Source organism: Lonchura striata, chromosome 3, assembly GCF_046129695.1.
Source record: "Lonchura striata isolate bLonStr1 chromosome 3, bLonStr1.mat, whole genome shotgun sequence".
Taxonomy (NCBI): domain Eukaryota; kingdom Metazoa; phylum Chordata; class Aves; order Passeriformes; family Estrildidae; genus Lonchura; species Lonchura striata.
This window is the reverse complement of record NC_134605.1, coordinates 59,769,693-59,841,781: the sequence shown is the minus strand read 5'-3', so window position 1 is coordinate 59,841,781 and position 72,089 is coordinate 59,769,693. Positions and strand designations below refer to the sequence as shown.

Genomic DNA, 72,089 nt, shown 5'->3' with positions numbered 1-72,089 from the left:
CCTGCCTTAGGTCAATAATAACCACAGTAATTTTTAATTTTTCAGGATTGCTTCTGCTTTTAAAGCAAACCATACTGTAACAGGGAATTGTGGTGTCACGGGACCATTGGGCTGGAAGGGACCACAGGAGGTCTTTGGCCCATGTTCTCTGAGCAATCTTTACCTGTGCATGACTGTCCTCATGGTGAAAACTGTTTTCAGCATATGCCCATTTTCTCTCAAGCTTTTTAAACCTCATCACTCAGATTGTCTCCAGCTTGAGCAGAAGATCCATGTTCCTGAATGCCTTCAGCATTTCTACCAAATCCAAATCAAGGATGTGGCAGGAATACCTATTGTTATATTTTCTTCTGATATGAACCAAGGTGCAGCATGGCAGTTGGAGGCTGGATCATGCCCAGTTCTTTGTCCAGAACAGGTAAGGAATAAGGTTGATCAGGTTGGGTGCCTCAGTATATGTGCACTCACCCTTTGGACTCTTTGGAGTCCACCAGTGTAGACATAGGTTCTGAAAAGCCAGTCTATGTTGGTGCCTGAGTGGGAGAGATATTTCAGAACAATGCTGCACCCTTATGGAAAACCGGTAGGTCTACTTCTGGAGAGATACCAAGTCCATTCACCAGGCACATATTGTTTCTTTCCTGGGGACTGACAGTAAAATGCTGGTAGACACAAGCCTCATCTATTGTCAACTCGTCCTTGTCAGGTGAGAAAATAAATGAAGTAAACAGAGTAAAATCTGACTTGGCCCAGGCACAGGGGTTAACAGTCTTGGCAAACATACAGCAAGCATTGGTCACATAAAAGGTAGAAGAACTGTAGAACTAAATCACTTCTGAAGTGAGAGACCTAATTCATCAGCAACATGAGCCATAACTTCAGGAGAAGGGAAGAGAACCATCTACTGAAGGGCAAAGGCAGTTACTGCTTTTCTAACTCTTTCATGGGATCACTGGACAGGACCTCTGATACCATTGAGATCAACTATTAACCCAGCACTGCCAAACCCACCGTGCCCCCAAATGCCACATCTATTTTTCTTTCAAATACCACCAGGAATGGTGACTCAACCTTCCTGGGCAGCTTTTCCAATGCCTGACAACCCCTTCCATTAAGACATCTTTCCTTATATCCAATCAAAGCTTCTCCAGGTGCAATTTGACACCATTTCCTCTTGTCCTGTCACTTGTCACCTGGGAGAGAAGACTGACCCCCCTCCACCACATTACACTTTTCTTTCAGGCCATTGTAGAGAATGATAAGGTCTCCTCTGAGCCTCCTTTTCTCCAAGCTAAACAACCCCACTTCCCTCAGCGACTCCTCATCGGACTTGTCCTCCAGACTTTTTACCAACCCTGTTGCCCTTCTCTGGACAGGCTCCAGCACCTGTCTTGTACTGAGGGGCACAAAACTTTCACTAGAGGTTGCTCATTCACTGACAAACCAGCAGGTACTGGAGACTGTATGGGGAAGTTATTTAATCTGTATTAACAATTGGCTGGATTCTATCAGGAAGAAGAAAGAATTACATCCCTCTCGAATCTTTAAGTCATTCCTAGAAATCTGACATTCACAGTAGCCATAATGTCTGAATCCTGTCTTTCCTTTGCTGTCTTTTACTAAAATCACAGAATATTCTGTGTTGGAAGGGACCCAGAGGATTATCCAGTCCAACCCTTAAGTGAATGGCCCATACAGGGATCCAACCTGGTGTTATTAGCACCATGCTCTAACCAACTGAGCTAATCTCTAGCTAAGCTAACTCATTAAACTTTTAAAATATTTTAAAATAAGAAAAGGCCAAAAGGGGATTTAGTTAAAGATTAATCAATAATACTATTAATGTAATGGATTGTGAGTCAGCCAAGAAATCACTCATCTGGGTTGACCTTTCCTACTATTGTAGTAGTGTGCTCTTCCACCTGTCATCGGTCCTTTGCTCTCCACTTAAATATGCTCTTAGAATAAAATAAGCCTCAGATTTATATGTCTAGATTTTTTTGGTCATGAGTTTAAGTTATTTCATAGTTTGGCTTTTTAAAGCACTTGCTAAATTTGCTTGGAATATGAAGCTACACTAATCCACTATCCTCCCACACTGCAGTCTGTTCTAGCCTCCACCACATAAAGATTCCTTTGCTGTCATGGGGTGGGAACTGTGCACTGAAGCACTTAAAATAGATTCAAGAGGAAAAGAAGAGCTACAAAGAAAAATGGGAAGACACTCGGAGTGTTCTGTTCTGTTCACAGCACAAACTGCATGCTCACATCACCATGTCTTTTGAAAAAACTGGCCCTTTTCAAGGAAATTCAAGATAATCTCACCATTTTGATTGAATTTTTGAAAGATATAACCTGATTAAAGATTAACTTCTAAATTCTGGTCAGCTCAACAAGCACGGTATTACCAGCTCTGGAAAATGGAAAAAGGAATAACATGTCTTGAACCAGAGATGCTGCCATTATATTTAAAACATCTGGCCTGTATGTGTTAATTACACAGTGGAAAGTACCAATCTCCACAACACAACCATTGCTAAAGACTGCATAATCACATAAAAAGCCCCATTTGCATGCTTCCTTAGCCTCTGGTACTTCACTAAACATTTTAGCAAAATTATATTGTGACATCTGATTCACTTACACCATGATCCAAATGAAATAAATACATAACACGGTAACATAATTTTTCTTATTTTACTTGGAAGAAATTTTTAAACTACACTAAAGACTTGCCAAAGAGATGGATTTCTTGGATTTGCTTAGATTTTCTTAGATTTCTTGGTTTTCTTAGATAAGACACACCAGGAAAGAACAGTATGATTGTATCAGTGTTCTTCTTTCAGAAATATAATTAATGCAATTTTTTAAGAAGTAGAGAAGCTCTCAGTTTAAGCTTTATAGGCTAATCAGCAACAAAGCCTGATCAGCTGGTCACTTCAATTATGTATTGTTAATTAATTTCCCATTTCAAAAAGATTGCCACAAAATCAGAACACAAGGCTGACCAGAGGTCAAAAGAAACTTCAAACCATCAAATTCTTGAAAAAAATCTTTAATTAAAAAAAAATAAATAAGGCTATCAGTGTTTATATTTTGTACTTTCAAGAAATTATTGACTTCTGACAGAGAAGCAACCTTCTTCAGAGGCATCTGACTGCTATTGCCTCTGATCTCCCTGCTCATGTCCTGCTGGGTAGGATGTGTTTCTCACACACAGTTCTACTGTCAATGCACCGACTGTTGGGGAAAGTCTTTGTGTGGACTCAATGCAGTGATACACAAAATCCTTACCTACAAACTGCTGCCAATGGCTCTGGTGTCACATTTTTCTCTGTATTGGACTGACACAATCTCTGCAGCATGGCACTCTGTCTGCAGGATCTCTGGACACAGCAAACCCCTGCAGCTGTAGGTGCCTTTGGGCACTTGTGCCATCTGCTGTTGCTGGCTCCCAGCTTAGCACATACCATTTTATTTTTGAAAGACTGGACTATCAGGTTAGGCTTCTGAACTCCTTGAAAGGAAATTGAGTGATTCTTATGGACTATGATCTGCAGAAGGCCATGATGCAGATGTAGACAACTCTTCTGACACCTTCTGTAAAACTGATGAACTGCATTTAGAGCAGCAGTTCTCCAGGTATCTAGTGTGGCAATTCAGTGTTTTTCAGTAATAATATGTGGAGGCAGAAGAATGTATAACCTATGCTTTATAACCTGTGATTCTGGAAGAGCATTGCATTTGTCATGTGGTAAAGCCTCCAAGTCACTTTGCATTTAACCATTTCCTTAACCACACTGAACACTTGCTGGTGTTACTGGTGATATTTGTGGCTAGAAATGACACCCAGCTCCCAGTTTGGGGCTTGGCAAGTATCTCAGTTCCACCTCAGAGGAGGTAATGGCCCATGGTCTTGATGGTTTCACTCAGAGGACAGGGACAAACACTTGTGGTATTCTGCTTTTCCCAACATGGGAAAGGAGGGTGATAAAATTTGTCCTGTTGAAGTTGACCTTTCTGTGTAGGTGTCTGACCAATTTTCTTCACTTGTAGGAAGCTAAGCAGACCTCTTCCCAGAAAATTCAGCTGCATCTGTATCTTCCAGGTAGCTACAAAGTGCTCACATGCTCTCCACCCTCACAGGAAACTTGAGATGAGTAGATATTCTGACTCTGTGACTGGATAAAGGTGGCAACCCCAGAACAAGGAAAGCTGAAACACCCTGGTCTACAAAAGGAGAATAGAAAAGAGCTCTACAAATTTAATTTAATTTCTAGAAAAGCAGAGCAAAGTGCATTTTAACAAGTGAAAAATTATACACAAGAAAGCAACTGCCCAAGTACAGAGTAGGGGGGAAATGTTAGCAGGTGCCCTGCAGAAAACAGTTGATCTCAGTTGCCTGAGAGCAAGTTAAAAAATAATCATCATCCTTAGGGGAAAAAAAACAAAAACAAAAACAAAAACAAATCCCCCAAAAAACACCAAAAAACTCATCCCAGAATGCTAAAAAGACAGAAAGGCAGCATCTATTACCTAGAGTAATACATAATTCCTTTGGTTTACTCAGTACTGGTGAGACCTGACTGTAGAACCAATCCCAGTTTTGGTACTTCAGGGAAGCAACTGATCAATGGAAGAAAGTCAGCCAAGGAGCAACAGGAATTACCAACAGTCTATAAAGCACAAGCTATAAAGTTGGAAGCAATGCAAATTGTTTGTCCTAGATAGTAAAAGAAGCAGAAATTATCTGACACAAGTCATGCTAAGAGAAATGCAGTAATTTTCTCACAACATTTACTACAGGGAAGGCAAGTAGCAAACTGTCTCAAGGAGACAAAATATCAGCATCAGAACATCAAAGGAGAATGGTGAAACTCTGAAATTTATATGTTAATATTTCTAACTCATATCTATACTCTGTGCCCTTATTTACAGGCACAGAAGGTCTCTGTTGAAATTTCTTCCACAAGATTACTTCCCATCCATTCCACTGGCAGGTGCACAGAAAGATTGATCATGAAGCTAAAGCAAGTGGTCATCTATTTCTGAGGAGTTATTGCTGCCCTTCATTATATTACAGGATGAAGCTACATCACAGCAAAAAAAAAAAAAAAATCTTAGAGGAAGTTTTTCTTACTGTGCACTGCCAGTGCAGATTTTTTTAAAAGTGCATCCAAAGACCAGGCAGATAGAGACACATGTGGCACATAACTGCTAATGTTACCACTCTTCTTAAAGGTGATTGCCAAAAACAAGTCAGTGAAGTGAATAAATTGGTTACTGTGTAAAGAAAATTAACACCTTTGGAGCCAAAGTCTGGAAAATGAGGGCATGCCTTCACTATGATATCTTTGTGGAAGAGGCAAAAATTAATCTGTGTGGGCAGAAGTGTACACTAAGTGAGAAAAGAAGTAGTAAGAGCAGCTATTACCCTCTATTACCACTAAGAGGATGGGAATTGATAGGTACAATAGATACTTTGCTTTAGCATCCTCCCCTTGTGACATTGTCAGTTTAAAAAAAAGAAAAAGCATATTTAAATATGCATTTCAAAATGAGCTTGTGTACAACTGAAGTTGGCAATTCAGTTACCCAGGAACTTGACATTAATCTGTTTTTTAGTGCAGTATGGAGATCTATTATTGTTCATGAAATACATCATTATTATCTATGCTATTCAGCATAGAATATTTGCTCTAAAGTACTGATTTCTTCTTGTGTTTCATCAAGTGTAAAACACAAGTTGTTCTTTTAGAACAAAAGTCTTAACAAAATTGAAGGATTTGCTTCTTTAAATGTCCATTGACATGAGTGAGTCTTTTGCACCTTCCACAGTATGGCATTCAGCAGATCTTCACTTTCCTTTCTGCCAATCCCTCTAACTAGGGTGTTGAATCCTAAAATATGGATCCAAAAATTCATTGTAGAACAGATTTTGAACAGCAACTGTTTCATACAAACCATTAACAGTCATGGGTGATTGAATAGCAACCTTTACCCAGCAGCAGGAGCATTAAAGCTGCAACAGAACTTGCGACCTTTGAACAAGTCACCCCCAAATGATTAAACAAACATTTCTCCTTTCCTTCTATATCGGGAGCATTACCTCTTGATGGAATAATGATCCTAATTGTGATAACAGCTGTGACAGTTACAGAAAATGGAGGTCACAATGCATAATTGCTAATTCCGCTGCAGTGTCTGTACTCTCAGTTGGAGGTTTCCCTTCATTTCAGAAGCTGAGCATCACCCAATTAATAATTACAGCTTTACTACTATTCCCTACACAGCGAAATGATTTAAAATGAAATCCCTGTGATCATTGTTTCATTTCAGGCTTTTGAACAAATGCCATCTGAAAGGGCTAGGCAAAAATCCTGGTTACCAAAGGCAACATTTGAATGAAGCAAAATGTCATTGTATATACAGAGGAGTTCATTCAGATGTCATTGTCAGCTAACTATGTTTTAAATAATGTCCTCAGAGCACTTAGAGTGAAGCTGCTTTTTGAAAACTTGCTTTGCTATTCTATCAAATGAATTTTACATCTTGGAAATGAGTCAAATTTCTACTTATCTGGAAATATTGTGGCAGAGGTCAACATACTTGAATAAATGTATAAGATTTCCACTTATTGCCTCTGACCTCTGAAGCCTTTTTCAGTTCCTTTTGGTGCACCTGCCCAATCAGATTATTTTCAGTCACTGGGGTTTTGTCCAAGCATCAGCCAGGCTGGATCTGAGCTGTCCCTGCAGGTGTCTCTGTGGGCTTCTGGGAAGGGGCAGGCTACTTGTTTATTTCACAGCTGCACAGACTAGTGCAGAACATGTTCCTTTGGCTCATACAGTCTGTTGTAAGAGATTTTTGACCCCACTCTTCACTTCCAAGATTTCTTCTGAGAAATACATGCTTTCTCTCCATTCTCTGTGAGCATCACTATTTTTGGAAACACAGCTCTGGAGAAGTAGCTCAGATCTCCATGCTGTGTGCTGCAGCAGGGCAATGCAGCCTATATAAAATAGCGTCATGGTTGGCAGAAAGAAATGTCTGCCTCCAGAACACCATTGTGAACTGTCATCTAATTGGATGCATTCTGAGCCAAAGAGCACTGGACCTGAAACTCTGGGAAATCTTGAGGACTGTAGGATAATAAAATTCATTAGACACTTAGACATTAACTAGTACTCCAACTAAATCCCTCTGGTCTTGACTCCTCTCTCTCTTATCACTACACTTGATTGGTTGTCCATCAATACATAAGATCTGATGATGGGATCATTGTTCACACAACCAGCAATGCAGAATTACTTGTGTCACATCTGGAGACTTTTCTCTTGAACAGGACAAGAAATACCCCAATGAACCCCCAATAGATTGGAGATCAAAAGTCCACCTCATGCTGGACTCCACACATCCCTTTCCTTTCCTGTAAGATCTTGCCACACTGAGAGTAGCCCAAAATCCTAGCTGTACTTGAAGCAGGTGATGCCAGGAAATTTTTTGTACCTAGAAAATTACAATCCAAAAGTCAGAAAAGGTTCTGTAGAAGGTGAGAAGGCTCATGGTGGCTGCAGTCAGAAGCAGGGATATGAGATACTTCAGCTGATGCCAAGGGATGAAAACATGGTTTGTTTGGGTAGGGAAAATAGGCTGCAGAGTGGGGAGACAGGCACCCTTGCTTGAAGATCACCACAGTTTTGTGCCACATAGATAGATATATCTGCTGCTGTTCTTGGATCTACCTTTAAGTTTTGGCCTTCTGGCAAGATGGATCCCATTGGGAAAAGAAAGTAACCAACAGCTGAGGAGAAGGAAAATGGATGGGAATAAGGAGTATCTTTTTCACCATTTCTCCACTGCTGGTTTTAAGCTGTGCAAATGACTTTATCATTAAGCTAGTGGTCCCCCACAGAAGTCCCTGGCCTTATCTACAGCAGAAATGTCCTTGTTGCAGATTTCAGAGGAAAAACTGTTTCACAGACATAAAGAGAACAGGCTGAAATACTTGAAGCTAATTGCACTGACATTTCTGTGAAGTGTGGTCTTGGAGCTTATTGACCAATCAACATAAAAAGGCTTAAAAATGTCACTAAATCTATACAGAAAAGCAGAACAGGATGTTTGTTGGACATTTGCATTGCATAGAAGAAGCCTGGTTCTGGATACAAGACTGACTTGTATCTCTAATTCAAATCAGAAAAACACTGAATCATAAAATAACTTAATTTGGAAGTAATTTGTTCCAAATTTCCTCTCAGAGAAAGTCTATCTTTAAAGCTAGAGCAGATATCTCAGGGTTGCATCCATCCGAGTTTCAGTACTTTTGAGGATGCACAGCCTCATTGGCATCTGTCCCAGGGCCTGACCAAACTTCCTGTGAAACTTCCTTCTCCCTATGTTGAATCATAATTTTTCTTGTTGCAGCTTGTGTTGTTTGTCTCCTGTCCTTTCAGTGTGCACCTCTAAGAGGAGAATGGCTGTGATGTTCCTAACCCCACCTGTAAGGTGGTTTGTTGAAGGACACAGCTCCCTCCAAAGGCATCTCTTCTCCCAGCTGAACAAGCCCATCTCTCTCAGCCTCTCCTCCTATGTCACATGCTCCTGTATCCCTGACCCAAACCAAAAACATATATTCCTGTTCCAAACCAAGAACCTGCATCAAGCTCATGTGTGAGAGCATCTCTCTGTTGTGTGAGCACAAAGGCAATATCAGGGAGGTACTAAATATGTGAACAAAGGCAGAACAGAAAGAGAAGAATGGCTTCAGTGTATTCATCCTTGTTAAGGACCCTTATTGCTGCCACAGGCATACCCGAAATTAGGAACAAATACCTTCAGTAGAGTCAAACCTGCTTTTTAAATAGCCACTCACACTATTTTGTACTATATGTTGGCAATTCATATGTGAACTTATATTTTTCCTCCACATTTTGGTTAAGTAAATGATAAGTTTAATTCTAATTTAATTCTGAAATACCTTTAGAAGCTTTATCAAGAGTAACACTCCATATACCATATATCAAACACAACCATCTAAAAATAGTCCTTATTAAATTTACAGGTACTTCAAGCAGGACCTCAGTCTCTAGGAGGGTTTTGTCTCTGTGCAAAAAGGAAACTAATGAATTTATTTCACATCAATACCTTACTAATGGCCATATCCACAGTCTGCTGAAACCAAAAGCCTGAGGGCTGTTGGGTGTGGTGGTCTCTGTGGTGGATTGGGCCTCCAGCTACTGAAGTCTGAGTAATCTGTTGGAAAAGAGAACATCTGAGCCCTCTGAAAGCTGCTTTAATCATGTTTTTTAATAATCAAACCATCAATACCACCACTTTCTACTTTCTCCTTGACATATGCACTTCTCATCACCATGACAACATAGCAATGTGACCTATCGTAGACCCTTCTAAAAATTTAGAACAAAGTATTTTACCAGTTTACTAATGCTGATCTAAACCTTTCTAAACAAAGGGAACATCAAGGCTTCTCTTTGCTAAACTAAAGTGCAAATACACAGGGTTTCCAGGGTTCCTGGTAACCAAAAGTCTGCAACACTTTCAGAAAAAAATGTTAATCAATATGAACTACTCTCCTCTTCAGTGTAGAACATCAGAGAAGTGATGGTGTTTCTTTTTCTTTCACTGTCTAAAATAATTTCTTTCAGTATTTGAGATTGAGGTGTTTGGTATAAAAAATACTAAGAAACTGCTACATTTTGGAAAACATCCATCAGTTTAAAAGACAAGCTTGCAGTGAAATGATTAATGGATTTTAAATATGATTTATCTAAAATTATGCAAAATTTAAAGACTGTGAAATAGATTCTTTTCTTCCCTGAAGCCCTATGTGCTATGTAGTATAATTTAAGAAAAATATTCTGTTTATTTATCAATTGATTTATATAATAAACAGAATCAATTCCAAACAAGGAATTGTTGGATGGATTAACTGCCTGCTAAAATGTATATGATCTTCAAAACCTTGATCACTGCAACCTTCCAAGTGTCAGTCATTCTGGGTTTTGACATCCCCTCTAAAAGTCTCCTTGAATTCCTGCCTGGGGAATCAAAGCCCCACAAATCCCCCTTCTTAGGCAGATCCCTTCCCTCCTTGCTCCTGCTGTGGTACCTGCTGGGGTTTGTATAATCACTCTGTCACATCTGGTGAGCAAGAGCAATTGCACAGCTGGGATCCTGCCCTATTTTCTGCCTTAATCACTTATTAGAATTCTCATCTGAGACAGGAAGAACAAGATTTTTCTCTTTGTTGTTTGCACCATGTTAGACCCACATCTCCTATGTAGTTGTGGATAACAGTTGTGAGATACTCTGCAGTTTAGCAGAGTGCTCCACAAGCCTTCTGGTTTGAACTGCACCATTTTGCATGGAGAGAGGAATTGCAAACATCTCTCATTAGCTATTTTACATCTTCCTTGCTGTACTGTCTTGGACTAGGTCTTAGGTATTCAATCAGCCCAGTGAATTCAATCAGGACTTCAATGGCCTAGAGAGAAACATGACTTAAAATTAGATATTGCAATGTCCTGTTGTCCAGGAATACTATAGGTACCAACTTCCACCTGGGTTCTTACACAGAGCTGTTCTTAAAAGCATGATATTGCTGCTTCCCAAAAGGCCCCATGAGGGCCAAGTGAACCTGAATGTTGGATCAGACATGAAAGCCTCAAGAACTTCAGGGAAGGTTAGACCTAAAACTTTCCTTCAACAGCCTTGAATCATCAGCCTTTGCAATACCAAGTTATGGAAAACCTCAGAGAGAAGGGAAAAGTCTTAACATTTAACCTGGCACTTCACAGAATCACAGTAAAATTTAGGGTGGAGGTCACCTAGTCCAATCTCCTACTTTAAGTTTAGCTAGTTGTCATGTAGCTGCAACACTTGCACTGAGAATAAGATCCTAAGGCAAACTTATCCTCTGCAGTGAAGCCTGAAGGTTTCTCAGTGGCTTCCATACTCACACGGACCAGACATCCAGTTCAGCTGTGGGAGCCCAGAGCTGAAGCATTGAACAGATGCTTGGGTGGTCTGCCATTCTAGCATCAGCAATGCTGCTCAAGGGCCCCATCTGGGGGGTCTGAATGAATCCTATTTGCCATCTTACTCTACTGCCTTTGAAAACCAAGACTACACAGGCCCTAAAAAAACCTCTTCCCAGACTCACCTGCAAATGTCCTTGCAATCGGTATTAAAGTATTAAACTTAGGTCAAAGGTTGGACTTGATGATCTTGTAGGTCTTTTCCAACCTTAGATTCTATGGTTCTATAATAGCAAGTTAAAAAAATGTATTTCTATTGAGGATAAATGGGGAAATAGTTGGGCTATCCAACCTTTTATTTTCAGCTGCTGCTTAGTAAAGAAACATAAAATAAAGAATGGATTCTACAGACGCAAGCCTCCATCTACACTATGTTGTTCCCATTTTTATCTCATTTTTATTTTGTATTGTATCCTCAAATAATATTGTAATGTCTCAGTGCTGAGATTTCAACATGTCTGAATTCACATACTATAGTAGTCAATATAGATTTTTGGCTTCTTAAATCTGGACCTAGTGCTGGGCTCAAATCCCATTTCTGTTCAGATGGGCCTTTCTGCAGACATTAACCCTGTGTGCACAGAAGTGTAACACCTTCACACAGGTAGATGCAGCATGAGAGTGGAAGGCACAGCTTTTCTGTGCCTGTCTCAGTGGCTGCCATGCTTTTCTGTGAGTAGAGTGAGGTATGCCAGCAACTACATTAAAAATCATGATAAATAAATAGCATTTTTGAGAGAGATAGGGTACCTGGTACAAACAGAGGAGAAAAGTGGGTAAAAATGAGTAATGTCACAGTCTGGCTACCCACAGCAAGGAACTCTGCCTGATATTAGGAAGCAGTGCAGATCTGTAGGAGTCAAGTGCACTGTACTTCTTTAAGACCCTATGAAGAAGAAAAGGCTCAGGGGAGGTGTTCTGGCTGTCTTCCACTGCCTGATCTGAGAAGACAGAAGACATGAGGAATTCCTACTAGATATCAGTAAAACATTTTTTTGGCATGAAGGTGGTCCAATACTAGAACAGGGCCCAGGGACATTAGAGAACCCCCATCCTTGGATGACCTGACTGGACACAACCCTCGGAAAAGGTAATCTGACTAGATCCCAAGCAGAAGGTCAGAGAAGACACCTTAGGAGATGCCTTTACACCTAAATTATTCTGTGATTTTTCTGAGTCTGTGTTTCAAGACACACAGATCCTGTCAGCAATAAATCTTCATTCTTCGGTCATGAATTGTTTTGATGCCTGAGTTACCTGGTCTAGTTGGTGTCCCTGCCCATGGCAGGGGAGTTGAAACTAGGTGATCTTCAGGGTCCTGTCCAACCCAAGCCATTCCATGATTCTATGATTCCTTGATGTGTTGAACACACGTCACTTTTGGTGTCCACACATACAAGTGGACAATCTAGACAAGGTCATGCTTTATTTTCTTTGAATGTGTTCAGTGGAATCAATCAGAAAAAAAATAATTTCTGAACTTCTGTGCAGTACTCCTGCAGATAATAGTGGAATGTTGATCCAGACTTTTTGAAGGTTAAAAAAATTAAATTAGATTCCAAGTCTGGATTTCCAAGATGAGACTTGGAGCCTGACAGAGACCTCAATAATTCCAAAACATGAGTTTATCATAGTTTTCAATGGCTTTTTGACTGAAGAAATTGTGGAGGTAATTTCCACACAGATGTGCTAAATTTGTTGTTGGAACATTAGTACATTATGGATGAACTCCTGATTATACTCCAATGCCCATTGCCATTTACATGCAGAGGTGTAGGATTTTGCCTCTTTTGCATGTTACTTGTAGGTTCTTATTGGAGGCCTAGAGAAAATAAATTATACTGAACATGACTAAATAGTCACCCTTTTGAGTCTGTCCATTGTTCATACAGGTGTGCTGCAAAAATCTGATACAGAAGCAGACATCAGTTCAGAGGAGGCTGATACTCATTTCTCCCACAGCTGCAGCATGAAGGAGCCTTTGCCCCTGAAAGCTTGTGGTTCCTGGTGGTCTCTCTTTAGGCTTATGAGCCGTGCCTGAGCTGATGCAGACACACAAAGCTTCATGTTCTCATCTGTTCCCATTCTAAATTAATAAAACCTTAATTATACCAGCAGAGGAACAGAAACTATTTTTGAACAAATTAAAATACTCCATCATGTGCTTTGTGCTTTTTTTCTAAGCAACTGGATTTTTTTTCCCTCCTCATTAATGCTTTTCACTGACGATGCTAATGACTCACTCAACAACAATGTCCCTGCTTTTAGTTAATCAGTGAGTTAGCAGCCACTTCGGTGTCAAAAGGAAACCAACCTTCCTGTCTCCCATTGAGTACAATTCACACTGTGAATGTTAAGCAGTGGAAACATCCACAACAAAAGGTGTGTCATAAGGTGGCTTTTACCAGATGCTTTTCTGCTGCAACCATCAAGCCAAACTAATCTCGAACTATTAATATTTGTTCCCAGTAAGAATAAATTCCTCTGTATTTTCCTCTCATCTGTAGAGGGAAACATTTACACAAACAGAAAGGAGTCAATCCCTGTATAAAATGGAAATTAAAAATTTTCAGTTGAGTAGTTTATCTAAAGATGACTTGATGCATACAAGGAAACAGGCAACAGTAGAAACTTTTGAAGAATTGTGCATTTACATATTGGTATTATCAAACTTTGACAGCTGGAACTAGGGATAGAGAACTTCACAGAATCACAGAATCACTGGGTTGGAAGAGATTTTTAAGATCATCAAGTCCAACTCATGCCCTAACAGCTCAACTAACAATGGCACCAAGTGCCACATCCAATCTTTTTTTAAACACATCCAGGGATGATGACTCCACTACCTCCCCGGGCAGACTATTTCAGTACTTTATCACTCTTTCCATAAAAAACTTTTTCCTGATAACCAACCTATATTTCCCTTGGCGCAGCTCAAGACTGCCCTGTCATTTTTGTCAGCTGCTGCCTGGAGAAAGAGACGAAACCCCACCTGACTATAACCTCCCTTCAGGGAGTTGTAGAGAGTGATAAGGTCATCCTGAGTCTCCTTTTCTCCAGGCTAAACACCCCCAGCTCCCTCAGCCGTTCCTCACAGGGTTTGTGTTCCAAGCCCCTCACCAGCCTCGTTGCCTCCTCTGGATGCTCTCAAGCATCTCAAGGTCCTTCCCAAACTGAGGGGCCAGAGCTGGACACAGCACTCAAGGTGTGCCCTCACCAGTGCTGAGTACAGGGGGAGAATGACCTCCCTGCTCCTGCTGGCCACACCATCCCTGATACAGGATGCCATTGGCCTTCTTTGCTGCCAGGGCACACTGCTGGCTCATGTTCAGCCAGCTGTCACCAGCACCCCCAGGTCCCTTTCTGCCTGGGCACTGTCCAGCCACACCATCCCCAGCCTATAACACTGCAGGGGTTATTGTTATAGGGCCAAAATGCAGGACTCAGCACTTGGATTATTAAACTTCATCCTATTGGATACTGTCCATCCATGCAACCCTTCCAAGTCTCTCTGTAGAGCCCTCCTACCTTCCAACAGATCAATACATGCTCCCAGCTTAGTGTCATCTGCAAATTTTGCTAATGACAGGCTCAGTCCCCTCATCCAAGCAATAAAAACATTGAACAGAACAGGAACCAGCACAAACCCTGAGGGACACCACTGGTGACTGTCCCCAGCTGGATGCAGCACCGCTCACCAGCACTCCCTGGGCCTGGCTGTCCAGCCAGTTCCTAACCCAGTGAAGAGTGCTCCTGTCCCAGCCATGGGCTGTCAGCTTTTCCAGGAATAGAAAAGATGTTCCAGGAATGTGCTATGGGAGACAGTGTCAAAGGCCGTGCTGAAGTCCAAACAGACAACATCCACAGCCTTTCCTGCATCCACCAGATGGTCACCTGGTCATAAAAGGAGGCCAGGTTGGTCAAACATGACCTACCCTTCCTAAACCCATGGTGGCTGGGTCTGGTACCCTGGCCATCCTGTAAGCTCTGTGTAATTCAGTATAAACCGCTCCAAAACCTTACTGGGTACTGAAGTCCGGCTAACTGGCCCATAATTATCAGGATCCTCTTTCCTGCCCTTTTTGTGAATAGGCGTAACATTGGACAGCTTCCAGTCATCTGGAACCTCACCAGTGAGCCAGGACTGCTGGCAAATGATGGAGAGTGGCTTTGCAAGCTCATCTGCCAGCTCCCTCACTACCCTGTGATGGATCCCATCTGGGCCCATCAATTTATGAACATCCAAATGGCTCAGCAGTCCTCTGACTGCCTCCTCCTGGATAACAGGGAAACCATTCTGCTCCCTGAGACCATCTACTTGGTACTCTGTTTTTTATTATGGTTTAGGTACCCATTTTTACAATAATTTATCTTTAATAAAGATGAGAAGAATACTGATTTCAGATTACAAAAGGCTTGGGTGACACTGGCAGAATATGGTGAGGACAATTAGCAATATTGACCCCTTGCCTCACTATCAAGGCACACGGAGAATACGAAAATAACATGAATCATTGAGGCGTGGACTGAATTTTACCATTTGGTTCTCTTGTTATTACTTCTATAGGTAGATAGGCAAGAAATCATTGATAGCAGGACTCTCATTCAGTGCTGAAAGTACGGAGACACCCTGCATCAGGGAGAAAATGAAATTAGCCACTGTTCTTGTGTTCCCCAAGTTATGTGCTGTGTCCTTCAAGGGAAAGGATTAGATGGAGGGGAAGGAAGAGGGATGTTTGGGAGGTACAGGGCAGGAATAATGGTCTTTGCAACCCCAGACCTCAGAGGTGCCTCAGAGGAAGGACTCCAAGTTGCTGTTCCTCTGGAAGGAGGGCATAAACACAGCCTGAGAAACAGCCACACATAGTTACACTCACAGCACGCAAGAAAGAGCTTTTGCTTTTGTAAGAAAGACATGCACAAGAATTTCAGACAAGTGTGTTTTCAGTGTGGTCACAAAGCACACCAGGTATAAATGCTGACTGGTGATGTTCTCCTTTTCTTGTGTTTTCTAAGCCATTTAAAACTGAACCCTAAAATTAGGAAAGTATTTATAGCTTGAAAAGTCAACCTTGCATCTTATACCAGGCTGGATTAATTTCAGTCTCTTCTACTTTGCTCTCATGAATTTTCCATTCTGAGTACTGAGTACTGCGCATTAGTGGTTGCTTATTTCAGATTTTATTTTAGATTTTACCCTATATTGCTGTAATTTGACACTTTGTGCTGGACTTCTCACACATGTCTTCTTCCATTAAAATCCCCTTCTCTGACCCCAGGCTGAGGCAGCCAGACAGATTGCCCATGAGTAAGGACTAGACTGGAGGATACAGAAACTTTTGAGGATGTTTTTAATTCCATTCATTATGTCCTACCAGAGCCAGTGGAAAGACTCCCATGAACCAGGGGTAACAGACAACTAAAGTTCAGCAGTAAAGAAGGCAATTTACTACTGATCTCAAGGGTACTGAATAAACAAATATATTTGTAGTTATTATTTGTAAGACAACCCTATTTATTACTCAGTTCTGTCTGAACTTCCACAGGAAATATTTTTGTGCAATTAGCCTTTGTTCTTATTGAAACTTGCAAAACAAACAAAAAAAAAATAGAGCAACTAAGGGGATTGTTGACAGAGCATTCACTTGAACAAGCAGAGCCTTTTGAACAGTTTTTAAAAATATATATATATGCCCCTTGGAACAAAGCAAGTCTAATACATTATTTGGTACCTTTAGAATAGTTGAAAGTATCTGTTTAGAAAGAGGAACTATTATGAAGATTGTGGGGGACACATTTGTCATCAATTCCTTTTTCTTTATTCAGATGCAGTATCTATGGGAGCATTTGGACCACCAAAACTTTATCTCTGTAACATGTATCATGTTTCCACACTCACACTTTGAAAGCCACCTGCCTTTGCTGGACTTTATAAACAAATAGGTGAAATTCTGCCCCTCTGTAGCTTTGAATGAAATGATTGCATGTCCCAGCTCAAACAGGAATTACACCATCAGAGCATTTGTTCTCATCTCCCGAGCAGCCATAAAAGCCTCATAGCTTTCCTCCACCATCAGACTGTGGTGCAGTTGGCCAGGCAACCTTTTCTCTCTTTCTTTCTCTCACTTAAGGCACAAGCTGTGAGTATTAGAACCATAACATAAAAGGTTTCTCCCTGATTTTGGCTTCTGGTGATATGACTGTTGATGAATACAAACTAGAAAATTCACTGCCAATTAACTCACTAGGTAGCTGCTTGTTACATAATTTGCTCTATTTGTGATCAAAATTATTTAAAAGTAAGGCTATTGTTTTTTATATTTTTTTTAAAGCTGGATTGGCAGCAGTGCTGCTGTTGTTCTTCTTCTTCATATAACGACCAAACAAAGACCCTACTGAAAAAATGTTTCATCCTAGAGGATGTTTTTTAGTAAAATTATCTTGCCAGGCAGGTTTAGGAGGGGCTGGTCCTGATAAGGGAAATGCATAGAAACCACTGTTAAATAATGAGTTTTGTGCAAACAAACATGCTCAAATAAACTCTTCTGTGTACTCTCAAGCTGCATAGGTAGTGAAGCATGGCAGAGTCAAAGCCAGGGACGAGCCACAAGGAGATATTGAGGGCCAGGCAACCCAAACCGGGCTTTTTTGGAATTTTTCAGAAAGCACAGAGAGTGAAGGTGGGTCAGGTGTATAAATGCAAGGGTTTAGGTCCCATGTGAACTGCAGAGACTCTGCAAAGAGTGTCCCCACTCTTTGTAACAAACATCTTTAAATACACTTTGGTGTATTTCCCTCTCAGATGAAAACACATTAAAGAAGTTGATGATTCATTCAAATAAAACAAAATATATTGTGCACAATTAAACTCCTTGCAATTTTGTTTCTAATTTTGCTTCCTTTCTATATCAAAAACTGTTGCTTTGAATGAAACATCAAACCATTGTAGTCCAACAGCATTAACATTAAATACTTTGACATTTTCATACCAATATTTTGTTTCCATGTCCCCCTTTTTTATGTTGAGGGATTTTACAGGTCTGTGTTGCAAGTAGAGAAAGTACAAGCAGAACTGACATATATATATATATATATATATATATATATACACATACATGAGTTTTCTGAGATATTGGTATGCTATAGCACTGAGGGCCATATAAAATTGTATATGTGTGATGTGCAAATAGATTTAGAGGAATTACACAAAAATTCATTAATCATTTCTGTACAGGACCCTATAAACACCACTTTCAGCAGCAAATTCTTAAATGCAGATTATGTTTTTATAGATTTATTTAATTATTACATGCATTAAGGTATTATATAGTGCATATTAGACATGCAATTATTGAATTATTTAAATACAAATATAAAATATTTTAACAGGGTTTCAGTTGTACTAAGATCTTGATTTTTTCCCCAGTCTGATATAAGCCTACGTTAAAAACTCTGACTTTGGCCCATCTGTTGGTAGAGAAAAAAAAATCCTTCCAGAAATGACTTTTGCAATTCTGGCATTGACCTGCTATATTACCACATGGTACAGAAATTTCTCTTGCCCTCCAATAGCTTTTCTGTAATCTGTAATCTGTAATCTACAGCTTTTCTATTGACAAGGGGAGTGAAGTGTTTACAGAAATGGGAAATGTGCAGTGGCAGTGTAGCAGAAAAGGCTCCTGGTAAAGCCACATTGCATTTGCCAGAGCAAAAGGCGAATGTTCCTTGTTTGTCTGAGGAAGAGGCAAGGTGTGCTGGTTAATCTTCCTTTCTGTTTTCTTTTAAACCACACTGACAAAGAACAACCTTCTGCTTTCCTTTTCATTTCCTTGCAATTCTAAGTCCTAATCAAAGCACTCATGAATCCCCCACTGTGCTATCACAGTGTTTATGAGTTGGAAAAATTGTAATAGTCTTTCCCTAGCTGAGAAAAAATGAAGGAACATCTCTGATCTTTATTGCTAAAATAAACCCAAGAAAAGAAACTGATTAGTATAAAATCTTTCATGTCATATACTTCCTTACCTTAATGTGGGATTTGCATTCGTGTCACAATTTGACTGCTGTTCAACACATGTGTCTGACTTTCCTCCTTTCTGGAGGAAAACTGTGAGAACTGTGCTGTTTGAATAAACTCCAGGTTTTAATTTGCAACTTTTGTGAGTTTTTAAAAAAATTTATTGTAATGCACAAATTTATGATTCTGCATGTTACTGAATACTTGCAACATTTTTGCTTTGCTAAAACAAATTCCACATGGTTTTGAAGCAGTATGACATCAAGATTTTTTATATCCACAGCACTACTTGATATAAGGGCCAACACCCAAAACTGGATGTATGATCTTTGGAATGTATAAAATGAAAACATGACTAAACTAACATGTATAATTTGCTGGGAGTTTATATGACAAGGATATTACAACACCTTAAGAGAGCATGATTTCTGAAATGGAGCATAATACCCAGTTTCATTTGTCAAAAATGTTCTTAGCGAGGCAAAATCTAATTCTCCTGGAAATCAGGAATTTTTATTGAAGTGGTAGCATTATCATTCTGATGAATGTTGCTATGCCAGCATAAATACCTGGATTTAGTTCCCACTCTTCAGAAAGCTATAAAAGATCCTTCTAAATTACAATTTGTTTACTTGGTTTCAAGGTTCTTAGTCAAAAGTGTGAACAGCAGAGGACTATTTCATAGCATTCTCAGTAAGACAAGCAAAGCTTTTGAGAAGCACTGTGAAGACATCTCAAGGAAAGGGAAATGTCAGAATCTGCATATTTCTACATCTTTGAAGGTCTCGGGTTTTCAAGCACTTAATGCTACAGCATAGCTGTGCCTAAAAGCCCTGCTGAGGGGAATTAAAGCTCTGCTTTACAAGTTACTGAGAACAGATGCAACAAGAAAGAGAATTTCTGTCCCAGGGAACTTTAGACCTCGTATGTGATGAGACACAAGGGACAAACACATTAAATATCTAGGTAATTTGGCCAATGTAAAATGATCATTTAGTATGAGCATCATTTTCAGTTGAAAGATAGTTTAATATCTCACTTGTAAACTGAGGGGAATACTAAAGCTGAGCATAATATTTCCATGTGACTACTGGGCCTCCTAAAGCATCAATATGTTATCTGTCTTCCCTCACACACTCCTGAACCTCCACACAGTATTTGTGTGACACCACTCAAAACTTTTTCCCTTCCACTACCTGCTGATACGAGCAGCTGCTGTTTTGGAAGATGGAACTTTGGCAAGGCTCTACAGTACTCTGCAAACGAGCTCTTCTTTTAATGTTCAGAAAAGTAATGGAAATGTCTTTGTTATGAAAGGGAGAGGAGGAAAGGGGGAGGAGTAGAGCTGGTAGATTAGAAAATTTCTCTGCACCGGGGTTTCTGACAACAAATTCCCACTGATACCTGTTTATAAACAGATGGTAACAGTGAGATGACAGAGTCTGGGGAAATCAAGACTCAGCTCTTCATGTGATCAGAAGTGATGCTTTTCAAGTCACTGTAGTCTTGCATATTTGCATGTAGGAAAACATGAGCTCTACCTCTGTAAGGGGTAAGAGGAAGAAAAAGGAGAAAAAGAAGGGAAAAGGGGAAGATAAGTGTCTTAATCCCACCTTTCACTTGAAAGGGTAATTAAGTGTTAGACTTGGCATTTTTTCTTTTTTTTTTTTTCAGGGCTCAGCTAGGAAATACTTGCCCAGAAAAAATGCTGGTTTGAGAAACAGGGACAGTTCAACCTAAAGCATGATTCCTGCTACCTCTTAGGTTCAGGTGGAGAAATCCTCCCCTGAATTGCTTCTTCACCATGAGAAAACAAGCACTATTATTATCCATGAGAAAAAAATCCATATTATTGTGTTGAAAGTATAGCAGATATCCATGTTGTCCAGTCATGACTCACTTGGCAGCAGCCAGAGCCATCACACTGTCCCCAGCCTGACACCAGGAAGGGACTACAGAGTGATGTTAGTCACAGTCTGCTCATGCTCCCATGTCAAATCTGCCTGCTTCTTCATCCTGTTCACTGGACTCCTAGTAGTAACACAGAAGTGCTGTTCACAGGAAAAGCAGCTCAATACAGAGCTGAGAAAATTATGAGTGTCAAATTTTTCCTCATTTGTAGCTGTGGTGCTGCTTTACCACTTTGCAAACAAGGAGGTTAAAGAAGCTTAAAAGTACCTTGGCACAGCACATGGAAGGATAAGGACAGTGGAAGGACAAGGACAGCAACCTCTCTGCAAGGTAGAAGAGCTTAACAAGGGGTATCATATATTATCCACTACATGAGCTATGGAGTTGCACCACTCTAACACACCAGCCTGGCTGAGCAGCACAATTTCTGCTATAAACAAGCTCTTAGCTCTGTTCTGGACAAATTCTTTCTGACAGTTTCAAATGGAGGGGCTTGACTAAATTAATTCAGGAATAAATTTAATTGTTTGGTTGTAGACAGGTTGTCAACAGTCTTCCCATTACATACTGTCATTAATTTTTGTTGTCTTCTCTTTGTCACCTGGCTTCAGGATGAAAAGTGCAAGAGTGAGGGAGCCATCATGCATCTCCTCTGGCTAAGTGGGGTTCCTTGTCATGGTCTGAGGCTGGGACATGTCCTGGGGGTCATAAATAGGTTTGTGGGCAGGGATTTCAGTCGAAAATGTCACTCACTTGGATGTCTGAAAAATACATAGAAGAAATATGATCCTGTCCTTTGAATGCTTATGTCCCCATCTGAAACTTCTTTTTCTACCCTCCTTCCTCAGAGATAAAAAAACCCCACTTCAATCTTGATGGTCATTTTAGATTTTGACCTTGCCTGAATTGTGGTAGATTTGGTGTGGGGCACTTAAGGATGATTTCAGATACTACAGACAACAGAAAATTTTCTCTAACAGGCAGAAGCAGGATAGCAGCTGACAGTGGCAGAGGTGACAGCAAGGTGACAGCAAGGTGACAGAGGTGACAGGAGCACAAGTTTGAGAACCTATGCAGAAGTCAAAGAGGACAGTACCAGGCTCAAGGGGAAGGATGCATTTAGTGGTTCATGATTTTCCCTGCTATTTCCCTACAGCCATTACATGGCCCAAATTACTGTTGTGTTCATGAATACTTTACAGCCTCCATGGCCCAACCAGGAGGTAGGGAAGCATTGTTTGCCAAGTTTTAATGTGAGTTCCGAAGATTTGTCTAAGATCATTTGGGAAGGCTGTGTCAGAGAAGGAAAACAAACCTGCAGCTCCTTCCCATACCTTAGCCATGAGCCTTGGTTGTCAGCATTTTATACTTTAATTTCTAACATACTTCCACTCTGTAGTGTTTCATCCTAATGCTTTTTTAATGCTGTCCTACTTTTCTGTCTTTTACTTTGTCTAATTTCAGGGAAAAATATAAACAACTGATGCCAAGGAAACCTATATATACACTATAAACATTTTATATAATTTGTAACACTACTGAAAAATCTGTTTGAGATTTATGTCACTGCGAATGAAATGTACCATTTGTAAGCTGCCTTTTATAATTTATTAAACAAGCTGAAATGTTTGCTAAAACAAGTTTTGTTAGCCTGTCATCTACTGGAGTAGAAGAAATATTTTGCTGACAGATCATAGAAATTGGATTTTTATTGTCCCCCACTGACTTCAAAGGGTTTTATTTTTCTCTGACAGGGTTGACACAGGATGCTACTTCAGAAGCATCGCATATGCTCTAGGGGACCATCTCTGTTTTTAATTCATACAACAACCCATCCTGCATTTTCTTTGAGTTAGCTGAATTCTGTATGTTCCAACACCTTAATTTGGAAAAAACCAGCTATATAGAAATACAGGTTAAATGTTTAAGGCTGATGCAATGCACACTTGGAAAGCTTTAAATCAATCATTTATGCCACATAACCTACTTTGGGCCCTCATTGAATTGCAGGTTGCTGCTGAGCAGCCCCAGCAGGCAAACCTGGCAACTGAGCTGTGTGTGCCAGTCTGAGAAGGGCAAATCCCAGATCCAGATCCCAGTGAAGTGAAGTGATGACAGGATTTCCCTGGGCTTCACTAAAGCTTGACAGAGGACCCAAAGGAACAGACATCTGATCAGTCTCTTCACTTCAAGACTTTCTTTCATGAGTACTGGGGAGGTACCAAAAACAAGGACTATCCGAGGGCCTGTGCTGGAATTTTGGGATAAAACATTTGAAAAGCCTCCTGTGCAGGACAACTTGAACACCCTGCATACAGTTTCCAGGGTAAGGCCCAGACCTGGAAAGTTCATAAATAAATGTGTTTCACAGCTTGCAGTGCTGCAGTTTCTGATTGCACACTGGCTGGAAATGTGCTCAAGCCAACATCTTCTCCAGTGTTAATTCCACACACTGAGAGAAAAAGAGAGTATAATTATAGCACTCTGTTATTTTCATTTTGCTGAAGAGTGCTCATTTTGAAGAAAAGAAAGAGGTGACCCAAACTGCCTCTAAGAGAGGTGAGAGCACCATCAATGTACTCAATAAAACTCTTTACGGGGTGGAGGTTGGACCGCTGCCACAGTTCATGTGATGGCACATCTCTCAGAAAGTTATGGAAAATAAGATTAAATAGTGACATTCCTTTCCAGGTGGCAAATATCCTGATCCTACTCACATGTAATGGTGACTGAGAGAGGAAAAAAACCAAAGAAATAAATAATTCCTATTAAAGTTCCATGGAAAATATGGGCCACTGCATTTTTCCAGAATTCTCAAGGTATTTTTGTACTTTATCTGAAAATAGTAATGATAAATTATAATTAATGCATCTATTATTTTCTTGATTGTTATAATTCTCTTGTCCTCTTATAAAGACAGAAAGTCCCAAGTCTTCACCAAAGGATTAGTACTATTTGCAATATATATACCCAGCTCCTGGCTGATTCCCATGCTCACAGGGGTGAGCAGCTCAGAACTGGGGGAGGTTGAATACAGTGGCAGTTGTGGTTGCTGGCCACTGAGGTTCTGCAGAGGAAAGCTGTGATGACAGCAGGGAGAGTGGGAGCATGGAAAAGTGAAAGAAATGGGATAATGCCAGCATGGAGGCTGCGGAGAAGCAAGAGACTGCATTGCAGTGGCTCAGGCGTGACAGGGCCACCCTTCATGGGCTGGTCTGGAATCTCTCCAGTTGCTCACTGAGTGAGAGGAGAAAGCTCAGGGGGGCAGGATCCAAATGCAGGGGAGCCTGGGAAGGCGGGCATGGAAAGATGTCCCTGCTCTGCAGAGCCCTCCCCAAGTGTGCTTGCCCAGTTGTGCCCCACATCTGGGGCACAGCTTCTTGCAAACACTGAAGCACAGGAAATTTTCTCTGACATGTAGCAATGCTGTGGGGAATCATGGAAGCCCTCTGGCCTTGATTTTGTGGATAGTTTCCTACATAGTTTGAGTGAAAAAAAAAGATAGGAAAATCCCCAAGGAAATCTCAAAGAGAATCTGAAAGAGTTGCTAGAGTGCAGAGGTGACAGACTTGTTATCTGTCAAGTGTTATCCATCTTATAAAAGCAAACGCCTAAATCTACTGTAAAATGGAGCTGTTGAGGGGGAAGAAGAATAAAGGAAATGAGAGGAAAAAAAAACCACCTTGACCTAAATTATAAATAGCAACATGAATCACAACCTGTGAATGCATTTTTCTTTGAAAGATACTCAAGAGGCACTGCCCAGCATTGTATGTCATGGAAACACATATTTCTTAAAATCTGCTAAAGTGGCATTTCAGTCATATGACAGATTGCAAAAAGAGAATCTAAGAAAACAGTAGAAAAATTGCTGCCCTGCATAAAAGCTTAAGGACAAGAAAGCAGTAACCACTGCTGCTGGGTTTGTGCTTTTGTTTTTCCTGTGGATAGAAAAACCCCACATTCCTTCTTAGAGTAACTTCACCTCTGTTGCAGGTGTCATAACGAGTGTCAAGTTGAAGCGGTGAGCTGGAGTAATTGGAGCTCCTCTTTCCAAGGGACAGGCAAACAGCATCTCCAGCTTTTGCTCAGTGTGTGAGGCTGCAAATGTTTGAGTTGCCACTGGCTGTGACCTTTCTTCAAGGCTGTTCATTCCTTTTGTACAAAAACCCCCCAGAGCTTAATGGAAAATACAGAAAACTCCCAGCCACATATTTTATAGTGGAGGAGAAGGAGTTTTTGTAAATATTTCTTTCAGGATTGACATTTTTTTGAACTTTCACAATTGTCTTTGCTTTGACAGGGTTTGACTGGGGAAATGGGGACAGGGGAGAATGAGGAAAATGAGAATAATTTTGGCAAGTTTTGCCCAGTGTTCAAGACAACTGGGCTCCTCTGCAGTATCTCATCTCACTCCTCTCTTTTGGCTTGTTTCTCCAAACCTCAAACTGGTGAAAAGCAGCTATTAAAATATGTAAAACTGTCTCTAAATATTAGAGAATTCATTTTTATTAAGAAAAAAGGGGAAGTGAAAATGAAGTTACTATGGTGGCTGTTCTCTCCCATCTGTAGTGTGGGAGTTTTACTTATCCTAGTGAATAAAGAGAAAGAGAGTTTAACATTCTCCACTTGAAGAATGGAGATAGACAGCTGTGAACCATAGCATAATAAAATAATCTGATTTGAGGCTGCTTCTTCAGCACATACAGTGCTTCTGACATATAAAATTTGAGCCCACAGGACTCCAGACAACATCTAGATGCTCTTCAGGCTTCTCTCCATTGCTCCTTTAATTCTAGAGATGAAAGGCTCAGAAAAGCTTTGCAGTGCACTGCCAAAATTCAGCTTGACCTTCAACATGTGAGCCCTCAGTACCCTCTTCCTTGCACCCAGTCAGGCTCCTCTGAGGGACAAGCAGGGCATGGGTCAACAGCCAGGAGATAGCAGGAGAGGTGAAATCCATCCTGTCCTGTACTTTGGAAGGCCATTATACATCACAAGTTTCAATTTGAGATCACAGGTATGAAAGGGACAATAAAGACTCTGTTTTCTGCTTCTCCTAGAATTTCTCTGGAAATATCTGATTCACCAGGCAAGCTCTCATAAGGAAAACAGGCACAAAGCCATCAAAGAAGAGGAGGTGACATGGCTGATGTGTGACCTGCACTTCCAAAGCGTGGGCACATGCAGGCTGAGGGACCCATTACCAGTGTGGGCTTGGTCTGTCGCTGTTGAGGCAGAATGGGAATGAGAAGACTTTGACTTAGAAGGCTGTGAGAGTAAAACTCTGATTTATTCAAAATACACCGCTCTTTTATACAGAGCTTTGCAAGGATCAAATTTATTGGTTCTGAAATGAAATCAACTCACACCATTGGTGCAGAGTGCTTGATGCACAGTGATAGAACTTAACTATAAATTATGTGAAAAACAAGACAGATAAAGAATTATTTACATTCTTTCCCAGCACGTTCCCAGGCTTTTGCCTGGCTAGAAACTCTCAGTTTCTTTCTTTGACTGAATCTGAGATCCACATTGGTCCCCTGCAATTCCACCAGCACCAGCCTGTGCTGTGGCTTAGATCAGCAATGCACCCACACTTCCTTTCCAACCTCGCAGGGCTTCCCCTGACCCTTCTAAGGCTACTAAGTAGTGCAAACATTGCCAGTCTACACTCAGGATGTAGTCCTCCAGCAGCACCTTCATCACATGCTGCACTCTGGCAGCGGGGAGGCTGGGAGAAGCTCATGGTGCTGCTCTTCCTCCAGGCCCTGCTGCTCATCCAGCCTCTCCCACGGGATTCACTCCCAAAAGAGAAAAGCCATTTCAATTTTCACAGGATAGTTCTGCAATTAGGGACGAGTCACTTGGGGCACAAATAGAATAGGTGGGAAGGGAGAAGCAGAAGATAGTGCTGCTGCTGAACTCTTTATAATGTAGTTTAACATGGTTTCACCTACAGAACGATGCTAGTTCTGCAGTGCTAGAGAGGATACATTCTCTGACTTTCCTTGTTCTCTCTGTAGTCAGAGCACTGCTGCTGCACAAGGAACTCAGTGCCTGATGAAGGCAGATGACAATCTGCTCTGCTATCATGCATAGAGTCAATCTACACTCTTCTAATCATTTATCTAATATTTTAAAGACAGACAGAAAAAAAAAAAAAAAAAAAAAAAGGGGAATTTCCCCTGTAAGGACCCTTAAAGGCTGGTTCAGCTGGAGCTTGGTAGTATGAACACAGACCAGAAAAGATACTGATGTGATAAGCTACAGCCAGGATTACTCTCTTCTAAATTACATCTTAGCAGAAACAGAATCAAGGAAGGAAAGAACCTATGAGGATTTTTCTTAGAGAATTTAACTGCACAACCCTTCAGAGGACATTAACAGTTTTCCATTCCTATGTTCATCTCATCCTCACCTCTTAAGGCCTTTCATCATTTGCCAAACACCTCCATAAATTAATTCAAAAGTATCACACATAGATACTGCTTTTGCAGCACTCACAGGAAAATTGACATTCTAATAGGAAAACCTAACAAATTTTTTGTTCCTCAAGTATATGATTTTTCTCTTTCTGCACACTGTCATTTATAGGTTGAAAGTACCCCAGGGCAGGGACTGGCTCATTCAGGACTTTATTTTGTGCTCTTGACTTTGACCTATTTACTAAATAATTGTGTGCCTTGGTTTATAGCTGCAGTGGGAATTGCCACTGAATTTCTCAATTCCTCTCAAATAATACAGATAATGCTACCTGTTCTGTGTTATTTCACACAGAACATACAAATTTTATTTTATACAACTTTCAGTGGAACTTTACTAAGTTTAAATATATCTGCTGTTGATGTCATGAGAGATATAGTCTTCAAATCAGCATGGAAGAGGCCACCTCAGCACAAATGTTACGCAGGACTGTCAGACTGCTTTCTGTCTACTCATTTTTCACTGTTTGTAGCCACCTGTCATCTGTTTATAATGATGTGAGACATAACTCACAGACACTTGCATGTCCCCTCCTTGCTTGTTTTGAAGTATTTAACATGCCCCAGAACTCACTAGTTATTATGTCCCATCAACAGGACCATAAAAATATGAAGCATATGAAAGTTGTTTTGTACATGTGAGGAAGGAATTGCACCTGAGAGACACTAACTGTGACAATGGCTCTTCTGGATGTGCAGGCTGATTTCACTGTAGGATGAGCTGAGCTAAATCAATAATGGAATCCTACCTCAAATCTGGAACATCAAAGTTTCAATTTCTTTTTAGAACAACAATATGATCAGAGCCTCACACAACATGTAAATTATATACTTAGGAACGATTTAATGATAGTTTAATAATGAGGTTTTTCCTTTGCCTGCACAGCCTCCGTGAGTCTCTCCTCCATCATGCAGCATTTTGAAGCCTTTTGATTCAAAGGTACCTGGCTTGCTTAGGAATTTCCCATGTAGCACTGATGTGGGGGCAATTAGATGCAGGGACTTTTCAGCTTTTTAATTAAAAATTAAACTGTAAAGCAGCCTGGGCCTGCTCAAAGCTGAAGCAGGGCTGGGACAGAACTATGGATCCTCTGCCTTTGATGGCTGACAGGAACCAACTGTACTCCTCTCACCAGGACACAGGATTCCCTCACCATTCAGGAGAAAAATATTAGTAGGTGCCCACTTACCTTTGCAACAACTCACTCCTATTGAATCTGACATCAGATGCACACACCAAGTCATGGAACAGTCACTGTGTAAAACACCAATGAGGTGAAGGACCAGAAGGACCAGACCTGAACAGCAACACAGCTCATGACAGCATATACAGAACAGATATACAGGGGAGGGAGAGGAGGGAAAAAAAAAAGGAAAAAAAAAACCAAAAAACTAAAAAACCCAAGGAAAAAAAAGACCAACACCACCCCGTCTAACAAAGACCTTTATTTTAATTGAAATTATTATAAGGATTATTGCATGATAATAATTATTATATCAATATAAGAAAATCTTCCTTTCAGGAAAGGAAATGAAATCTTGAAATTGGAGGCCAGAGTTGAACAAACACTCCAGAAAGAAGATATGGTCCATCAAATAGTGAATTGCAAAATCCTGAAAATTTGAAATGGGTTGACTACAACCAATTGTACTGAGATGAAATGTGGTGCAGGGAAAAGGACCAAAACTTGCCCAAATTATCCCCTTTGAAATCCCTAAAATCAGGAAAGAAAGGGAAACAAAGGCACAGAAAAGAAACAGAAGAATTGAAATTTCAAAAGGAAAAAAAAACCCAAAACCTGCTAAGAGGTGAAAACAAGAAGAGCCAATGGGATGACCTGAAGTGCGGGAATATGGCCTGAAGCTTGCCCAATTGATCCTCATTAAATAGCAGGATTTCATTCCCTTTCCTGAAAGGAAATTCTTGCTTTGCATTTAAAATTGCAGGTAGCCAGTATGGAAGAGACATAATAGTACCAGACTTCCTCCATCCCATATGACTCTCACAGAGTATTGATTAAGTAGGACTTGAAAGTCTAGCAAAATATGACTGGCTGAGTCAAGAGATTATTAAACAAAAAAACCCAAAACAAAACAAAAAAAAAACTGAATTCCCTTTTTATCCACCAGAGGGAGATTTCTTCAAAAAAATATAATCTGGTCTTCAACTGTTTCTGAGTATAATGGCATATTCTGAACATTCAGATCTTCCTTAGATCTACCAATATTTTTATCTAAGATTTGTCAACATATAGGTGACATTACACTGTTGTCCTTGATGTTTGAAATATGTTTTATTTATCTTCTTCAAAAGCCTGCTGGAAGACCCCAGTGAACTATGGGATTTGCAAAGTCTTCCAAAAAAATACAAAGATTTTTAGTTGTTCAGAATTGTCTCAGATTTTTTTTTTTATAAAAGCCAATAACTTGATTTATGCAACAGCTACCAGCTTTGATGACAGAATTTTGTCTTGATTACAAAAAAAAGCAGTAGATAAGAACCACATATTTGGTTTTTAGCATGAAGACTTTTTAGGAAATAAATGGATACCTACAGCTTGGCAGGCTGTCCCTGAAATCATGCAGCCTTTTCTGAAGGTGAACCAAACAGGGGTAATGTCTCTGCAGCTGTAAAAGATGTTGAATATTTTTGGCCTTCCCTGTGTTTTTGTTCCTTCAGCAAATACAAGCACAGTAGGGATTCTTTTTCTAGTTCAGGACCCAAAAAGCCAACATGGAGAGGTTCCCATCCAACTCCACTATTTATTCACTTGTGCACCTGCTGTTAGCCATAATCAGAGAGTTAAAACTGTGCTTCTCCATCCATTCTTATAATAATTTTAATATTTATCATTATAATCAAAGTATCATTCTTAATCATGATTTCTTTATTGATTATAAGTCAAACCCTGAACCTCAGACTTATATTGCTCCTCACTGTTCTCAACTTCTTTGCGTTCAGCAGACTGACAAATTTTGCCTGATGTATTTTGAATTTTAAAACCCAGCCACATGACAGTCATAATCATTAACAAACATATGTCTGAAACTACACTAGAATTTTGTCTTGCTGTGCTAGCACTTTAGAAATTGGTTAGCTGGACTTTAAAGGGCAAGAAGTTTAACTCAAATAGCCAGCGCATATAAGAATTGATTTTTAGATCAGTACTGCTGCTGAAAATGCAAATGTAGCTTATTGCAGAAGAGATACCTTATTCCAACTAGTGAGGGTTAACACCTTCAGAAACTTGGGGAGTTTTGCAGAGAAAAAGTGTGCATGTTGGGAAGAACAGATGGTCTTCCTTTGCATTTTGCAACATATAGAACATGTAAATCCATAATCCTACTAGGTGAGCAAGGGTCCCAGTTGACAGCACTGTTGGATGCACAGCCTTTAAGCTCTGGGACAAAAGTTAAAATCTAGTCCAGTACTGATGAAACCCAGGTTTTTCATTGATTTGTCAGTGCCAGTCCAGTTGAGGCAAATCCCACCCCCATAGTGCCAGACCAGTATTCCAAAGTCAGCCTAACATAACTGCACATGTAGCAAAGACACAGAATACAATGAGGGAACTTTAAAGAATTCCAACAACTTTCAGAATTTGCTGCTGATAATTACCCAACTTCCTCAGTACACCCTCCGAAATCCCTGTGACTCAAAACAGGTGCTAGTTTAAATATTAAAAGGGATATTCTGGGTGCCACATAAAGCACAAAAACTATTTCAATATGAAATAAGACAATTCAGGAAGATGCTCAGAGGAACAGTTAGAACACAGAATAGCAACAAAACTCATTCTACAGGCTTTTCTATTCATGTGCTGCAAAAAGTGCTGAAGGAAGAGAAGTCTCACTGCCAACAAAAGTCTGCAACACAGAACCAAAATTTTGCTTCTTCAGCCTGCCCAGAAAGTCTTTGGGAAGGCCTGCACAGAACAGTTCAGTGGAGTTTTGGAAACCAACTTTTGACCAATTATTATTTGTTTGTCTTCTTGTCAAAATGGAGCCCAATGGCACTAGAGTGACTTGAACTCTGAAATTAAATACAAGATGTTTAAAAACAAACATAGAATCACAGAATTATTAAGGGCTGAAAAGACCTTTAAGATTACCAACATTTGACCAAGCACCTTTGTGTTCACCACTAAATCACATCCCCAAGTGCCACACATCCAAGAGCTTATTAAAACACTTCCAGAGATGGTGATTCCACTTCAGCAGTGTATTTCAGTGCATGAACAACCCTCCAATGAAATAAATTTTCCTAATATCAAATCTGAAACCTCTCCTGGCACAACTTGAGACCATTTCCTCTTGTCTTGTCACTTGTAACTTGGGAGAAGAGACCAACCCCCACCACACTACAGCCTCCTTTCTGGCAGTTGTAGAGGCATGAGGTCTCCCCTGAGCTTCCTCTTGTCCAAGTTAACAACCCCAGCTCCCTCAGCTGCTCTTTTCAAGGTCCAGACCCTTCCCCAGCTCCACTGCCCTTCTCTGGACATGCTCCAGCACCTCAATGTCTGTCTTGTAGTGAGGGGCCCAGAACCAAACAGGATTTGAGGTGTGGCCTTCCCAGTGCTGAGTACTGCTGACACTGTAGTATCTCCCAGTATCCTGCCGAGTCCTGGGCAGGATACACTATTCCAGAGCCAGGCCATGATGCCATTGACCTCCCTGGCCACCTGGGCACAGCTGGCTCACGTTCAGCTGCTGTCACCAGCACCCCCAGGTCCTCTTCTGCAGAGCAGCTTTCCACTCACTCTGTCCCCAGCCTGTAGCAGCCATTGTTGTGACCCAAGTGCAGGATGTGGCACTTGGCCTTCCTGAACTTCAGATAGTTGGCTTCAAACCATGGATCCAGCCTGCCCAGACCCCCCTGCAGAGCCTTCCAGGTCAACATTCCTCCCTAACTTAGTGTCACCTGTGACCTGACTCAGGATGGCCTTGCTCTCTTTGTCCTGATTACTGATACAGACGCCAAGCAGGACTGGCCTCAACAATGAGTCCTGGGGAAAGCCACCTGTGACCAGCAAGGGCCAGCATAAATGTGGCTTTCTGTCAGACTACAAGTTTATTAAAGAGCACTCACAGTTCTGTTACTCAAATTACACTTGGCAGAATTTAGGATCCAAGTACAAGAACAGCAAAAAAGCAGACCAAAGATCTTCCATCCACCACGTCACCAAATTCTTTCTATAACTGTTAAATTTTTAGAGAGATAGAAAACAAATCAGACCCAAGTTTATTAATCTGGACTCTATTTGTAACATGTTAAAACTGTAATTAAAGCAAAGCTGATAAAGAACTTGGGACATGGAAGTATCCTTGCTATGGTCAGTCCTTATTTTTAAGGTAAAGAGTATGGAAAAGAAATAAATTTACTACTGTGGGGTTTTTTTAATTACAAATTTGCCCAAAAAGATGAATATTTACAAAACATTGACACTTTCAATTCTGTCATCAAAACCTGCTGAGCACAGTACAAATAAAATCTAAAGCAGAATATTATACAAATCCAAAATACAGTAAAATCAGTAAAATTGATGTGATTGATTTAATAAAAACTACACCATTTCCCAAATAGGAAAGATCAAATATGAACCAGCACAGCTTGAAGTGAATAAGCAGACTTCCAACAGATTCATTGGAGACAGCTTCCAGGGTGTAACCCAACAGTCTAGTAACTGACACTACATCAAACCCACAGAGGTGTGTTTAGTGAAATCTGTACACACAAAATTTACAAATTTTTTCAAAGGTTCATTCTTAGTCTTTGGAAAGATGTCATAATTAATTTAATAAAACCGATGCAATGTCAATCTCTGTCTAGGAGTATTCTGTATAAGGGCTGAAACTGTCTGGCCAAAAGACAAAAAGGATTTAAATTCTTCTGTTGGATGAAAAATAGAAATTTTTAATAAGGCAGAACCCAAATTTTAAAAGGCTGTTTTACACACAATGAGAGTCTTTTCATATCACAGGCAGAAGAAAAGGAAAAATCCAGATGACTCAACCCAGGACAGGGAGCAGAATATGGTAAACTCCTCAGAAATCCATGTATTTGTTTGTAGAGGATCTTTACTCAGTGCTTTCAGAGAAAGGCAACATATCCTTTATCTAGTGTCTAGCATAAATAGCTAAGAAAACTGGCATGTACACAGCGAGGCAGCTTCATGATGCAAAAGAAATCAAAGCAGAAGTCTGTGTGTGGTTCTCTATCCTTTTATAAAGCATCCAGAGTTCAGATCAGATGCTTCCTTTGGTCAGTAAGAGGAGGAAGCCCTCAGGCCAAGGTCAGCCCAGCACTTCATTTCACTGGGTTACTGGCAAGGCCACGTTGACGGGCACTTGGCTGGGCTGTTGTGCTGGGGACCCACTGCTGAGAGGCTGCTGTGACACAGCAGCTGGCTCCATTTTGCTGATGTGAGTTATGAAGCGCAGCCGAAGTTTCAAAGCTGGTCGTAGATTACAAATTATCTTCTCAACCTGTTTTAAAAAAAGAAAAAAACACATTCAGTAAAAAACAGGAGTCTTTTTACATGCCACTATTGTACACAAACATCACACTAGCACAACAGAAAATGGGAAACATAGTAAATAGAGGTATTTACATAAAGATTTAATTAAAAATGCTAACTTTTGGACCTCTTCTGATAACCAGTTTTAAAAAACCCTTCCTGTTGTAAGAGTTGTGCACCAAAGCTTTGTAAAACAAGTCACACAACTGGCACTTTTAGAAGTTCATACTGTTATAAACTAGAGATAAAATGGGTGAATGATTTTTCACTGAACATGAATGAAGTCTTCCTTTTGTCACATGCCAAGTTACACTATTGAATCAGAAATTAAGTAAAACGTTAAAGAAATAGATTTAAATGAAGTTATGAAATATCCACTAGCTTTATTTCTAGCAATAGCTTTAGTAATAGTATTTAAAGCATCCTGAAGCTGTATCTTAAATTTCAGACTACATAAATTAATCTTGCAATCTGAGATATCCAGTCTACTCCATCTGAAGCTTTTCCTGCACCAGCTTCTTACTTTGTAAATGGAGACGAACCAACTGTTAAGCAATTTGCTGTATTGCTACCTATGACAAATAGTTCACAAAAATATTAATTATTGTATGGAAGAAAACGAAAGTATCAATGTCTACTGTTTACTTACTTGGTCTTTCACACTGTCACCTGTAAACATATATTTCATATGATATAAGAAATCACAAATGGGATCCATGTAGTTCAGGTGGGAGCTGTACCGATCTGCATTCAGGAGCATTTCATAAAATGCCACTCCAATCTGTTTACGCAGACACAAAGAGCAACCCAAATGAAAACAAGCTTTAAAATGCTTTAGATTAACAATATAATAACTATGTATTGCTTTTTAAGTAGCTGTGATTCCTAACAATTTACTTTCTTACATGGACAAATGAACAGGTTTAAGTCATCCTATTATGCTTCACTAAATAATTCTGAAGTTAAGCTCTTCTTTCTAGCAGGGTCTCTGATATATGACATTTTCCAACTAAGCTGCCTACTGGTGAGCTCCCTCTCTTTTTTTCCTCCCCTAACCTTATCCACACTGACGTGAATGTGAGAAACAGTTCATGTTTCTCCATCCTCACAATTCACCTCTTGGTAACTCCCAGGCAGTAAGTCTAATGTATATTTTGCAAGTAGTTTGAGAGCCAAAGAAAGCATCTACTGCTTGGTATTTCTGGGGGCTTATTTATTTTCCTGCTTAAAAAGAAATGTACTAGGTGTTTTATCCAACATGATTTCAGTTAACAGGGTAAGGTGAATACCAACTCAGGAACTCAGATCCTTGCAATTACTGTTTAATCTGTACAGAATTTAATTCTGAATATTTATTACAGATGTCTATCCCATTCTGATTCATTACTTAATTGCAAAGAGAAAATAATCCATAAAGTATAAAGTAAACCATGAGCCAGACTTTACCTCTATCATGCACCGTGTCCTCTCCTGCTGGAATCGTTGCAGGAAAGGGCCAACGAGGTGGTAAACATAGAGCAACTGGAACTCTGTTTTCACAATGGGTATCAAAGCTTCTGTGAGGAACCTGCAGTAGTCAAGACATTACTACATCAACTGTTTGGTTATTTGGGGTTATTTCTTTCACCTCCACCAAATTCTAGCCAAAACATCAAAGTCTCTCTCACAGATTGAGACCTTTATTTCAGGAAAAAACAATGTGCCTCTGGAAATATGAGCTATTTGAAAATAGGGCAGCTCTAGAATTAAGAATATTTACTGTTACAGTTACAGATGTTTTAGGAACATGTTACAGTCCATGATTTAAGACAAATTTAAATTAATAAAAGCTAATCTAGATTTAAAAAGGCTTATTAAAGGCAGTCATACCACATGACAGCCCTAAAGCCTATAGACAACCAGAGTTATGTCAATGGAAGAGGGAGCTGGAAAAAACCTTGTGATCCATCTGGCAAGTCTTGAAGCTCCCTTGTACTTATTTATTCACTGGTATAAGCGCTATAGGTGGAGTTTTGTTATCTACATTATGTGTGGAATTTAAAAGACAAATTACATTATCAAATATCATTGCACCTACTTAGGAATGAGAGAAAGCTGTCCAATGCTGGAATGATGCCAAACTGCATGTGCCAAAGCCAAAGTGTAGCTACAACTCATCTCGGAGTAAGACTGGTGACATGCTGTGAAGTCAAACAGCTGGAATGGGTAACCAACCCACTCTGTCTCTGACGTCAAGCTGGGACTGTTGATGACATTCACAATGCAATCATGGAGAACAATCCAGTATGGCTCCTGGGGAAAAAAACCAAACCAACAGAACAAACCTAAAAATTCAGAATTGTTTATAAAAATAACATCACCTAAGACAACACTTCCTTAGCTCTTCCTGCTATTACGGCATTTCTAAAAAGCGTATATACACATATACATGTATATATAAAACTGCTATAAATTACATATGGTATACAGGTGGTAGTTCATAACCATGCCTGATGAAGATGAAAATTAAAGATGCATGATACAGAAAGCATCTATGTTAGTGGGTATGATCATAGGGTGTGGCATTATCAAGGCATATCTCGTGAATTAATTATTTAATCACCTGATATAAAGGTCTTGAAAAGAAGCAAAGACAAGGCAAAAAGACTTAGTGAAATAGTCTGAAAATTATATAGTTTTCTGAGTGCAGGCACAAACAGACCAAAAAATCAAGATGGAAATAGGAAATAAAAAAAGGTATAAAAGACAAAGAGTATAGATGAAGATGCTCTTCCTGAAACAGGAAGAGTAAGTAGCATTATAAAAATAATAAGGATTAAAATTATGTTGGCTTCCCTCCAAGAAGAGGAACTCTTTTATTGGGGAAGAGAGGTCATAAGGGAAGGACAGCTGTGACACACACAAGCCAACACATATGGCAAGACCAAAATTACTCTTTGACTTTGGCAGTCTTTGTCAAGTACCAAGAGTCATGATATTCAAAAGATCGAAGTTTCTACTGATACACAAACTGCAGTACTGCAGACATTCCATTTTGCAATCTTAGCCACATCTCATTTACACGGTTTAAGAACCACAGGATGTGAAAGTGCAAGCAATAATCAAAAAATAACTTTGCATGAGAACCTTTATAGATTTTCCTATTACATAGCTCCAGTTCTCAATACTACACATATAGCATTTAACTATATATTTAAACAAGAGTGATTTACTTCTTTTCATCCTAGCATCAAAATGCAATAGAAAAACAAAACACCTGGTCAATTTTTCTATGCTGGAGGAGTAGACTTTTCTCAAACATGCACACACCCTTGTAAATAGCCTGCTGTGGAATCCACAGATGTTGGCTGTAAGTTTTTACAATGTACTCTAGAAAGATGATAAATGTTTCATGGAAGAGTATTTTTTTTTTTTTTTAATACTACATAGTGACTCACTGGTAAGGCTGTGATAATCAGTCCAATTGCATTCATCCAAGCCGTGATGTTCTCTCTTGGCACCAGGGGCTGACTAGAAACAAAGAAAAAGAAAACTAAAGCTCCAAAGTACACAACTGCAATTTATGCTTCTCATGCATCTACAGACCAGATGTACTTACACCAAGAATGTTTGTCAAGTTGAGAGAACTACAAAAACACACACAGGTATTTACTGAGCCAAAAGATGTTATAAATGCTATTGGGATGCTGTGTGCAAAACTTTATGCAGGTGTGTTTTGCATTAGCACCAAGTGTCCTTCAAAGGCTTCAAACTTCTTTCCTTAAGCTTTAGTGCCTAAGGGCTGTTTGTCCCTTTACTGACTCCTTACCTTCATATGCCCTAAACAGAGCTAATAATAATAAGCCAAATGAGGCTATACCCAAGCAATTCCAGTTTGTCACTGCTCAGTGATGTCAACTGAATGGCTACAAGAATACCAGGTCCTGTCTCTCACTGCAGCTTTTTCAGTGATTGCTCAAGAATCAGCTATGGGTCAAATTTAATGCACCGTGACAAAAGGTCAGCCTTGGCACGCCACTCTTTCAAAGTACCTCTGATCTACATCAGCATCAGGAAGGTTCAGTCTTGCCAATGATTCCTGTCCCTTTCCTTGCACTCAAAGATGCTGTGGTATCAACTGTCCTCCTCAGTACAGCTCTAAGAATAACAAATTTTCTCCAGGCTTTCCTGCTGAACCCAATGGAAAAGATCTTGGCCTGTGTGATGTCTTTCTTCTAACTTTTATGGGCATCATGCCATGTCAACTGTTCTTGAAGCACACAATCCACTACACCATAGGAATCTAACACATGATTTTTCTGCTTGATCCCTGTCATCTTGCTTGTCATCCAAAAATACTTTCTATATAAAATGTTACCTTATATACACTTACTTTTTAAATAATTAATTTAGTATCAGAGACTACCATAGCAATCTCTAATTATGCACGATATACTGCAGAAATCCATTTCAGAAAGTCAACATACCTCTTCAGCACAACATTCAGCAGAGCATTGCCCACCTCCTTCCCTGGAACAGCCAGAGCCATGAGCTCAACACAGGTAACGTGCAGAGCATGGGCAGCTGGGTTAGGAAACTCATTGAATCTCCAGTCACAATTTGGAAATGGACCAGGTGATTTGCCTGCCATAGGTGGCAATGGTTAAGGAAAAAAAAAAGCTGCCCCAACACAGATAAGAATAAGTCAGCACGGTGATTAAAAATGGATGCATATACCACACATACTAAACTGAACTGAAAATTATTGAAAACAAGTAAAACAATCACATTTCATTAAAAAGGACGACATACAGAAGTTTGAATATAAGATGCTGATAATCATTGAAGGACTGCATGAATACATAGCTATAAATATATTATACTCACAAAGCCATGCAAAGGATAAACTTCCCTGATTAAGAGGTGGAAAAAACACCAACCATCTCATTCACTTTCTGCTTCCAAGAGGAGAAAATATAAATAATAGGAATTTTCTATGCTCATATTCAGAAACCATTAATTTGCCTCTCTGTAAGATGTCCTAGCAGACTTCTAGGGTGACAGTTTATGCAAAAGGAGAATCTGCTTAGTCTCTGAAAATATTCCACTTTCCCAAACAAGACTTATTTGAAATACATACAGAAAAGTTCTCCAGAGTTAACATTTGCATAAAAGCAGGAATTTGTATTATTTTAGCTTTCTTTGGAGACACTGAATAGACTTTCAAGTTACACACTTAAGAAAGGGAAGTTTAGGAGAAGGAATAAAAGAATTTGTAAAACCCTGAAGATTGGTCAACTCTTCTAAAGCTGCTCCAGAAAGAAGCCAAAGTTCCAGAAGATTCCTATTCTCTAATTTGCCAGCTATTTCCACATCTTAAATATGGCACCACTCTCAATATTTTATTCTCAGTAATACTAATACATGTCATTAGAAAACAGTAATAGTAATCTCATTTATGAAAATTCTTTAAAACTCACACTTTGCACCAAGCTTATTTTTTTTAACAATCAAAATTCAATTCAGAAAGCATGTGCATCAGTAATTGCATCTCTAAGTGATGCTTAAACAGTGAGATATTTATACAGCTGTACTGTACTTCACTTTCATCATATCTTTTAAGATGTCTACTAGGGCACCATATCCCTGGATAGAATACTAAAGAAATGGAACTTCATATTTTGATGAAATGCAGCTGTAAGACATTGTCACAGCTTACTTAAAGCAATCTTTTAGAAGGATATTGTCTACTAGTCTTCCAATGAGCTTGCAATAGTAAGCATCATCAGGAACCCATGGATTCTCTTCTCGGGGATTCATGGCACATTTGAGGTAAGTATCACTCAGACACCAGCCTAGTGGACGATTATCTTTGAGGGAGCCAATTATGGCATGAACAAGTTTTCTCTTGAGGTTTGTGCGCTCTCTCAGATGCCCCTCATAATAGTGAAGAGTGTTGTACAGGTAGGTCACTGGTCGGTCTGTCAAGGAGAAAGAGAAAACAATAAAAGCCAGAAATATCTTCCAGCATCACTATCCGTGGCAAACAAAACTAAAATCAAGAGCTCTGCAAGACTAAGTTGCATTTATTAAAAACCAGCACATATGGAATTGATTCATGTTCTTTATTTCAATATACTCTACAAAACTGATTTTCCGTTGTCTTGTATATACTTCAGTGTTTGTGCAGAACAAAATAAATCGAACAAAAGATCAGTATTACTAACAGTTCACAACTTAATGGTAATATTAATATATTTGTAAGTAAACTGACTAAAAACATCTCTTTATATACAAGGTATTAGGTAAGAAGAATCCAGGTATGAAGTCACAATAAAGAATGAGTACTGTAAATTGTCTGAGCATAACATAGCAATGACACCTATAAAAAATTAATATAAAAGTGCATTTCTAAAAGTATTCAAGTCTCAGGACAAGTTATTTGAATCTTAAGGACAAAGAGAAACTGCTTTTTAATTGTTTCAGTCTTGGTAACAGAAAGCTTGTTAGGACACAGGTCCAAGTATTTACTACTAGAAGGGAATGGAAGGGAAAGGTGTAAAGGAAGTATGAATTAGCAGAGATGCCTGAATAAAAACAAGTTCACTGTTAGTAAGCTGAAATTCACTAAATAGGAAATGTACTTCTCTGTGTAAATGTACACAGGGTTTAGAGAATAGGAAAGGAATAAGGCACTGCTGTGCTAACACACAAAAGAAATGAATGAAAGAGGTGAAGAGGACATAATGATCACAACAGGAATATATCTGACTTTATTCATGGATAACTTACCATGAAATTTGTATAAACCTCCCAGATGATCCAATAAAGTTTCTAGTGATTTGGACACTGGAAGCAATTCCAGAAATCTATGAATTACAATGTCAAACACTGGCAGAAAGCGCAGGCATACATTTCCAAAATAAATTGGCAAGTACTGGGGCTGGATCTGAACTGGGGGATTCACTTGCTCTGCCAAGCCTTCAAAATACAGCTTTTCAGGGTATTTCTGGAAGGAAAGAAACCCCCCAAAATCAAAATCTCTTTCTTCATAAGTAATGGATTAACCATTCATCATTTACATTGCTTTTAAAAGACGCTTCAGAACCTTCTTTATCATATTTGAATTCAGTGAAGCTTACTGTAAGCTTACTGAAGAAAATTGAACTCTGACTTAAATGGATTATTAAAATAGTAGACAAAATCTTCAAACAAAAACCTCAGAACAAAGTGTCACTCAAAATGGGCATAAGAGAACATTAAGAACCCCAAAGCAAAGCTGAAAGCAGTCAGCACTAAAGCATCCTTTGTCAGGTACTTGAAGAGAAAACCTAGGGGTAATCAGCACTACTGGAAGTTTCTGCATCATACGCTAAATTAGAACACTCTGAAATAGCATGAATGAAATAATTCCCTTGGAAAGAACTGCAGCATACTCAAATAACAGATGGGTACTGATGAGGGCTGAACAAATGTTTTACCTATGACAGAACTTTCTATATGCCAGGTTGGGTGTAGTGACTGTGCAGCCATGTCAGAGCACTTCTCAGGCTCATTTGCTTCCCTGCTACACTTAGACTTTTAGTTAGGCAATGTCAAAACATTGTACAGCCAAGTCAGAGGGCTAATATAACCAAACAGCTCCTAGTTCAAAATAGATCACATGTATTGAGCTACATGACGGCTTGTTTGTATCTGTTCCATCTCACTGTTTATTTTTTGACAGAACAGCTCATTGGCACATCCTTTTCTAGCCAGCAGGAACCAGTATGTTTACAGGAGCATTAAAGTCTCTGCAACTCTCTTGCCTAACGTAACAGGCTATCATGTTCTTGTCACACAGTTTTAATAATTAGAAGAAAATGTAAGTTTAACTGTTGGTATAGTATTAAAACACCAGAAAAAATACCTTCTCCCTGATGCACAAAAACTATTTTAAGTGAATTTGAGTATAAACAAGATTTTAAAATTATTTTGTTTACTTGAGCAAGAATGAACATCCATCCAATTCTTAAGCTACTTCCATCTTTTAATATTACTGCATTATCATTTCAAAGTCATTACATACAGTGATTTATTATTTTCATACTAGCCCAAGCAAATTATGGCTTATTAGGAAAGTCCAAAAATTGATAAAGCTTTCCTGTAAGTCATGGCTGATATTAATTCCACAGAAATTATTACAGTAAAAGAATATTATTAGCTATGATACCTTGTGGTAGCTCATATGCTTTGTGTGCCAGTCATTCTGCAGCCAGTGTTCCGGAGAATTCTCCTTCACAAAGTCACTCACTCTGTTTCTGAAATCATTTGGCTTCAGTAAGAGTAACTGGATTATGAAGTAACAAACTTGAGCTTCATTTCCTTCATGACTACGCATAGCCTAAAGTGAAACAGATCACATAACATGAAATTACTGTTCACACTGCTGTCTGCTGTATAGCCCCAAAACATGGCAGCCAAATTTGCTACATCTGCACACAAATTCACCATGAACATATGGTCTTTCAACTCTATTTTTCAAGTGAAACCATAAAAAAGAGGCGGGTTCAATCCCTATCCCATTTCTGTTCTATGAGCAGAAGGGCTTACAAACTCCCCAGTGACAGCACTTTCTGAAGTAATTCTAGCTCACTTTTATCTGTCAGTTGTCTTATTGAAAATAACAAATCAAGTGACAATGAAGTTAAGATGGCTTTTAAGCTCTGGCCACTATGACATGATTTGACTTCAGTCTGAAAACCAAATTAGAATTCAAACAAACAGCTTTACATTAAGATGAGATTTAAAATTAAATATAAAGGACAATTACTTAATGCATATGTAACTCTCTCTAGGTGAATACTGTTTTATTTTATAGGATAACATAAAAAGCAAGAGAATGCTATTTCTGTCTTTCTATGGTGAAAGAGGCTGATTTCTATGGAAAGAAAGCATAGACAAATGGGTACAAGATTTTCCATATGCTTGTGCATGAATGAATAGCATGCCATATCCTATCTACCTTTTAAGGCTGCAGGAATTGCACAACCATAGAATCATTCAGGGTAGGAAAGACCTTTAAGATCATTGAGTCCAACCATTAATTAAGCAGCGCCACAAAATCATATCTTGAAGTGCCACACCTACACATCTTTCAAGTATCTCCAGGGATGGTGACTCAACCACATCCCTGGGCAGCCTGTCCCAACTCTTGACAGCTCTTTCAGTGGAGGTATTTTTCCTAATATCCAATCCAGCACAACTTGATGCTGCTTCTTCTTGTCCTATTGTCTGTCACTTCTCATGGAGAAGAGGCTGACCTCCACCTGGCTACACCCTCCTTTCAGGCAGCTGAAGGGAGCAATAAGGTCTCCCCTGAGCCTCCTTTTCTCCAGGTTAAACATCCCCAGCTCTCTTAGCTGCTCCTCACAGGACTTGTGCTCCAGACCCTTCACCAGCTCTGCTGCCCTTCTCTGGACACGCTCAATGTCTGCCTTGTAGTGAGGAACCCAGAATTGCACAGCCTGTAGCACTGCATGGGGTTGTGGCTCAAGTGCAGGACCTGGCACCCAGCCTTGCTGAACTTCAGATGACTGGACTCAGCCCACTGATCCAGCCTGTCCACATCCCTCTGCAGAGCCTAAATAACTGCACAGCTCTGAGGTCAGAGACTCAAACCACCAATCACAACATTTAATAATGTCAGTTCAATGGCTGCCATTGAATAACTAAGAAATGATTCTCTGAAGACTCAGACAATTTTAAGCGTTGGAATTTTATGTCACTTAAAAAAATAATCTACTATTTTCTTGATTATTAACTTAGCAAACAGTCACTATTTAAGACCAATCTATTTTTAAAAGAATCCCCCTAAAAAACAAGTCATAAAGCAGACTGCATGAACTGTCATCTTCTGAAGTGGTACTTACCAAACAGAGTATCAACCTATCCAGTGTTACAATATTGTATTTCCACACCATGTCATTGAGAATCTCAATACATTTGTTGAGCTGCTGTCCTCCTGCAGATGTAGAGAATTCATACACCAAAAAATCTGCAAATGTCCTGACATGTGCCACCAGTGCTCTGGCTCCAATTCTTTCTAACACTCTAGCAGGAAGAAAAAAAAAAAAAAACAAGAAATTTTTACAGTTCTTAACACATTTCTAACTGGTCTATTTGATAGGAGTAGGCAGTTTTTAACACAAATGTCTTAAACAAAAAGACAAAATTCCCACCGTTTTATTAAATTACTGAAGTAAATGCCAAAGCAAAGCAAAAAACCTCAACTTTAAAGCAAGAGAATTCCTATGTCAAAATACTATTCAGGAGAAATGTTTCAAGTTCACCAATTTCATCTGTAGCATTCTACTCAGAACACATGCTTTACTTTTGTAATTGTAGTTATACACCTCCGAGGACAACCTTCTGCAACTCAACTTTATTTTCCCATGCTATGTACAACCATAGTATTATAAAATATCTCCTCACTGCACACAAGAGTAACACATGCTATCATAAATACTGTTTCAGCAGACCTAGGAAGGACTGAAAAGAAATAAATCTTTTTTTCACAGGTGGAACTGATGCTATTTTTACCAGGAAGAAATTTAAAAAAACCCCAGATTTCTGTAATGAATTTTCATCTTAATCCAACATTTGTTTTTTTAAGAAATATTTGTCCTTTATTCATGTATAAAGGCTAGGTAAATGAATGTTTTTTATTTTGTTTACTCATTCAGATTGCTTGAAACATTGCTGTTACAAGTAAACTGTTTAATTCAAACACCTCACATCCTTGTTTCTCACCAGGAAAAACATGCACTGCAGACCACTGCATGGTGGAACCAATCCTAAACACTGCACAGTTATTATGGCATGCTGGCTACTACCTAGTTCCACTCTCTTTTTCCATGCTATGCATGCTCCAAATTAATTAAAAGAACAAACTGTTAATTATGAATTATGTCCTCAGAGCTGAGAACACTGCTGTAATAACTTTGAAATAGCACTTTTTAAGCTCACCTGTAACCAATTTGATTAATGTGATCAGTGTCTAACAACATCTTCCACAGGAGACAAAGGAAAAGCGGGGATGAACCTTGAGCAGAGAAGTGTGTGATTATTTCATTCTCACTGGTCATCGACTTCCACTTCCGGTATTCTTCTTCCACATTCTTCTTCAGATTAAAACGGCTTTCCTGAGGCACGTTGTTCTGCTTGAAAAATACCTAAAAAAAGAGGCTTTGCTGTGACTGAGAACCTACAGTAAAACATCTGAACAGGAAAATTTTGCCTGATTTAGCACTGTATGGGTTCCTAATTGCTTGTACCATACAGCCTACTAGGGAGGGTTGTTATTTCACTGTGATACCACAGTGACTATTTTATCACTAACGAAGCTACATGACAAACTGCTGTAAGAAATAACAGCTTTTCCAACTTTTTATTTTAGTTTTTAATTTTTAAACCATCTGGTCTACCTTGCACCAGAAGTATCAGTTGACCAAATCTGACCTTAGAATATTCCAGGGGAATGTAGCTAACACATTTCTAAAGAAATAGCAATGTTATAATCATGCTGCATTCTTTAGGGACTTGAGATTAATGCAGTCGAGACAGGGGAAGAGTCTCACCAACCCAAAAAAGGCAAAGGATCTGGTTAAGAGAATAAATGCACTGTATTTCCAATTGTAAAGTCTTCAGGTTTAAACTATTACCTGCAGAGGAGCTGGAAAACAGCTTAGTGTATGTGATGCCCAGTTATGTGGAGTGAAACTCATGATAGTCTGCAGTATGTCCTTGCACCAAGTTCCCTGGATTGAATCAGAGCCTGTGAAAAAGTCTAGAAAATGGATTGATGGTATTAGAATTTTTCCTTTTGTCATCATATGCATCAAGGCTTTTCTAGTCCAACACAGTTTCCTCGTTTTGTCAAACTTATCCTAGCCCCTTTCTTTGACTTTATTTGCTCTATAGGATATTACCTTTTTTATACTATTAACAATAAGAAAATTATTTATAAGGTTTGAGCTAGAAATAAAGCAGTAATTATTTTAACATTTTGTATTTAATTTCCTATAATGTCACTAAAACAAGCTTCTACTGATTAACTGATTAGACTTTAAGAAAAAAATCCTGAGGAAGACAATGATGGTGAATTGCCAGATGCCATTTTATTTTGCTTCAGAAAGGCTGTTCAGAAGTACCCACCCCAATTAAGCTATAGAAATTAAAGCCTCATTCCCCCAACCCCTGGGCTGATTTCATCAAAGGTTGAGAAATGGTTAAAAAAATAATAAAGAAACCAACATATAGAAGTTCTTTCCCTTTCAAATCACCTCCACCTCCAGTCTTTGTGAATCAGTTGTTCTAACTCTCCAGTGTTTCTGCAGACTAGAACCATAAAAAAGGAAAAAACATCTCCCTCAAAGCTAACAAAAACCTGATCCATGTCACTGAACATTGTTAAAACTTTAAAAGACACAATGAAAGCTTCCTGTTTTCTCTTCCCAAAAAAAGAAACTCAAAATTCAGACTGTTTTTTTAAATGCAAGCTATAGAGGGAGTGGTTTCCACATGAGCAATATAGTTACTGTATTTAATGCTATTTAAATAGCATGTATCAGTAATCAATCCAAACGTTTAGATTTACAATAATGAAAATCAAAACAAGACACTAAAAAAACCTCTAAACCCTAGTCACAGTGTACCTCTGAATAAACTTTTAAAGAAAGTCTCATTGTCTCTTTAATAATAGTTTTTTGCCTAAATACAAGTAGTTGGAAATTAAAATTACACTTTTCGCTCAAAACCAAAAGTGCATGGGATATGTTTTATAGGTCATTTCCACGACACTCTTTTGAACAGTACCTTAGAGAAATGGTTTGACTACAGCTTTTCGATGTACTGCTATTACCTGTCACGTGTGTTGCCCTTGCCAGAGTTAAAATCAAAGCCCTGTTGAGTTCTTCTGATTCTGCTGAAAGAACTGTTTTGGGATCATTGAGGAACCGTGTGAATTGAGGTTGGACTTCCGAGCTGCCCAAAGCTGTGATAAGCCTTAGAGCAGTACTCTCAACACTGAAAGATGGAAACAGACCAGTTAGCAAGCAATACTTATGCTGATGCTTCTAAGATTCCAAAAATACCTATTTTTTTCCTCCATTTACTGTTTCAAATAATATATAAACATTTTGTTTTTAAAATTATGCTCTTAACCTTTTGAAAAAGTTCACTTTTTCTACTGTTTAAAAAATTTATAAACTATTTCAGTACCTTATTTTCAAATAAAGCACTCAAAAGTAGATTTAACAAAAATTCCAAGTGCAGAGACCCTGATAAAGAGCCCCAAGTATCTCCAGTTTAGTCCTCCCTTATTATTTCTTGCATATCTTTATCTAAAGAAGATAATATAAATAAATATATACAAAGCCAAAATAAAAAGGCATGAATAATACATAGGAAGCTTCAAAGCTAAATACCATATTCAAGTAGTCAGTACTAAATTGTCCTTATTAAAGAAATTAGGAAGCTGAGGAAGTGTAACTTTTGATTAAAAGCACTTTAATTTCTGTTGCTTTAGTTGGAAGCACTTTTCACACCAGGTAGTTTGAAGTCATTGGAAAGACTTTTATAACATTGTGTCTTTGATATACCAAAGCCATAGTTTAGTTTATTCTGGTTGCATGCAGAGCTCATTAAAATTTACTAACATCTGTATTTTACAGACTGTGACAAAACAAGATTGAGGTCAATAAAGACATCAAAGCCTTGAATTTAAGGAGAAACTTGTCTTAACATGTTTTCTTTATGCTTGGTAAAGGATAAGCAATTTGAATTTGGATTATGAAATTGAGAAGCCTGATCCCGTGGAAGATGTCCTTGCCCACAGCAAAAGAGCTGGAACCAGATGAACTTTAAGGTCCCTTTAAGCCAAACCACTCTATGACTCTGTGAATTTACTGTATAATTAGATTTTTTCCATCTGAACTGGCAATAACGAAGTTACTCTGTCTCACATACTCCCACAAGATTTATTGTACTCTAAGAGTCAATGGCACTATTTTCCCCAACTCTTTGACAATAAACCCCAGATTCTACATACAATACATACATACATACATACTTCTCTTCAACTTCATTAACAGTAAGGTAAACTCAAAGCTTTTGCTTGGAATTATGTGCAAAACCCCTCTAGACCTTCTCTAACCAGCTTTGTCACCTTTTTGGTATTCAAATTAACCACTGTTTTAGGCTATTACGACACACACCATAGGAGAGACTCCACTCAGGTTCATGTACAGTCACCATCACTGCACAAATGCCTTTCAGCTGCAGAGTGATCCAGATTAATTCTCTGATATGACTGAAAATCAACCTCACATAAGAATTAAGTGGAACCAACTTAACTCTTGTAATGAAATGAAAAATCCTCTACATAAGGAAGCAAGCACAGTCCCAGTACCAGACAAGCCAAGGACTGATTACAAGTAGCAGGCATTACCCTTTATCTACCATGTAAGAAGCACTTCTTGGACATGACTGCTCTGTCCAAGAACTGTCCTGTGTGCTGACTCATGACACTGCTGCCACGTGTGTGCAAACACTGCCTCATGTGTCTCTGCAGAGCACTACTGCTAACATCCAACAGTACTGCTGAAGCATGCCCTGCTGAGACACCCCAAAACAAGTCAGTCACAGAAGACTGGGAAGTGCCATTTAAACAGTTCTCATGCAGTTTTCAACAAGGAGTCTGAGATTATGGACAAATATGGCAAACGCCACTCACCAGAGATGAAGCTGGTTCTGATTAGTCTGTGGCACAGCAGCCAAGGAATGAAGATGGCTGAGGAGCTGGACTCTGTAATGAGGCTGGATGTGATGCATCCGATAGCTAAACATTTCCAGCAGAGTATGCAAAATTCCCCATGCATGAGATTTGAACACTGTTGGCAGGAGCTGACCTTATGGAAAAAAGTTTGAAAGGTAAGTTTTACAGCTGACCACACCCTGAAATACAACTACAGAGTACGCTAGTTTTATTAGGCTGTAAGTCACAGACATTTGATTTGAAAAGTGTATTACTTCCAAAGAGAATATGTGCAAGTGGTGTCTGAAGATGCTGTAAATGTATACAGCTTAATAATCTTTTGAATGAACAGCATACATACTGCAGATATGCCAATTATTTTAACAAGAGCAATTAAGTATACCGTGTGTCTCAAAGTAACTTTGCTTATGCTTTTCCATTAAGCATGTTTTTACAGAACACAGCACAACTGGAAAGGTCCTGGACATACAAGTGATAGCATAAAGGGACAGCAGCACAACTAGTCTGAAATTTACTGCAGCACTAGGACAACTTTCACAGTTTCTTTTATATTAAACTAATTTATACATGCTGCATCATTATATTTTCATTTTCATTATGGTCTCCAGTTGCCATTAAACAAAAATACTACTTAACAGAAAGAAAGTGGGGGGAAAAAGTTTTATTTCTTACTGATGAAGCCTTTGATGCCCAAGGATTCTATTTCCATATAAACCAATAGGCGACTATAGGTTTCCACAAGAGCAGGAGCCAAGGCCACACTAGATTTTGCATGAGCCAGCTTAATTACCCTTGTAGCTATGCTGTGAATCAGACTGGGGAAAAAGAGAAAGTATTTTTAGATCAAAAACATGGACTTGAAATTTAACACATTCTTAAATCACACTTTAATTTTTAAAGTATATTAATAGATATGACATGTCCAGCCCAGGAAGCCTTTCTGATGATAATTGACAACACACAGATCTACAGGTTAACAAGAAAAAGCTAGCTGCATATACTGTACCTCATTTTGGCATGAACTGTGAGTGAATCCAAGAGGTTCATTGGCAATGGGGTGATAGACCCTGATGCCATGCAATTAGTGCCTGGAAGAGGTGTCCTCATGTTGCCATTTCCATAAATAGTCTCTACTAGCACACCCATTGGCAAAGTGAAACACTCTGAATTGGTTGAGTAAGCATTGCACAACAAGGCAATTTTGTAGTCATTCATCTGTAAGTTCTTATTCCTTAAGCTCTGTTGCAAAAACCTGTGTGCCAGAAAGATTAAACATTAAGCAGAAAGAAGAATACACATGCATTAAAGGAATATAGCTACAACAATCTCAGTCATAAAATCCATTATAAAATAGTTAAAAAAAATCAAAATGGTTATTAATGGCACTACATCAAAACAATTACTTCTTATGCCACAGTTTCACCATGTTACGATTTTTCTACATTGGAGAAATAGCTCAGGAAAAAAACACAATTAAAAATCGCCTTTCCAGACAAAACCTGAGCCAAATGTACTGCTTATCCAGGCTTTCCAAGCCACAGCATAACAAAACAAAATTGTCCATTTATTTTCAGATTCTCTATCAGTAATAAAGACTGATTATTCTGAGATAAAATATATAGTTTCTGCTAGCTGGATAACAACATTTCACTTTTTATGAATTATTTTTAATTGGAGCTCTATCTTTTTGAATGACTTTGAAGTCACTCTATTGATAACCTTTATACAGAATCCCTTCACATAATACATTCTGAATACAGATGTGGAACTGCCAATTTCATTATCCCTAAACATAAATCAAAAAACATAATAAAACCCCCAGACTCACTCATGGTGAAGTTTTAGAGAATGAGGAATGGGAATCTGCAACTTGGAGTTGTCACTATGGGCCTTCCGGTTCAGATGAATCCAAATGCAGGTCATTGCAAAAGCATGAGTTGACTGGGGTTTGTTAATGTCAGGTACAGGAATATACTAAAGAAAGAACACATGAATGTGACATACCACATGGGTTAATGTGCAGAAAAACAAACTTAGATAGGCAGTGTTCAGTAATTTTAACAAATTATCTAAGGCCTTGGCAAAAAGAAGTTCATGCTTAAGAATATACAGTTCCCAGACATATACAAAGAATATGGTTTTTCTCTCAGCCTCACACTTACACTTTTTTCAGAAACCAGTTATGGTATCTGCTTCCATAGTAGGTACTCAGTGGTTCAACAGTATTTTCTGAAAATTCTGAATTATTCAGCATCACAGTCAATCCTTAAACATTAATACACTTCTCATGAAAAGGAACAGATACAACGCAAAATTTAAAAGTTTTGGATCCAGACTTAGCTACAGTACTGCCCTTTTGTCAACATCCACATTTCTTTCCCTTTGATACAGTTACTGCTGCACAAACACCAGTGAACAGTGCATATAAGACAGCACCAATACACCATCAACAGGATAGCAAGGCAGATCCTTTTAAGAGCAATGTCCAGAGATAACATTTTAAGCGCTTATGAAACTGAATCTTAAAAAAATGCTTCCTAGGATACAGTTTCACAAGCACTTAAAATGTAGCACTTAAAAGGCACTAGTCAAAGACTCTGAATAAGTGTAACTTGGAGCCATCACTACAGCTGAAGTAAGTAGTTCTATTGCTCTTCCAGTATCTGATGCTGACAAAAGCAATTGAAATCTTCCAACACAAATTGTACTGAAGAATTTCTGTGAGTCAAAACTAACTTAGCAGAGGGAAATATTGTTACATATGAATTTGATACATCACACACCTGTAATGTTCTATCCATTCACCCAAAGTAAAAAGCACTACGATAGAGTAAACAACAAGGACTTCACACTGTCAGTGATGCCATAATTAAAGTTTAGGAACTTCATTAAGTGCCCCTTCCTCAGGAACTTTAATTCTAGAGGTATGTATCATGGATATGATTTGATCTGCCCCTGCAGAATGAATTTAAAGTACTACTTGTTTCAGCCCAGATGTAACAATACAATTAAACATTATTCCTTTACAGTCTCCTCAGTGCTTTAATAAATGCCTCAAAACCTTAATCAAACGAAAGCCAAGGAAGAGACTTAACACAAGTCTTTCTTGCCCCTAAAAACAAACGTGGTTACATGGATATGAAATCCTCCAAAAAACTTATGAAACATCTCCCTACAACTATGCAGCACACTGTTCTAAGAGTGACTCAACAAGGATAGTAGTATTGATATATGAAGGTCCCAAGTTTAATTAAAAATAAAACTTTTAATATCAGAGACTTACTTCTTTCTCAGGATATAGGAGGTCAAACAGCTTCATAACTGGGAGGAAGTCAGCCAGTGCATTCTTCTGGATGCTGCCAGAGATGAACTGGAGTAGCACCCACATCAGGTGGTCTCTCCCCTTAATGAGACCACGGCCTGCCAACTGTCAAGAACACTCAGTAACAGACAAATACTGCTTGCAGAAGAAAAATCACTGCAAAGACTCTTATGAAACTAGAAGGGCAGACTAAAACAGTTTAAGCAGAGAATTTTATAGCAGGACTTAGGCAGAAACATACGTCATTTTCAGAAAGAAGGGAAATAGGTATACTAGTTGTAGCACATGAACGGACTCTGTGAGGGCCACAACAATTAATGCTAAGACTTAAAATGCAAACTCCTGAGGATCACTGCTTCAAAACACTAGCAACACTTAAATATTAGTCTTAAACTGTCACCTTGTAAACCTGTAGTGAAGTACAGTATTGCCACTGCTAGCATCAGGTTTTATAAACTCCTACAAAGAAAGTCCCTAAGCCAGAACAACTTTGGTTTGCTTCATCTGGACTCATCTGGGTTTTTTTTGGTTTTTTTTTTTGTTAATTAACTTCTTTATCTCTAACAGCAACTCCCTAATAACTAATATTCTACTCTTATCTTGCTTGCTATAGTTTTATACTAGATTTGTACAACTGTGTTGTATAATGCCTATTGTTTGAATGGTTTATTAACAGCAATTACAGGAATACAGCCCTGGTAAAATTAATTTCAAACAAGGACATCAGAGAATTACAGTCCATCACAAGTGGAACACAACATGCATAGAAAATTTTTATGTAACACGGAACTGTAGACAAATGAAGATGGAGCAATTTGTTGTGTGTGTTGGAAACTGCATCTAAATAGCAAGGAGAAAGAACATCCCTACCCTACCATCAACAGCATACACCTCTTTCAGCAAAGAGCTCTGGAGGACTGGCATCACCACCCTTAGAACTATAACCCTAAGCACCAAAGAAAAGGGTGTTCTAGTATCAGTTCAAATGGAATTATTACTTTTTAGTAATAAACTGTAAACTGTTCAGAACTTGTTTGTAAACTGGATGCAACATCACAGTACTTAGTTCTTCTGAATTATGCCAGTTTATCTCTTTACTCTAGTTATTAGCCCACTTTAAATCCAAATAAAATGCAACATCCTGTAACTGAATACAATAAAAACACACCTAGCTCACAGCACCATAACTTGAGAATTGGACTTCTAGAGAGAACAGTGATTAAAAAATTAATTAATTTTTACACATAAGGTACTTCTTGCAGGGATGAGTGACACTTAAAAAAAAATAGTGGTTTTGCTTTTTAAATCCCTCTTACCATGTGGGAGCGATACAAACAATTTACCTTTTGATGGAGTGACAGGACCATATGAGGAAAACTTGCAAACTGAAAGAGCACAAAGAAAATGAGCTGGCTGGAGAGATGCTGCCACAGAAGCTGACTGGTTCCACCATCATCAAACTTCTCTTCAGTCTCAGACCGTTCCATGGCATACACCACAAGATCCACCAGCTGGTCCTCCAGCACAGGGCAGCGTTGCTTATGCTGTAAGGCAGAGATCAGATACAGTATTCCAAAAGCCTTGCCATTAACTCCAGAACTTGCAGAGTTGCAGTTACAGTAAAATATTTTGACAGAAGGCTGGGAAGCATGAGATGAAGTCTGAACTTAAGTTAAGGATAAGCCAGTATATTAAAGCTGCACTATGTTACAGGTCACAATGATTTTTACATTTTATCATATATTCCAGAATTCCCCTACTGAGTTCCAAAACAAGCTCATCAATGCACAGTTAACATCTGGGGGCTTTTTTTTTTTTGTTGTTTTATAGCATTTTCAGGCAAAATGTTACTTCTCTGATCTCACACTGTCAGAAAACAAAGCCCATTCTTAAAACACACAGCTGGAGGTTCTTTTATTTGGTTTGGGTTTTTTTTGCTGGCTTTTTTTTTTCATTCCTTCTTTTCTACATTAAGTCCATTTCAAAAGTAGGGATCACCATAAAGAAAATGTATCAATTATACCATCAAGTTCAGAGAAAAGATCCCAATACATGATGACGTTATTTGAAGACTATGCTCTTTTTTACACTCATATTGGGTTTACCTACCACCTGCAACTAGCAGCAGAATTAACATCTGGTTAATACCCCTATAACTAGATGCTGTCCTATTGACGTATCACCACAGGTTACAACATCAAAAAGGCTTGAAAATTAATCAGTGCTGTGTTCTACATACTGTAAATAGAACAGAAATTACACAGAGTGAGGAGCCCCTTGGATGTTAGACTGCCACAGTCTTCATACTGAGCTATGCAAATTATTTCAAAAAAGAAATAATTTAAAATACACACCATCCCTGATGATTTTTAATAATGAACAAGTAAGAAATGCATTATATATTCAGATATATTCTGTTAGTACAGAATATATAAAATAGAAAATATAAAATGTTAGTATATAAAATAAGTCCACAACCAGTAATTTGGAACTCATATTATAAAGCCACAGTTCAAGACTAGTATCATGTCACATGTTACAAGATCTTCAGTGCAACAACTTTTTGTTATTATCCTGCATTCGTATTGTTAGACTCATATCATGTACTATAATTAAAGAAAACAAAAATGGAGAATTTAACTTATCTCAGAAAGTGCTTTGGAAATAATCTAACCTGTTTGTTTCAATGCAATCTGTACTCAGGAATGGTCACATTTATTAATTTTTTTATTTGGCCTGATGCCTGTAACATAATGCAGCCTTAACGAAAAATTTATTACTTTATGATACAAAAGAAAAGGAACTGAGCTGCTCAAACACTAATCATGAAAATGCATTATCCCTTTCTAGAGGCAAAAAGGTGTATGTAAAAAAGTTTTAAAAGATCACCCCAATATTCATAAAACATTTCAGGGATGCCTTAGATGAATTCTTTGACTTACTAGCCAGGCAGCCTAACAAAAGGCTATACATAAAGATATAATAACAGTAAAGAGAGATGCTGAAAGGAGATGCTTGTTCTACCTTCATTGATGGTACTCTTTAGCTATGAAAAAAAAAGAGATTCTCTTCAATTAAAAATAGAATGCAAGAATTGGAAAAGTTGACAAAACACAGTGAACAGCATCCCCTGTTGCATGCTCTTTGCCAGCTCAAAACTGCAGAAAGCTACAATTCCAGCTGTGCTTTCCTGAAGCATGCTTAACACAAACCTCTAGCTAAGACAGAAAGCACCGATGATACCTCTTCTCCCACGTCATTATCACAGACCAACCACGGTACAGGTTACAGAGAGCAGTACTGGCACCATCAGTTCAGAACACTTTGGGTCTTTTGTGGCTCGTTTTTCTCCCCCTCCCAAAGCAACTACTTATGAAGCAGAGCAGGGTGCAACAGACAACACTACAGACTAGTTTATAATCCAGCATGCAAAACTACTATGTACAGGGCTTGAAATTCAATGGTTTGCTAAGCACTGGGTTAATGTCCAAAAACCTAATCATGTTAGGCTATATTAATTTGGAATAAAGTTATTCAAAGAATACAACAGGAAAAATATTACTGATAAAAAGAGAGCCAGAATTTCCAGTTGAAATTTTTGCTATTCTGAATAATTCTAAGACTGGGAAAAGTTTAAGAGCTAGGAAATTAAAAAAATGAATTCAAGCTTTTATTCTGAAAACCACACTTTCATTGCTTTAAAAACAGTTTTCCATGAGAAAAATAACAGTACATCACATTCTATCCTCATTAAATTAATTTTCTGGCATTTTTTCTTCTCTGTATTTTCATCGTATATATATTTTTGCAAAGATTTTGTATCTATAGTTTCAGAACTCTTGGAAATAAAACACCATGCTGCACAGGAACACACAGGATTGGGCCCTTGTTTCATAAATTGCTCATAAGTGGAAAAAAAGCTCAGTATCAACTGAGATGAATAACATTATAGAGGAGGGCTGATTACCCTCACAAATAAGTAGGAATACAAGTTTTGGCATGGCTTAGCTTAAATAAAACAAAAACAAACAACAAAAAACCTCCAAACGCTGTTCTGGATTATATATGAAAAAATGTAGAGTTCAAAAATCTCTGTGCTTTTCCCTTAAACATGACTCTAATTTTTACAGTTTGGTTGTATAAACACATTCTCCATTTTCTGAGAATAACATTTAAAGATCTGAAAATCCATAATTTCATTGAAAACATTATTAAACTATGACAAAATATGGTGGGGGGGTGGGGGGGGGGGAAGTGCTTCCATGACAACTTGACACTAAAATTTCTCAAGGCCAGCACTCTAATGGACTAGTGGTGTTTCTTTAAGTGGATCAGAGCTTCAGTTGGAGGGTAGCTTGTTGCTCTAATTTGGGGTTGAATTTTTAATTCCTTCTTTTTCTGGGGTGTTGAGACAGGGTGGGTATCAAAGGGTGGGGCAGGGGCATGGCTAGTATTAAAAGTATTTCCTTTAAGAAAAATATTTTAAGGAACCAGTAAGGCTGGCTGATAGCTACGATAGCTTTTCAGTATTTTAAACAAACAATATTTAGTAAATATCTACACTTAAGAAATGGATTTAGAAGACCAAACCACAGAGGCCAAGAGTCCTACAAGAGTAAATGGTGTCTCCAAAAGTCCAATTCAAAATGCCTAAAGTAGTTAAAAAATGGCAGAACTACTCCGACACATCCATTTTCAAAAACTGTATGCTATGAAGATACAAAACCTTAAAGCTTATTGTTGATATTATACCTGATTCTATAATCTCTCCCAAGTTTGGCAGCCATTCTCAAGTTTCCCTCATTAAAAAAAGAAGGAACATATATCTGAGTGTTCTCAATGCACACCCTTACACTCTATAAAAAATAATCACACCCCTTAAACTAAGTACTTCGCCATGTTATCATCAGTAAAACTGAACAGCAAGATCAACTGAAATTTTAAAAATAAAAGTGATTTTGCATTATGTCATTCCTTTCAGTTAACAGCTCAGCTTACAACAGCTTACCCATGCTAATTATGATGGTTTGTAGCTAGCAGAGAATACAACTAGACATTCACCTGCACAGAGTAAGGCACAGATAAGCTACAGATCACCACTGCTGGTTTAAAAGGTGACTAGCTAAATACACTATTTAAAGAGCAAAATCATTAATTCAATAGCTGTTAATTAAACATTTTTACATTACTGAAACAAAACACCTGAAAATTACCTCCTCTCTCAAATATTCCCCAAAATAACAGTTTTTGATTGATTAGAGGACTGCAACAAGAGCCTAAGTGCAACTATGCATGCAAAAATGGCACTTTATTCTTCATGCAAGTCTGTACACAGAGAGAAGGTAAAATAATATAAATAAATATAATAAATAAATAAATATTATAAAATAATATAAACCAAAACCTCCAGAGACAGTTCATGTCCTTAAGAGATTACTTTAGCTCCGTTTTAAGAAACAACCATTAAGATCCCTAAACCACATCTTAATGTGGTATCAGTGCATTACACTCAGAACTGTTAATCATTTTCCAAAAAAACCAAATTGTTATATGGTTCAAAAAATTATTTTAAGAAATAACTAAGAATTTAAATTGATACCTCAGTTAACAGGAGAATACAAATTGACATAGAATTGTTGAGTCATTTAGGTTGCATAAAGACCCTTAAGATAAGATTTCAACTGCAACCCATGATAATATACTGGATAAAATACAATTAAAATCTCTACTTCCTATAGACCAAACAGATATACCAGAGTATGTCCACACAGAAGTACACAGTAGCAAAAACTCAAGAGTCCCCAGATACTGACAAAAGAAACATTTTGAAGTCCACATTATTACATTTGGACTTAAACCCATATTCTTGATAAGGTTATTGGAAAACCTCATCCCACAAGAAAACTTAGAATCCTGAAACAAACATAAGAATCTATAAACATACGGTATTTTACCTTCATTTTTCTCCCTGCAAGGTTAACGGGACAGCTGGATTTGTGTATTTTTTACACATCTCAGAGATGGCTTGAGTGAATGGTTTTCTAACACAGATCTGCTTAGTTAAGACTGAACCACAACATTTCGTTGTTCATCTTCAAGAACTAGGACAAATCTGTCTGAACCATACCTAGATTGTGATGCCAAAAGATTCAAATGAAGGCTCCAATCCTGCAACTGGATCTGTGTAAATAGTTGACAGGGCATACAAGCAACTCCACACAAATAATTAATGATCATAAATAAATAATGATCATTGCGTTGAGGTGTTTCTGTATTTATTCTGAAACAAAGTTGGCACTATTTGCATTTCTAAGTGTCTTCTACTATAGAGACAGTTCAATTTCTGCAGGTTATTTCTCTAATAATAAAATACAACATTATCAGCCATTTCACTGAAAGCATTAATATAGTTACACAACTTCTGAAAAGCATGCTACTTTTTTTGTCAGGCGGCTACATTAACAAATTGAAATGTGACACAAAGGTAATTTGTACCTAAAAAAAAGTAAAATTTTAATATTTTCCACAGTTTTATGCAGAGTATACTAACATTTAAATGGAACATATTTCCTGTGCTATACCACTGTACCACCCACCTCTATATCTGTATTTTCAACTCACATATTTTCAACTCATAAATTTTCAACATCTTTATGATGGTGTAACTGTAGTAGCACAGCTATAGTTCATGTTCTGTCAGCATTTCCTTTATAAGCTACATTCTTCATGTTTGTTCCTTGGCCATAAAAGTTCATGCCAGGATGAAACTTTGTGTAGGAATTCCTATACTAGCAAGCAAATTTTAAAAGTATAATTTAATACATTTTATTTCTTGAATTACTTTTGGAGGATGGTGAAGTAGGAGTTAAAACCCAGCATTAACATAAATAAGGACAGACCATCCATAGTTAGAAGAATAAAATGGGTTCAACATAATTTTTGTCTATATCTTGTACTATTTACCAGCTACAAGACGGATAGAGGAATAGTCTCATTTATCAACTCAATGCAGACATAGAAAGACACACAAATACTACTCATTTAAACAGTAAACCTAGCAGCTCAATTCCAAGGTTTAACATTTCAGCTGCTTTAAGTCTCAGGTACAAAAGATCATCAAATACAACACAGAGTACTGTCAGCCAAGATGTAGGAATCCGTGCATTCAAAAACATTGTCTCAGTTCAGAAAATGCACTGGTGTATTCCATTACATTGGGAAATGTACACAAGGTTTCAGGATCATGTAAATTTTATAGTCAAGTTACAAACCTGAAAAAAGTTTCTTAAATGGAAACACTGACACAACCTTCACTATAGTATTGCAAACAGCAACGCTATTTTATAAATCTTAAACACTGTTTTTTTTTAAAGTAGGTGTGGCAATTATTAGTGTAATGAGGGATAAACTATAACACCCATAATTTAAAATTTCAAGCAGAAGTCCACTTGGTTGACTTGCTCAGGTGTTTATTCATTTAAACAAGTAGTCAAAATTTTAAGGAACTACTTTTTGTGTGGTATTCTGGACTACTCTTCTTTCACCTAGACTGGAGAATATTATAATTGCCTGTTGAGTAGTTCTTTACAGAGGCTTCCTAATGATAAGAAAATTCCACTAGTAAACCTTTCTTTTTTAAATTATGTATTTACAGCCTTATATTTTTACAATTAAGTCTAGTGGATGTTTTTTCCACTGGATTAAGGAAAGAAATTTTGAATTAAAAATCTCTCCTCATCTGAAAATTCCAGCAAAGTTAAAGTTATGACTGGTAAGAGAAATAGTAGCAGTCCAATCCAAAGGACTACTGACTATCAGCTTCATGCTGTATCTCTCGTATCTCTAGAGAATTGTAGTGAGAATTTGCCCTTGACTAATGGTCCTGCCAATTTCAAGCCCTGACTGTACATGTATTCTCTACCTGGAATCAGTGGCTACAAAGCGGCCAGCGTATCGTTAGTCACAATACAACAGTAAGGTTGTGAACATACCTGAGCAATGTTCAAGGTCTAGAGCATTGGAGGATGGGCAGGACAAGACAGGACAGAACAAAAATAAAGGAAGAAAAAAAGAAAAGACAAAACAGTGACTATGAGGCCAGCCTCAAGGATCCCCAAGTCAGACTAAGCCCCCCCATTCTAAGGTTTCAAAAGAAAAAATCTAACAAAACAAAGCCCAGCTTCCAACTATTCTAGTACTATAACATTCCAATATAACAGAGTACAACAATGCTTTAAAAACCAAACGAACAATAACCAGTCTCCTATTGTCTGTCAAAGGTGTACTTGAGGCTGGCCTTATAGGAAAAAAAAGCAATGCAAAAAAAAATCATATTTTAAATCTCTACTTTTCAATTTAACATTCGTAAAGCAATATACAAATGATAGGAATAACAGTGTCCAATTAACCTATTATGATCTCATTAAAAAAAAAAAAATCACTCTCTGTACCTAAACTGTTTTGCTTAGTTAGCTATAGCAAAGAAAAGAGAAAAAGAATAGTGCAGATTCTATGCAGAATTAAATCACATGTTACAGCACAGTACAGTACCTGCTTATTCAGACCTAGCATATTGCAGACCATATCCCTGGAATACGGTTGTTCCAGCACATATCTCAACAAAGCAGTCTGTGGCTCAAACAGATCCTTGAAAAAGAAACAAGCAATCACATACAAACATATATTGTCTCAAGATTATGTTCAATACTGAGCTTACATTTAACTGAATAAACAATGTAAGAATGCATGCTTAATTTATGTGGATATGTATTATCTGGGAAATTGTCTTGCTCTCTGGTAACTGAAAGAAATGAGGAGATAATCATAGTTTTTAAGAAGTGGCAGATTTTATGAGGTCCAAGTAGAAGAACCTTCCTCATCTAATAGAAGGACGGTACACTTCTTGGAAAAGCCTTAAACTCAAAGGAAACAAGGTAAGACAATTGAGGAAATGCACAAAAATCAGGACTGATGTGAAGAAATCAGATATGAAGCAACTGCTCACTGCACATTCCCACAGCCTGAATCACTTTAAATAAAAATGTTATCTGGAGTTGGGTTCAAAACAAACAGAAGGAGCTGATTCCTCATGCATGAAGCTAAAATGTGGCACTCCTTGTCAAAGGAATGTTGAGGATACTAAAAGTTTACAGGGGCTCAAGTAGAATCTGAACAAGTATTTTGGAGATGAAGTCTTACTAAATACAGAGAAACCACAGCTGTGTCAGGAAACACCCAAAATTATAAAGACTGCAGATTGCGAGCACTATACATGTCACTAGACATCTAGGGTATGGGGATTGGGATGCAGGACAACATGGATTTTTGTCCTGATCCTTTAAATTCTTTCAGTACAACACTAATTCACATTCAGAGTTTTAAATTTCACTGTGCAAACTTTAAGTCTGAATTGTAAATTATCTTTCCTGTGGAATAATGAAGAGCACAGAAAAGAAGAAATTACTTTCTCATTCTCTTCCATCTAGCCAATTTTCCAATCAATTCTCTGCTCTCATTTGCTCTGTCAAATGCACACACACACAAAGCACATTAAATTATGTCTCATGTTCTTCAACAATCTGGACAGCAGTTATACCAAACACTACTTTCCAGGTCCTCTATATGTAGCTCGAAATCATTGAAATATAAAACATCCACACCTTAAAAGTTAGCCAAATTGGAACAGATAATCACAGTTGAAATTTTTCCCCGCTTGAATGACATAGAAGTTTTGTTTTACTGAATGTAACAGGTTTAAGAAGTTCAATAAGGCATACCTTATCATATGGTAAAAGACCTTTCAAAGGAAAACGAAGCGTTGTAGGATCCAGCTTCCATGAATTACACATGGCACCAGAAATATTTACCACAGGAAGGAGACTACAGCGACCTATATGCAAGGAAACATAAATTCTCAATCAGTGAAAGTGGCCCATTGCCTAATCATTTTGATGCAAAAACTGGCCTCAGCCACTTTTCTGCTCTCCTTAAATTTTCACTGTTTAAAGGTTTTACCACAAGGATTGCTTCAAACTGATTTTATTTTTCTAACCAACTTTCAGCTTATAAAATATCTACACAGTAAAGTCCTCATTCACACTGGGTACCCCAAAAATGAAAGTATTTGCAAATATCAATCTATAAGTATCCTTAGATATTAACAGAACACTGTTCCCCTGCCATTGCTTGACCTAGGGATTTGATTTTTGCAGACTGACCCTTTCCACAAAGAAAATAGCCTTATAAACCTACGTATAACATAGTCTTCTATTTCCCTTCATTGACCCAGTGGACAAGACAGCGTTCAGTAAAGCAGCCAAACACAAGCGTGTGTATTACAATTAAAGTCACTGATGATCCAGTCAAATTAGTCAGCATAGCCTAGCGAGACCAAAACATGTGAAGTGTGTTTGGTAGGCTGAACTTACACGTTAGTCAGTGTAGATTAGACAACTAGCCTTTATTTTGGTTCTTAAACATAATCATCTGAACTGAGCCCCAAGAAGCCTCTATATCAGCATGTACATTTAAGTGCCTCAATTCTGACCTCAGTTCAAATTCCATGACTTTTATTATCCAAACTGGCCATATTATTATCATCAGATAAAACAAGAAGTAAATGAATATTTATTTCTTCCCTTCAATTTTACCTATACTGGTCATTTACACATACAAAACTTGGAAAAATAAAATCCTTGTCAGACATAAAAATAATAGCTATGCCACACTTTCAATACTTCTGATGCTTCTGAAACAAAATGCTTTGGGAGCATTGCAGATGAATTTACATTTTTAATTTCTGCACTAAAGAAGCTCTGTCACAATAAACCTTGCTCAGAACTAATGCAGCTCTTATTAAACTACTCAAAGCAAACAGAAGACATTTTTATCTTTGAAGAAAAATGCAGCAGGAATCACATTAAAACAAACCCAAATTTTGATCATCAGATGTCTAACAATAAATGAAGATGATAATTTCTTTCACAGAAAAGTAGAACGAGTACTCATCTGAACTAGGAAATGCTTACCCAGAAGCCAGCAACAAGAGAGAAGAGGCTGAGCAGCTACAAAAGCGTCAGTGAAAACTGAAGTCAAAACATTCCAAGACTAACATCCCAGTGGATATGTGTTAACTTGGGCACACAAAACCAACAGTTTCCCTACTCTACTAGTGACCTGTAGTTACAAACCATATGACCATGTAACAACTAGCACACTTCCACTACCATCAGGTAGCAAAGAATTATTTTGATCTCATGAGTAAATTTTCCCTGTCAAAACAAAAACTGAAAGGAACTGAGGCTGAGAACAAACTGACAAGGGCAGAGGAACTAGATGAAAAATAAGACCTGGATTATTTTGCTTAGATGATATAGGTCCCAAAAGGTTCTAAGAAAAAAATAGTTCAGAATAAATGAATTCATTTTAAAGTCATTCATTAAGTCATTGTCTTACCACAAATAGAATTTATTCTTGCTGTAGGTCTGAAGGTATCCACAAAATCTGATACTAAATTACCAAGTAACTGGGTGAGAAGAGAAGAAAAAAATTAGAGTTTAAGTTCCAGACACTGATAAGGAATATTTAAGACTTAAAAATATATGTGCATGAATTTTAATTAAATATGCAGAAATCTACTAAAATAACTAGCTTCCTATTTCATAAAGTTGGAAAAATCATCCGGAACATAAAACCACAAAATGAAAACTGTGGCATTAGAAAGGAGGTGCAGGAAGCAGTCTTCCCCATTTGCACTCAACTTGAGTTTATATAAGAATTGTTTCCTATGCAAACTATCTTATTTGAATGCATAACACTTAGAAGCAGATTATTTAAAATAAACTATAATTTCTGTTCATAACAAATCTCTGCCACTGAATAACAACTCCAGATAGAAAAATTACCCAATAGTAGTACAATCTACTTTAAATCTTCTCTCAAAAGACAGTAACAATTTTCCCAGTAACACAGGGAAGTAGGGATTTTACCCTTTTCAAAACACCTAGTTATTTTAACAGAATATAACTGGTCAGTTATTTAAAGTGATTTTTCTTATCCTGAAGCTACAGAGAAAGCACACAGTGGTAGGTATGCATGACCTGCATTTCCAAACATATTCAATAAAACCAACTCAGTGCTTCAAGAGTTTTGAACATTAGACCATAGGTCAAAATTCTAAGTTTCATGCAAGAACACAGGGAGCTGCTGCTGCAATCAAATCAAGCCTGTAACTTCATTTATGTGACTAAACATGAATTTACTGTTGAGCAGATTTAAAATTTTCACATGAACTTTATTTGAAAATATAGGTATTGTTTGCAACAAAATTCCATTGTGTATTATCTTATATCATATCATTACCCAGTGGGGAAGTTTTCCTTCAGGATATAGTTTTCTGATTTCTGTAACTGCAAAGTAGGCAGGCAGCAAACAAGCATTTCTTTCCAAGATGTAGGCTACCACCTATAAATAAAAAAAATACATCAGTGTAAAATACTCTGGATAGAGTAAATGAATGTGTAATCTGTCTAATAGTCTGAGATAGCCCACTAAAACAGATACAAGAAATTCTCAAACCTATTTTTAATTGTACAAGCCTAAGTTATACTGTTTGAGCCTTATTAAGACCATACCTCTATGTTTTCCCATAAAGTACTGAAAAAAACCCTATTTTTATTCTCTAAGAAAAAAATATTCAGCATTATTATATCCTATACATCTTACCTTAGTCAAGTCAAGCATTGGGCCTGACTCTCTTATTAGGGATTTTAACATTTACTTAAAATACCCCACAAAAGCACTTTGTTTACTGCATAAACTGCAATTGTAATAAAGAATTCGAACACAAAGAGTAATACTTTCCTGTTGAACTACAATCAGAGCTATCCCAACCATCAGAAACTCACTAATAACAAGAGAATGAGGCCTCTCTTCCTCTATAGTGGTATAAAATCCATATAGTTACCTCTCTTGCTGCTAAAAGCTGCTGTACAACAGCTGAGCTCACAGTGTTTGGAATTGTTAGGATTTTTTCTAGGATGACTTTTAGCAGATCACGCACACCCTGAAAGAGAGCACATGAAATTAACGTTTCTAGATACTCTTGATTTGTGGCAGAAAGATTACACAATCAATATGGTCAGACAGTATTTTGACAGAAAAATTAGTTCTTGCTGATAAGTGTCAGAAGACAAACTGCTACTGAGAATATGAATACTGATTACATTAAAATTTAACACCAATTACATTAAATTCCTTATGGAATGTCTCAGGATGCTCCAGAAGAGAAAGTAACTGTTGATATTTTGATGTGCATCCAGAGACATCCAACCTACAAAGCCTTTTGCAGCCTGATCAGAACACAGTGCTGTATTTTGTGTTTTCTGCTCTATCATCATCAACAATGCAGCGAGATCATTATCTGCAAGACATGCATGGTCTCTTACTCCTTCTGTTGGAGTTGTACCATGCCCAGGTCTCAGCTTTCAGAAGCTTTTTTGCTGTGTAGCAACAGAGGTAATGCAGATGACAGAATTCCAGCCTTAATGCCTGACAGTTTTTATTTTCCAGTGTTTACCGGAAACAAGCTTCTGCAACTGCATTAGGGTTATTTAGCTTGTAACTGAAAATGGAGGAAAGGGACTGTAACAGAAAAGTGCATGATGAGTTACACTGTAAACACAAAATTATCTCTTAGGGTGAAGGTCAAAAAGCATTGAAAGTGCTCACTGAATTTTCTTTTGTAAGAAAAGCAGACTTCAAAAAATTGGACGTCTCTTGGATAAAATCACATAAACAAAGGAAGCAAATAACGTCTTTGCAAAGAGAAAGGAATGAGTGCAAAATACCTTGTAGTCTACACCTCCAATAATCTTCCGAACCAATTTGAATGTTAACGCCCACAGCTGAGTCCTTTCCCACTCAAGTGTATCGGAGTTTATTAGAGATTCACAAACCATCCTAGCAGAACAAGACAATGCAAGAATGAATGGCAGATATTAAGTACATGTTTTCCAGCAGTAACTGTACAATGTCATTGCAAAAATACCTCCAATATAACATCTTCCATGTCGCTAATCAATTATTCCAACATGTCTCACCTGGGTGGCAAAAGTCCAGTTTCTACTGCCATTGCTAGGCAGTCATAAAGAAAAGAAATTCTTTTAGGACTATGTTGGCTGTGTATGAATCTTACAATCCACTGGACACACTGTTCATGGGACTCCTGAAAAAAGAGAGGGGAGAAAGAATTGTATTTACAGGCAGTGAAACAAACTATAAAATTCATATAGTATCCTACTATGAAAAAATGAAACTAACACAAGAACAGGACTATAAATTGGTAGAAATGATCCAGTTGCCCAACCTATAGTTTTTCCTAAAAGTCTTTTGATCTTACTTTGAAGAAGCTCACTTGTCCTGCATAAGTTGAGGTTAGTTGTACAGTAGAGGAAACATTTCCTAGCTTAACCACTGATTTCTATAGTCAACTTTGGTTTTCACAAGTAAGCACCATTAGCACAGACTAAAGTAAAGTAGAACTGTTCTACATTATTTTTTCCCTTTCACAGTTATAACCAAATTCAGTGAAAATAAAGATGAACAGGCCTCCAATTATGGCACAGTGTCTGGAGGTATCTAGCTTTTGAAAGGTGATTTTTTAACTTAACTATCTTACTTTTTTCTCTTTTACCTATTTATTCACTTCTACCAAAAAATCTGAAACAAACTACCTTTATTGTTTACTTCTTTACTGTTACACTTCTATTTGCTTATCTTTACTTGCACTGCACACCAACCTCTGCTGAACAACTATGTAACCTTACATATCTCAAAATTACCTTTTTTTCTTACAGTATTCCTATATTCTTTACTACATCATGTTTGAAATCAGATTCTGAATGACTGAACACAGACCTTACAGCTTAAGTGTTTGTCTACTAGAAAAGGCACCTTTATATTAAAAAATTATATAAAGTACCAAGACCTAAGCAACAAATCAAATGTTAACCTGGGAAAGACTGCTCCAGAACTGTCTAAAAGCTCCCAGGCAGCTGATCAGTTTGGTTCTCTCATCTTCAGGAGTGTCCATAAACATCCTGATGCAAACAAGAACATTAGTTATTAGCAGTACCCAGTGAAACAAGTAGAAAAATGCATTTACACACAAAACCTTCACAAATAAAACAGTATTACACTTACCCAGGAAAAGCTTCTTCAATTACTTCTGTTTTCTGTAAGAGAAAAACCCCAAGTGAGCTAATGTTAGAAGGTTTTCTATGACAATCATGGCCACAGGATGAAGCACAAAAGACAAAGTCAATTGTTATGGGTCTGTACCAGAGAATGATAGGTGTCTTCTGCTATTCCAAAGATGAGACTGTTTTGTTTTCACACAGACATATAAAAGTTGTGGATCCAGATGAAGGCTTTGTTTCTTTGTTTTGGGTTGGTTTTTTTTTGGTTTTTGTGTTTTGTTTTTTGTGGTTTTTTGTTTTTTTTTGGTCTTCTAAACATCTAGAGATCAATTCACTTCCCAAAGCTGGAGAAGTTGATTGTCTTATTACAGCTGTCTTCTCATCATTTGAAAAATTAGCATTTTTGAATTCCATTAAGTTTTTGCCCTTCTTATGTTCATGACATTCAGTTACACAAATCAATTAAATACAATTACTTTCCCATCCAAATTTAGATCCACTGCTTTTTAAATTCGACTGAATAATGTAATGGTCTTGTACTAGATAAAAAAACCAAATATGAATATTCAATAAGACCTTCCTTTACCCCCTCCCCCTCTTTTTCAACTTCATTTTGCTCAAAGGCTTCTACATCATTATTCTAGAACTTCAGCAAATAGGTTCTGGAAAATATTATCCTAAAGCCTTTCCTACTTTTTGTAAGAATTTCATATTATACTCAGGTGTGATCTATCACTGATATTATGTGTTTTCATTGTTACATTACAGACACAGAAACATGTAACAAAATCAACTTGCTGGTGTTCCTTTTCCATCATTTGGCTCAGAATTGTCTGCCACTGCTACTCAAGAAGCAAAGGAGAAGCTGACACTCATGTGATCTGCACAGAAAGCAAGGTAAAGTTTGATGCTGACCACCAAGTCCGTACCAGCAGCAGGGAAAGCAGTAAGTTGCTATTTTATCAGTTATGGCTCTAAAAATACAGGGAAATTTTCTCAGGAACTATTTTGTTGTTGTTCCTTATGAATCTTAGACAAATAACAGTACATAAAACCAGGTAGCGTGACAACACAGGCAAATGACAACATTAAAAATGTGAAAATAATCTGAATGGCCAAAATGAGGAATCAGTCACATGTAGGCAATTGATATGCTACAAGCAACTTAACACCACATAAAGAAAAGTACATCATGCATTTTATAATGCCAGCTTAAAACAGAATGGTTAGGCTTTTCTTTCCTCTACTGAAATTCATCACATGGAAATAATTTTCACTTTCTCTGAAATCTACAGATTCTTTCCACTTCAGACATTTGAATCAGCTTATTTTTTGTCTGAAATGTCAGTCAGGCTCCCATTCAGGATCAGCTCCTGTCACCCCAGTGTTTCCAACTGTGAATGTCTCCTATCTACCAAGAAGCTCATTCATTTGTGCTCCACACAAGTGTGATTAATAACCCACTGACCTGGCTTCACAAAGGGAAAGTCCTGTTCAACTAATTTAATATCTTTAACTAATTTAATATCTTTTATAAGGTAATGATAGACAGATATTTGTCCTCTCCACCTAAAGAGGACAAAGAAAAGGCAGTGGAAGTACTTTTTCTGGATAATGCTTTTAATACTACCCCTCATAGCATCCTTCTGGACAAGCTGTTGAACTGTGGGATAAACAGCTTCAGAATGTGCTGGGTGAAGAAGTGGCAGGAGGGCAGAGATCAAAGGGGTGCAGTCAGTGGGGCTGCATCTGGCTGGTGATGGGTCACCAGTGGTGTTCCGCTGGGCTCCTAGAGTTCAGTATATTTATATAATGGTGCAGGAGGTAAATGCAGCAGGAGGTAAATGCACCATTAGCAAACCTCCTGATGATACTAAACTGGCAGGTGCTGTTGACTCTCTTGAGGGATGAGAGGCCTTAAAAAAGGATGTGGATAGACTGGCGCACTGAGCAATCAGTGCCATCAAATTTAGCAAATGCCAGAGTCTGTACCTGGGACAGAGTACAAACAAGTACTCTGGGCACAAGAGTTAACTGCTGGGCACAAGTATAAACTGGGACAGGAGCGGCTGGAGACCAGCCCTGCAGAAATGGATCTGGGAGTGCTGCTCAGCAGCAGCTCAGTGTGAGCCAGCAGGGAGAGCCCAAGCAGCCAGGAGGGCAAATCCCATCCTGGGATGCATCAAACCCATTCAACATTCACACAAAAGAGGTGATTATCCTGCTGCACTCAGCTTTGGTATGGCCACACCTCGAGTTCTGTGAGCAGTTCTGGGGCCTTGAATGCATCCATGGGCAGGCAGCAAAGCTGGGTAGAATGCTGGAAAGAATGTCGTATGGAAAATGGAGGGAGCATTTGGGTTAACTGTGCTTCGTTTTGCAGGCAGCATTGTGCGTGTGCATTCCCACAATCCGATCATGCCATTATGCTGTCTCGCCTACTCGGGACATCCATCTTCTCCTAGGCTCCTGCAGAACTCTTTAGACTGCTTATTTTACAGCAAATTCAGCGCTCTGTGATTCGGTACTGGCTACGCAAGCTGTTTTACGGCCGGTCCTCTGTCCCAGCCTTCCTACAAAGCCCAAGGCCCCGCCGCCGCCGGGAGCAGCAAACACGGCCGGGGTCGGCGGCGGGGCTGCACCGCACCGACAGCGCCAGGAAAACCAAAAGCACCTCTCCCACCTGGCTTTTCATCTCCTTCGGTGCTCCCCACCCCAGAGGGAGCACTGCGGGCCGCGGGGACCCGGAGGCGGCCCCGGCAGCGGCGGCGCTCCGGGGACGGACTCACCACCACCTCCTCGAAGATGCTCTGCAGCTGCGTCTCCATGGGCACCATGGGGATCGCCATGGGGCCGGCGGGCCCCGGGCCGTGGTCCGGCGCCGCCGCTCCTCCCGCCGCTCCTCCCGCCGGAAGCTGCGCCCCGATCCCGCTCCCCGGGAAGCCGCTGCTCGGCCCCGCCGTTCCGGGCAACGTGGGGAAAGCGACGGCGTCTTAAGTCTTGGTTTTGTTTTTCTTTTTGCAAAAATATTCGCTTAGGCTTCTTTGGTTTTTGTATAATATTTTATTTGAATAATTTTTTTTTGGGGGGGGAATATTTAGGCGAAATGCTGCTCTGGTTCTTACGGCAAGGAGCCGCATTAGGGTGTAAGGATCTCATTATTATGAGATCTCTCTCTGCAGGACTGATCTCCAGCCGCTTCTCTCCCTGTTTCTACTTGAGCCCAGTTTGGTGTAATTACTGTGAATCATAGAACAATCTGAAAATGCGTTTATCTAAAGACATCCAGGAGAACAGAATCAGAGCACTGCAGGATGGGTCGGGTTGGAAGGAATCGCAGTGGATCATCGGCTCCATCCTCCCTGCTGAAGCAGGGTCATCCCAGAGCACGTGGCACAAAACTGTATCCGGGTAGTTCTTGACAGCCTCTCCGGTCAATCTATTCTGGTGCTTGATCACCTGCACAGTGAAGTTCTTCCTCATGTTCTGCAGGATGTGCATCAGTTTCTGCCAGTTGTCTCTTGTCCTGTTGCTTGGCACCACTGAGAAGAGCCTAACTCCATCCCGGCATCTTCCTTTCGCATACTGATAGACACTGATGAGTTCCCCTCCCAGTTATCTCGAAGCTGAAGAGGCTCCCTCAGCTTCTCGTCATAAGAGCAGTGCTCCAGTCCCCCAGTCATCCTCTTAGGCCTCCACTGGAGCCACTCCAGCAGCTCCATGTTGCTCTCGGCAGAGCTGGACACAGTAAAATGCAATAGTATTACATTTAAAAATGAGTACAAGAGTATTACATTAGAATCTTGGGATCATTAAGTTGTGAAAAGACCTCTAAGAATGTCAAATTCGACTGCCAAGCCGATCTCCAAATCATGTCCCCAAGGGCTACATCTACACATTTTTTCAACACTTCCAGGGATGGTGATTCCACCACTTCCCCGAGCAGTCTGTTCAAATGCCTAAATACCCTTTCAGTGATGAATTTTTTCCCAATATCCAATCTAACCTCCCCTGTTGCTATTTGAGGCCATTTCCTTTTGTCCTATAGCTTGCTACCTGGGAGATGTGGCTGACCTACACCTCTGCACAGCCTCCTATCTGATAGAGAGCATTATATTTATATGTGTATATATATGCAGATGTTTTTATACTAGAAAGAAATGTAAAATGCTGAATCAAGACAGTGCTAAAATTTTGTGTGTGTTTGATGCTGACACTTTATTTTCTGAGCTGTCTGTGGATGTTAAGCTGCAAACATGCAGCTGGTACTGGTAAACAGGTACAAACTTACGTCTTGTACAGAAAAATAAAGCTGATCAACTCCCTGTCTGATCAACTATCAAGGTGATAACCAGAGGCCTCAGAGCAGTGAAAAATTAACGTTTTCAGGCTTGGAGCTGAGTGGAAAATAGCAGAGTGGGGGAAACACTCACATGGAATTGGATAGACAATTATTTGTTTTAAATGTAAACAGCTTTTGTGTAAATAGGCCTGGAAGAATACATGACATAAACAATGAGAAATGTTATAAGTAAATTTAAGAAGTACAACAGAGGACAGTGATACGTGTGGCATCCGTGCTTGCACAGCTAGAAGAGATGTGTTTTGTAGACAACAGGCACAGGATGCTTTGAAGTCAGTGCTTTCTTTTCAGCAGTGGTTAGGAAAGAAATAATGCTTACATGTGTATTATTTAACTAAATGTACGTAACAGATGATCATTGAAAACAGAGGGGATGCAATTGAAGGTCTGCTTGTGCTTGCTTGTCTTGCTCTTAGAATTGG

General features: G+C 38.6%; 1 protein-coding gene across 2 annotated transcripts; it reads right to left on the bottom strand.

Annotated features, from left to right (window-relative positions):
* Positions 1–28,904: 28,904 nt before the first annotated feature.
* Positions 28,905–70,239, bottom strand: MED23 (mediator complex subunit 23). 2 transcript variants are annotated; one of them, XM_021540696.3, is made up of 30 exons: positions 70,094–70,239; positions 67,309–67,340; positions 67,118–67,205; positions 66,207–66,331; positions 65,955–66,066; positions 65,072–65,170; positions 64,468–64,569; positions 63,562–63,631; positions 61,884–61,996; positions 60,658–60,753; positions 60,099–60,116; positions 53,451–53,651; positions 52,069–52,212; positions 50,614–50,759; positions 49,792–50,037; positions 49,458–49,600; positions 48,744–48,918; positions 46,872–47,035; positions 45,673–45,797; positions 44,978–45,183; positions 43,882–44,062; positions 42,183–42,353; positions 40,763–40,979; positions 39,715–39,951; positions 38,458–38,623; positions 37,429–37,501; positions 36,069–36,283; positions 35,438–35,558; positions 34,641–34,772; positions 28,905–33,959 (listed from the first exon to the last, which is right to left on the bottom strand). In XM_021540696.3, the coding sequence occupies exons 1-30, from the start codon at positions 70,151–70,153 to the stop codon at positions 33,786–33,788; spliced, it is 4,152 nt and encodes a 1,383-aa protein (XP_021396371.2). In that variant the 5' UTR covers positions 70,154–70,239; the 3' UTR covers positions 28,905–33,785. The 2 variants fall into 2 exon arrangements, with proteins under 2 accessions (XP_021396371.2, XP_021396373.2); XM_021540698.3 differs by lacking the exon at positions 60,099–60,116.
* Positions 70,240–72,089: the final 1,850 nt, after the last annotated feature.

Coding starts and splice junctions, on each gene's coding strand:
- MED23 (XM_021540696.3), bottom strand. CDS start 70,153: ATGGCGATCCCCATGGTGCCCATGGAGACGCAGCTGCAGAGCATCTTC. Junction 44,063..44,977: donor ATTAATCAAATTGGTTACAG/GTGAGCTTAAAA, acceptor TCTTCCTGCTAG/AGTGTTAGAAAGAATTGGAG. Junction 39,952..40,762: donor AGGTTTATACAAATTTCATG/GTAAGTTATCCA, acceptor TCTCCTTGACAG/ACCGACCAGTGACCTACCTG.